The sequence below is a fragment of the Theropithecus gelada genome, chromosome 8 (genome assembly GCF_003255815.1).
Source record: "Theropithecus gelada isolate Dixy chromosome 8, Tgel_1.0, whole genome shotgun sequence".
Lineage (NCBI taxonomy): Eukaryota > Metazoa > Chordata > Mammalia > Primates > Cercopithecidae > Theropithecus > Theropithecus gelada.
Window position 1 is genome coordinate 96,045,136 of NC_037676.1, and position 60,948 is coordinate 96,106,083.

At 39.0% G+C, this 60,948-nt stretch overlaps 2 protein-coding genes and 1 long non-coding RNA gene across 8 annotated transcripts; 2 read left to right on the forward strand and 1 right to left on the reverse strand.

Moving 5' to 3' along the window:
• The first annotated feature begins 18,126 nt into the window (after positions 1-18,126).
• On the forward strand, positions 18,127-52,756 carry FAM92A (family with sequence similarity 92 member A). 6 transcript variants are annotated; one of them, XR_003120800.1, is made up of 10 exons: positions 18,127-18,953; positions 19,507-19,741; positions 22,247-22,315; positions 23,539-23,640; positions 26,977-26,982; positions 28,738-28,842; positions 37,788-37,901; positions 45,758-45,877; positions 46,489-46,601; positions 47,853-52,756. XR_003120800.1 is itself a non-coding variant. In XM_025394096.1 (9 exons), exons 1-9 carry the CDS (start codon positions 18,928-18,930, stop codon positions 47,943-47,945), a joined length of 870 nt encoding a protein of 289 aa, XP_025249881.1. In that variant the 5' UTR covers positions 18,127-18,927; the 3' UTR covers positions 47,946-52,756. The 6 variants fall into 6 exon arrangements, 4 of the variants coding, with proteins under 4 accessions (XP_025249881.1, XP_025249880.1, XP_025249883.1 ...); XR_003120801.1 differs by lacking the exon at positions 46,489-46,601 and adding an exon at positions 43,903-43,988 and having other exon boundaries at positions 47,853-48,896; XM_025394096.1 differs by lacking the exons at positions 26,977-26,982; positions 46,489-46,601 and adding an exon at positions 26,451-26,456.
• Positions 46,686-47,621, forward strand: LOC112630054. The gene is made up of 2 exons (XR_003120802.1): positions 46,686-46,754; positions 47,054-47,621. It is a non-coding gene; the product is annotated as an uncharacterized LOC112630054 (long non-coding RNA).
• On the reverse strand, positions 50,185-60,550 carry RBM12B (RNA binding motif protein 12B). The gene is given in 3 exon segments (XM_025394094.1): positions 50,185-53,698; positions 53,700-56,022; positions 60,419-60,550. Coding segments are annotated over 2 exon segments (3,006 nt in total). The 5' UTR covers positions 55,995-56,022; positions 60,419-60,550; the 3' UTR covers positions 50,185-52,987.
• Positions 60,551-60,948: the final 398 nt, after the last annotated feature.

Consider the following 60,948-nt stretch of genomic DNA (forward strand, 5'->3'; position numbering starts at 1 on the left):
TCACTCAGGAGGCTGAGATGAGAGAATCGATTGAGCCTGGGAGGTCAAGGCTGTAGCAAACTGTGATGGCACCACTGCACTCCAGTCTAGATGACAGAGTGAGATCCTATCTCAAAAAAAAAATTAATTTAATTTAAAATTTTTTTAAAAAATTCTAGCCAATAGAAATGAAATATTAATGTAAAAAATGATCATAATAACACAGTGGCTGGTAGAGTAGCCAAGTTGCCCACTTGGCAGACAGTTCTTTGAGGTACCAGGATATTGTGCAGAAGAGAGTGTTAACAGGGTAGACCAAAGAGCCAGAGCTGGTAAGCCACATAGCAGTGGTCAGTGGAATGACTCACAATGAAATAATCTGGGCGTGAAGTCCAGAAGATCAAGGATGTTGACAATAGGCAACTTTGGGAAAGTCAAGCAGAGGAGACTCCTCCAAAGTTGTGGAAAGGGGATGTGATGGTGGAAGAATTCGTTTCATGCTGACCTTCAATATATGATCTCTGACCTGGCAAGGTGGCTCAGACCTATAATCCTAACACTTTGGGAGGCCAAGGTGGGTGGATCCCTTGAGTGCAGAAGTTCAAAGCCAGCCTGGGCAACATGGCAAAATCCCATCTCTACAAAAATTAGCTGGGAGTGGTGGTGGTATACACCTGTAGGATCAGCTACTGGGGAGGCTGAGGTGTGAAGACCGCTTGAGCCCAGGAGGTCAGGGCTGCAGTGAGCCATGATCTCCACTACACTCCAGCCTGGGAGACACAGTGAGACCCTGTCTCAAAGAAAAAAAAAAAAGAATATGATCTCTAAGTAGCCTTGTCTATTGTACGCAATCTCATTTTATGTGTATACATTCTGAAAAGAAACTTAAATAAAATTGTTCAATACTTCTTTTAAAAATGTCCATGTAGGCACTGACTAGCTCATTGCTGACAGTGGGGTATGTATCCATTGTAAGAGTTTATAGGAGCATGAATTCAGAATTCACCAATGTCTATCACACAAATAGGAAGGTGTACTAATTCTCTAGATGTCTTTCATCATCAAACAGCAATAACGATAGAGCCGAAGAATCCATGTCATAGTGGCTGAGTTTGAGTCTACATAATGAAGACTCTTGGATATTTTGTACACAAGGACAGGATACAGAATCCAACAGCCTGCTAGCTGAAAGTGGATTTGCTGATTTCCCATATCTTTCAGTGTATCCACTTTCGGTTACCTGCCATCTTTCTGTGCCCTTGCTATGGTTTGAATGTGTCCCTCAAGGTTCATGTGTTAAAAACTTGATCTCCAATATGATGGTGTTGGGAGGTGGGGCTTGATGGGAAGTGTTTGGGACATGGAGGGAGCACCATGCTCATGAATGGATTGATGTCATTATGTCAGGATTGGGTTCGTTATCACAGGAGTGGGTTCATTACAAGAGGGCAAGTTCAGTCCCTTTTTCTCTTTCTCTACCATTCTCTCACCTTCCACCATAGGATGATACAGCAAGAAGGCCCTTATCAGATGCCAGCACTTGCTCTTGAACTTCTTAGCCTCCAGAACGGTGAGAAATAAGTTTCTGTTCATTATAAAATACCCAGTGTCAGATACTATATTACAACAACAGAAGACAGACGAAGACACCCCCATCATGGCATTTACCATACTTCGAGAAGCAGGAAGCCTGTTTAAGGAATCTACAAATTGGTAGGTGCACCAGAAAATACTATTGTCCATGTCAGATTCATTCTCCTCTTCTTCTTTATTAATAGGACCCCGATTTTATTCAGATAAACAATGTTCTCTGATAAAAGACCACATTTCCTAGCTTTCCTTGCAGCCAAGTGTGACCACGTGGCTAATTTTGGCCAAGGATATGTAAGCTGAGGTTGTGTGAGACTTTTAAAAGACTCCTTTAAAACGGGACAGACCTTTAGGGAACACCCTTTTTGCTCTTAGCCTTTCCAAAAATTGGTGGAAACCAGAATTCTATATGTAATGGTATCTCACTGCAAAACAGAAAGAAGTCTACATTCTAGATAACTCTGTGGAGCCTCCGTAAAAGAGGCAATGCCTACCTCTGTAAATCTTTGATGTGAGAGAAAAATAAATTTTGATCTTGTCTAAGGCACTTGCATCCCTGTTATCCGCTATTGAATGCAATTCCCAGAGAAGGAATGCCAGAATAGTATCTATTTAAAAAATGAAAACTTTTCTCAAGGCAGACCTGACAACACAGAGCTAGCTGGGTGTCCAAAGTGACCAGAAGTTCAGTGCCTATTTCCACTGTTTCTAACAACTCCAGCATTCCTGGAGCAAAGTGTGCAAAAATGAAGATCAGGAAAGAGTCAAAAACACTTTTGTGATTGAGGATTTTCATCTTATTTCTAGGTCTATACTTTAGAGACCCATCTGTAAGACTAATGGGATGGAAAGAAATTATACATGGGGCCCCGAATTATCAGGGAAGGGATATATTACTAAACCAACGGTACTGGGGGAAATTACCATTTAGAGATATCATATAACAGTGTTCCCTCCCAACTTACAATAAAATAACTTTTGGATGGATTTAAAAGTTAATTGCATAAAACCAAACCTTACAAATGCTACAGGGGAGGAAAAAGTGAACATTTAACCGATATCAATTTGGAACAGTGTTTTCAAAATGTAAAATGCAAATTACAACAACAAATATTACCACTAAAATGGACTGCATCAATTTAATTATCTGCTAGTTTGAAAGCATAAATTTAAGAGGCAAATTACAAATTGGATTGGACTAGAAGATTATCTTTCTCAACTAGAAAAACTGTATTAGCAATCAACTGTATTTTACATTTTAGCTTCATCGTTCTACCCACATTCATTTTTTCTTTATTTTCAATGTTGGTATGAGTTTTCTCTTTTTCTGAGTTTTTATATTTTAGCAAATATTATGTATTCAGCAAAAATTTATTGACCATCTATTACATATAAGAACCGCCCAGTCCTGGGCACAGTGGCTCATGCCTGTAATCCCAACACTTTGCAAAGCTGAGACAGAAGGATTACTTGAGGTCAGGAGTTTGAGACCAGCCTGAGCAACATAATGAGACCCCATCTCCACAAAGAATACAAAAATTAGCTAGGTTTGGAAGCACCAGCCTACAGTCCCAGCTACTGGGGAGGTTGAGGCGGTAGGATTGCTTGAACCCAGGAGTTCAAGACTGCAATGAGCTATAATCGCACCACTGCACTCCACCCTGGACAAAAAAGCAAGACCCTGTCTCAAAAAAAAAAAAAAAAAAGACACTGGAGACTACAAGAAGGAAGAAGGAAGGAGGGAGGAGAGAAAAGGGTTGAAAAACTCTTTATTGGGTACTATGCTAGCTACCTGGGTAAGGGGTTCAGTCATACTCCAAACCTCAGCATCATGCGATATAACATTGTAACAAACCTGCACATGTACCTCCAGAATCTAACTAAAAGTTGATAAAGGGGGAAAAAAAAGTGTCCTAGTTCCTGGGCATCTGGTGGTGAACAGTGCAGTCACATATGCAGAGATGCAATCTACAATCTTAGAGAGTGACAGGCACAAGCAGTGCTTATTACCAATCAAGTATTTACTTAGAATTGTGATCAGTGCTACAGAGGAGAATTATGTAGAACACTGGTTCTACACCTCTCAGGTTTTTTTTTTTTTAATATTACAACTTTTTTTTTTGAGATGAAGTCTCACTCTCGTCCCTCAGGCTGGAGTCCAATGGCGCAATCTCAGCTCACTGCAATCTCCACCTCCTAGGTTCAGGAGATTCTCCTGCCTCGACCCCTGGAGTAGCTGGGATTATGGGCACCTGCCATCATGCCTAGCTAATTTTTGTATTTTCAGTTGAGACGGGGTTTCGCCATGTTGGCCAGGCTGGTCTCGAACTCCTGACCTCAGGTGATCCACCCGCCTCAGCCTCCCAAAGGGCTGCGATTACAGGTGTGAGCCACTGCACCCGGTCTAAGTATTATAACTTTTATAGTAATTACAAAGCAACAGATATGTGGGAAAATTTTTTAAGAAAATAAAAGTTTGAAGTACACTGTCATTTTTAAAAATGAAAAAATATATTTTTATATAACATCATCTGGATTAAAAAGGAAATGTTTCTGAAAATTATGTAAATGCTTCAGTTAGTGGATCTAGACATATTCCGATAAATTACTAAACTTCTTACTTCACGGTATTTGTAAACACTGTATTTATTAGATTCTCTAACTACCAGAATGAGAAGTATTTGTAAAAACTGGTGATATGAAGAAACATTGCCTTCTTCCCATTAGGCTAATTCTATATGTTAAAGTGCATGAAAGTGTCTCCAGCAGAAGAAAAATGTATTATCTCACAAAGACAATTTCAGAATTTCGCTACCTTAGGTCAAAAGTATAACGGCCCAATGAGCTATAGATTTATCTCAGTTTTTTCTTACTGTGATATTCTATTGTGAAAAAGATACACATATTGTTTCACTGACCAGTGCAGCTAGCAGTCAAAATGGATGCTTTCAATGCTACTCAGCAAGCTAGCTATTCCCAAAATAATCTTGAGAGAATAGATCAATAAGGAATTTGGAGTTTTCAGTTTAAAATGATGTCTAGCTGTTCCTTAGAGAACTGGCTGATTTCAATTCTTGAGCAGAAAAGTTACAAGGTGAGCCTGACACATCTTGTACCAGAACACAAGACAAATTTAAGAAAACTGGAAATGTGTCAACACCAGTGCCAGCTCGATGGGCTCCCACCAGCCAACTCTTGGATAATTGGAGCATCGGAAAGAATAATCATTGCAATTGGTTGTCATACACTGATTAAGTAAAAATTCAACTGCTCACTTAAAATATCTCTGAAAACTCAGAAAAAGAGAAAACTCATACCAACATTGAAAATAAAGAAAAAACGAATGTGGGTAGAACAATGAAGCTAAAATGTAAAATACAGTTGATTGCTAATACATGTTTTTCTAGTTGAGAAAAATAATCTTCTAGTCCAAAGGACAGAGAAAAAAAAAAAACTTATAAAATGAACCAAAATAGAGTAGCTTATTTTTACATTTTTCTCAGAAAAAAATAATTTTTATATCTAATTTTATCCTTTTTTAAAATTAATGTGACCAGTACATAAAACTAACGGGCCGTGTGTAGAACACAGATACTCTGCCCTTACATGGAAGAATTACTTAGTTAACATTCACTGAGCACTGGTTATGTTCTAGGCATTATGAAAAATGTCTTACACACATTATTTCATTTCATCTTCACATCCACACATGAGACAGGCACCATTACTGTCTCCTTTTTGCAAATGAGAAAACAGGAATCTGTACAATGAAAAATCCGTAACTACTAGTAATAGTAGCAGCTGTGGCTGGGCGCAGTGGCTGACGCCTGTAATCCCAGCACTTTGGGAGGCCCAGGCGGGCGGATCACGAGGTCAGGAAATCGAGACCATCCTGGCTAACATGGTGAAACCTCGTCTCTACTAAAAATACAAAAAAAAAAAAAAAAAATGAGCCGGGCATGGTGGTGGGCGCATAGTCCCAGCTACTCGGGAGGCTGAGGCAAGAGAATGGCGTGAACCCGGGAGGCAGAGCTTGCAGTGAGCCGAGATTGTGCCACTGCACTCCAGCCAGGGCGACAGAGCGAGACTCCGTCTCAAAAAAATAATAATAACAATAATAATAGTAGTTGTAGCAGCAACTTCATCAGGTTATTGTGAGGATTAGAGAAAGGAGTATAACACAATAAAAAGTTTAAAGAATTTCAGATAAAGATGATAGAATAAAGTTAGATCACAGAATCCTTTCCTTCCAACATCTAACAAAATAAATAAAGGTTGTAAAAAACTAACCAAAAAACACAATAAAAAATCAACACAGTGAGAGATACTAAATTATGTCATAGACTGAAAAGTTTCAGCCAAGACAGGATCATAATCCCCATACCTTCTTCCAAGGAATGGTTATGAAGAAAATGTTACGTTCAACTAAATCCCAGGAATTCCCCCAAACTTTGAGAGAAGTGAGAAAAAGTAGTAAGTAAGCAGCTCAGAGAAACAGCAAGGAAAACCCATGACAGTAGAATTTTCTGCTTCTCACTCATGATCTGCCCAGAGGCTACAATCTAGTTGCACACTAGAATCATCTGGGAAGCTTTTAAAATTATCAATTGCTAGGATACAATCCAGATAAAGTATAATTTTTATTGGTAGGATACAGCATTGGCATTTTTTAAAAGCCCTTCAGGTAATGAATATGCATTCAGAGTTGACCGCCACTATGATAGAGCAATCCCTTGTGGTAATCATTTCCCATGGGCACATGCTGAATTGGAACCAGAAGACATCTCCCATTATAGGCATAGAATAAATTCCAATTACACGGAGTAAGCTTGACGCAGGACATTAACAAAAACATCAAGAGGCAGTAAGACCTAGGTCTTTCAACAAATTATACATGGAATATAATTTTAAAAACAACTAGAAAGACGGTAGATTTTAATATTACTAGATCCATTATTACATTAAATATAAATGGTCTAGGCTGGGTGTGGTGGCTAATGCTTGTAATCCCAACACTTTGGGAGGTTGAGGCAGGAGGATCACTTCAGACCAGGAGTTTTGAGACCAGCCTGAGCAACATAACAAGACCCTGTCTCAAAAAACAAACAAACAAACAAAAGGTAAATGGCCTACACACACCAATTAAAGGCAAAGATTATCAAACTGGATACAGAAACAATACATAACTATATGTTTCTATATAAAACAATACATAACTATATAGTTTCTATATAAAAACATAGATAAAAGTAACAGGAAAAAAGGAAATTGGAACTCTGATATATTGCTGCTATTAGAGCACTGTAATGTAAAATGGGGCAGCCATTTTGAAAAGTGAAGTGGCAGCCAGGTGCGGTGACTCACGCCTGTAATACCAGCACTTTGGGAGGCTGAGGCGGGCAGATCCCCTGAGGTCAGGAGTTCGAGACCAGCCTGACCAACATGGCGAAACCCCATATCTAATAAAAATTTAAAAATTAGCCAGGTGTGGTGGTGGGCACCTGTAATCCCAGCTACTCAGGAGGCTGAGGAAGGAGAATCATTTGAACCTGGGAGGCGGAGGTTGCAGTAAGCCAAGGTCACGCCACTGCACTCCAGCCTGGGAGACAGCGTGAGACTCCGTCTCAAAAAAAAAAAAGAAAAGAAATAAAAAGAAAAGTGAAGTGGCTGCACCACTTCACAGTCTAGAAGTTCCTCAAAAGATTAAACATAGTATTACCATAAGATACAGCAATTTTACTTTTTGTTTGTTTGTTTTTCTCCCCCAATAGTAAATAACCACCAAAGTAATTTCACTCTTAAGTGTATATCCAAGAGAAATGCAAACATATGTCCATACAAAAACGTGTGATACACAAATGCTTATAGCAGCATTATTCATAATAGCTAAAAAATATAAAAAAGCCAAATATCTATCAACTGATGAATGGATAAATCAAATCCAGAATATCCATACAACAGAATATTATTCAGTGATAAGAATGAAGTATTAAAACACATTACGACATGAATGAAACTTCAAAACATTATGCTCAGAAAAAGATATCAATCACAAGTGACCACATATTTTATGATTCCACTTGTGTGACATGCAGAAGAGGCAAATCTACAAAGACAGAAAGGAGATTACTGATTGCCTAGAACTGGGAGGTCTGGAGGGAAATAGGAAGTGACTGCTAACATGCGCAGTTTCTTTTTGGGGTGTTGAAAACATTCTAAAATTGATTGTGGTGATGGTTGCACAATTCTGTGAATACGCAAAAAATGATTAAATTGTACATTTTAAATGTGAAATATATAGTAGGTAATTATGTCTCAATAAAGCTATACAAAAAAGTAGATTAGGAAAATAAATTATGTTTGCATCCATTAAAAGATTTATTCAGGTTAAAGCCAAAGTGATTTATCTTACAAATCTATAAACAAGTTTCTCATGGTTTCAAGTAACTTGATCTATTCAGAATATCCCTAATTAAAATGGGTCATTACTTTGGGAGGCCGAGGCGGGCGGATCACGAGGTCAGGAGATCGAGACCATCCTGGCTAACATGGTGAAACCCCGTCTCTACTAAAAATGCAAAAAATTAGCCGGGCGAAGCGGCGGGCGCCTGTAGTCCCAGCTACTCGGGAGGCTGAGGCAGGAGAATGGCGTGAACCCGGGAGGCGGAGCTTGCAGTGAGCCGAGATCGCGCCACTGCACTCCAGCCTGGGCGACTAAGCGAGACTCTGTCTCAACAAAAAAAATTAAAAAAATAAAAAAAAAAATAAAATGGGTCATTATTGGCACAGCAATAGACAAATAGGCCAGTAAAAGAATGCCTAGAAAAAGGTCAACCTATGTCTAGAAATTTGGTATATCACAATAGTAGTAATAAAAATTAGTTGGTATGGGAATAAATAATTCAATAAACAAATTTGGCACAAATGACTACCCATATGGAAAAAGATAAAGTTAGACCCTTACCTTGCAGTATATACAAAAATAAATTTCCAGCTAGATTAAAAATCCAAAATTGAAAACTCCTAGGCTGGTCGCGGTGACTCATGCCTGTAATCCCAGCACTTTGGGAGGCCGAGGCAGGTGGATCACCTGAGATCAGGAGTTCAAGACCAGCCTGGCCAACATAGCGAAACCCTGTTGCTACTGAAAAAAAAAAAAAAAGATACAAAATTAGCTGGGCATGGTGGCATGCACCTGTAATCCCAGCTACTCGGGAGGCTGAGGCAGAAGAATCACTTGAAATTGGGAGGCAGAGGTTGCAGTGAGCTGAGATGGTGCCATTGCACTCCAGCCTGGGCAAAAAGAGTGAAACTCCATCTCAAAAGATAAAAAAGAAAAACGAAAACTCCTGTTCTTCAAAACTTATTACAAACAACATGAAAAGACCAGCCATTTCTATATAGATTCTCTAGAGAAAATCAAGTACATACGCATTGCAGCATATTTGACAATAGAAAAAACTGGAAACAACTGATATCCAGCAGAAGAAATTGTGAATTATTCATAGGACAGAAATCTATACAACACTAAATGTAACAACATGGATCAATCTCTAAGATATAATGTTGTGTTAAGAAAGTAAATTTCAAAAAGATATATGAAATATTATACCAATTATATAAAATTTAAAAACAAATATATATGTATATATCATGAATGCATACATATATATAAAGGAGAAGTATAAAAGTAGACATGGAAAGAATACACACCATCTTGAAGATAGTGATTATCATGAGAAAAATCTACTGGTCCGAAGACTACTTTTTGTCATGAGAACTTTTGATTATTAAAATTCTGAAACAAATACAGTAAAATCTCCCCAGTGAATGTATAGGTGTCTGATATTTTCTGTATGTTTGATATATTTTATAATGTGAAAACATTTTAAAACCCCAAAGTAAATTTAGAAATCAAACACAAAAATTCTATTTTTATAATCCTATTTTTATAAGATCTTCCTGTCTACTCTAAATATAACTACATAACCTGTATAACCTATATATAACTATATAACTTATATAGATATAAGTTATATATATGTAAAGTAGATGGGAAGAAATATGTGTGTAACATATATTATATATAACATATCTATACGTGTTATATATGTATACATATGTGTGTGTAACTTACATATATCTAACTTACTGCACAATCATGGCTCATGGCAGCCTTGACCTCCTGGGCCCAAGTGAGCCTCCCACCTCAGCTCTCCAAGTAGCTAGGAAAACACGCAAGTGCCACCACACCTGGCTGTTTTTTTTATTTTGTAGAGATGAGATCTCCCTATGTTGCCTAGGCTGGTCTCAAACTCCTGGGCTCAAGTGATCTTCATGGGAAGATATATCTTATCAGAATTTTATCTGAATTGTATTCAGATTTCCATATATATATGGAAATTTGAATAAAATATGGAGAAACAAAAAAGTAAAGCTTTTTATCTTTTTATTTATTTATATACTCCTCTCATTATACACGTATATAACATACATATAACTTATGTATATATAAGTTCTACCTTATAAGGTAAAGACCTTCCAGATAGATAGATCTAGAAAAATGTTCACCTAATATTGACATTTTATAATGAAAATATTGGTATTTTTTCCTATATTATGCTTCTCAGTATTAATGAAACTTCTAATAATGATCATGTATCAATATTTTTTCTAAAAGACAAAAAGGCTAGGTGCTGTAGCTCACACCTATAATCCCAGCACTCTGGGGGGCTGACACAGGAGGATCACTTGAGCTGCAGAGTTTGAGACCAGCCTGGGCAACACAGGGAGATATCTCTATAAAAATGTTTTAAAATTACCGGGCATGGTGGCTCACGTCTGTAATCCCAACACTTTGGGAGGCTGAGGCTGGCAGATCTCCTGAGGTCAGGAGTTCGAGACCAGCCTGGCCAACATGGTGAAACCCTGTCTCTACTAAAAATACAAAAATTAGCCAGGCATGGTGGTGTGCACCTGTAGTCTCAGCTACTCAGGAGGCTGAGGCACAAGAATTGGTTGAACCCAGGAGGCAGAGGTCACAGTGAGCTGAGATTGTGCCACTTCACTCCAGCCTGGGCAACAGAGTAAGACTCTGTCTCAAAAAAATTAAAAAATTAAACAAAAAATTAGCCAGGTGTGGTGGTACTTGCCTGTGGTCCTAGTACTTGGAGGGTTGAGGTGGGAGGATCACTTGGGGCCAGGAGGTAGAGGCTGCAATGAGCCATGACCATGCCACTACACACCAGCCTGGGTGACAGAATGAGACCCTGTCTCGAAATCAATTAATTAATTAAAAGAAAAAAGGTTTTACTTTATTTTTCTCCATATTTTATTCGGGTTTCTTTAGTTTTTACCTGATGCTCATTTTCTGTTCTGGGTTGCCACATTACACTTAGTAGAAGTTTATGTCTCCTTAGGTTCCTCTTAACTATAATGGTCTCTCAAATTATCCTTGTTTTTGATGACCTTGACAGTTTTGAGGTGTACTAGTCAAGTATTTTGTAAAATCTCACCCTATTGGAATTTATCTGACATTTTTCTCAAAATTACACTGGGGTCATGGATTTGGAGGTGGAAAACCACAGGTGTAAGACACTATTTCCATCATGTCATAAAAAGGGTACATACTAGGAACATAACCCATAGCTGTTGATACTGACCTTGATCACCTGGCTGAGGTAGTGTTTGTCATGTTTCTTTACGGGAAAATCACTTTTTTTTCCTCCTTCCATACTGTGCTGTTTGGAAAGAGGTCACTATGTGCAGCCCACACTTAAGGAGACAGGACTTTTACTCCACCTCCTTGAGGATGGAGAAGCTACATAAATTATTTGGAATTATTCTGTGGGAGATTTGTCTCTTCTTCTCCATTCATTCATTAATTTAATCTCAGCATGGACTCAAGAATATTAAATTTTTTACTTTGGGTTACTATCCATTACTACTTTATTTTCTTGTTCAAATTGTTGCAGCTTTGGCCATCCAGAGCTCTTTTAATTGACTCCTATGTCTCCTTAACATACCCTCCCATGTGTGTTTTTTCTTTTGTTTTGTATCAATTTTTCAAATCAATTCACAAAAAGATGAATATATTAATAATTAGACTGATGCAATAGGTATATTAACGGTGCTTATGTAGTGTTAGGCACAAAGACTTTAATGATAAGACTGCTGATATAACTTAGCTAACAATATTAGCTCAACAACAATATTATTACAAAGTTCTCCCTTTTTGAATTCTCCAACTTAGAGAAAGACTGACAAATCTGTGGTATTAGTAGGTGCTAACCTTTGTGGACCACTTACTATTTCAGGTACCATACTAAGCACTTAACATCTAATACTCCGCTTAATCTTCACAAGCCCAGAGCTAACCCCTGAGGAATGTGAGGCACTCCAGGAGTCTAGGTCAGTGGTTCCCAAGGTGTGGTAGGGACCAGCAGGTTCAGTATCAACTGAGAATTTGTTATAAAGGCATATTCTTGATCCTCACCTCAGACCTCCTGAAAGAGAAACTCTGGGGCTGGGGCCTTGAAAACTGTGTTTTAACATGTCCTGCAAGTAATTCTTGCTAATGCTTGAGAGAGTGGTGGAGCCAGACTTTAAATCCAGATATTAGACATCAGAGCCCATCAAAGCCCTTGTGCTTAATTACTTAATTGTACTTCCTCCCTATTATACTAAGAAGAAAACCAGTAATAGGTGATTTCTACTTAAAAACTGGTCATAAAAGAGATAGTAGTCCAGGGCAATTTCACTGTATTCCCTTTGTCTTCCAGTGCTTGACCAAGTAACTTTAAGTATTAAATTTACCACTAGAGGGAGTCCCGACATTCCTCAAATGCTGAACCTTTTAAGAGCATGTAAATAAATACACACTCAATCTTTTGTTGGAAAAAAAAAATTTGATTTATATATATCATCGTTAAAACAATTTGTTTAAGCTACTTAACATGGAACAGCTGCATCTGGAGTTATATTGTTAGGCACAAATCTACTTTTAACAAATAAATACAATATACCATGATTGGTCACTTAACATCTTTCTTATTTCTAAAACAGAACTGGAGAAGGGAAGGAGGAAACTCCAATTAGCAAAATAACAATATACTTTAAATAAAAATAATCTAGTTTAAACTACATCATCATCTCTAAATTGCTGATGAAATAAGACTGGAAAAAGAATTCAACAAAATTAGCCAGTTGCCTCTATAGTGTCTCCTTCCACATTGCTCTGAGAAATGAGTTCAGAAATGTTAAATTCAGCACCTAGTACGTGGCAAGTTCTCAGCAAGTAATGCTGAATAAATACGTAAATAAAGCTAATGCAACTCTCTGCCTCCACTAGACCCCCCTTAAAACATGCTAAATAAATTGGAGTTCATTCAATGTTATACAAAATAATACTATGCTGTTTTCACAATAAATAAATATCACATAGTAGTTCAGAAAAGTCAGACCTTATAATGCTTCTAACCTGGAACAACAATTTCCAGAGATTTTGAAATGCTATAATCAGTGATAGATGGATCCTATGACACACACTCTCCTTCTAATGCATGAATAACATTCAAATGTTTCAATGTGTTTACGATCTTTGCAAAAAAAAAAAAAATCACTTTTTTGTATTTTCTTTAATTTTCTATTTCAATAGGTGTTTGGGGAACAGGCAGTGTTTGGTTACAGGAATAAGTTCTTTAGTGGTAATTTCTAAGATTCTGGTGTACCCATCATCTGAGCAATGTACACTGTGCCCAATGTGTAGTCTTTTATTCCTCGCCTCCCCCTCCCAATTTTTCCCCCGAGTCCCCAAAGTCCATTGTATCATTATTATGCTTTTGTGACCTCATAGCTTAGCTCCTACATGTGAGTGAGAACATCTGATGTTTGGATTTCTATTGCTGAGTTACTTCACTTAGAATTTAATGGTCTCCAATTCCATCCAGGTTGCTGCAAATCCCATTATTTTGTTCCTTTCTATGGCTAAGTATAATTCACTCATATTCCATGGTATATATACACATTTTCTTTATCCACTCATTGACTGATGGACATTTGGGCTGGTTCCATATTTTTGCAATTGTGAATTGTGCTGCTATAAACATGCATGTTCAAGTATCTTTTTTGTATAATGACTTCTTTTCCTCTGGGTAGATAACCAGGAGTGGGATTGCTGGATCAAGTGGTAGATCTACCTCTAGTTCTTTAAGGAACCTCCACACTGTTTTCCACAGTGGTTGTACTAGTTTACATTCCCATCAGCAGTGTAAAAGTGTTCTCTCTTCACCACATCCACGCCAACATCTATTATTTTTCGATTTTTTTGATTATGGCCATTCTTGCAGGAGTAAGGTGGTATTGCATTGTGGCTTTGATTTGCAAAAAAAAATAAAATAAAAATAAATCACTTTTAAGAGAGAAAGAGATCCTGGTACTCTGGAAAAAACACTGAAGAAAGAAGACAAAGATTCAGTTCCAGCTCTTCTGCTATCTAATCTCACAACCCTGGCCAAGGCACTTGTCCTCCCAGGCCCCCAGCTCCTCTTTGATGAGATAATGTGTCCCTGGAAAAAGTGTAGCCTGTAAGAAAGAGCATGCCTCCAAGTAGTAAAAAGACTTGAGAACAATTGTGTTAATGCATGTTTTTTAGGTATCTGCTGACAGAAGAGTAAGATCAACAGCCCATATCTCAGGAGGAAGTTTCCTTGAGCACTTTCATTTCCATATATTGAGTGCAGATTGAAGAGGGATAATTCAATATGCGTCTGTTCAACAATTATGACACCATTTACCAAGCATTTGCTAATACCTTTAAGAGTTACACAATAGACCTCCCACCTGAGGTCAGGAGCTTCTCACCAGCCTGACCAACATGGAGAAACCCATCTCCACTAAAAATACAAAATTAGCCGGGGATGGTGGCACATGCCTGTAATCCCAGCTACTCAGGGGGCTGAGGCAGGAGAATTGCTTGAACCCAGGAGAAGGATGTTGCAGTGAGCTGAGAGTGCATCATTGCAATCCAACCTGGGCAACAAGAGCGAAACTCCATCTCAAAAAAAAAAAAAAAGCTACACAATAAATAACTTGCTTTAACACATCAATAGCTTCACATTGATACACAGACAATGACTGTGATGGTTAATTTTCTGTGTGATTATGATTGAGCCACAGGTGCCCAGGCATTCCACCAAACATAATTCTGCATGTGTCTGTGAGGGTGTTTATGGATGACACTAACATTTGCATAAAGGAGAGTGCCCTCCCTAATGTTGGCAGGCCTCATCCAGTCAATCAAAGGCCTGAATAGGAAAAAGTCTCAGTAGGAGGAAACAGCTCCCACCAGACTGCTTGATGACAGACTGCTACTTGTCATCTTTTCTAGCCTTCCCTGTAGGACTCAGTCACCTGTTCTCCTTGGGTCTCCACCCTGCTTGCTTTCAGATGGGAAATAAACCATCAGCTCTTCTGGTTCTCCAGCCTTTGGACTTGAACTGACATGACATATTGGCTCCCCTGGGTCTCCAGCTTGTGAACTGCAGATTTGGGGACTTCTCAGCCTCCATAATTATTTGGGGACTTCTCAGCCTCCATAATTACTCAAGTAATTATGGAGTAATTATATATATTATATAATTGTATATTATATTACACAATGTAATTTTATTGTATAATAAAATTATACAATATATTATATATTATTATATTATATCATATTATATTTACAAACACAGACTATTGGTTCTGTTTCTCTAAAGAACCTTGACTAATACAAGAACCAATCTCTAAATTCCTTAGCATGGCCAAAACGCCCTATACGACCTGGTCCCCAACTACCCCTCCAACTAAATCTCAGACAGAACATGATGCCACCTCCTCCACTCCACCCTGATCAGCTTTCTTCCATGTCCTCACACATACTGTGTTCCCTGTCATGGAGTTTTCACTCATTTATATATTTATTCTTTGATAAACTCAACTAATTATTGAATTTCTACTATGAGTCAAGCACTGGGGTGGTACTGGGAATATAAAGTGAACAGATAACAACATGGCTAGTTTCATGGAGAATATATTCTAGTCACAGAAGACAGAAATAGATCTACGGCCATACCTAAACATGCCTGACCTTGGAAGCTAAGTGGGGTCCAACCTGGTTAGTACATGGATGGGAGAAGACAGAAATAGCATGTAAATAAATAGGTTAAGTTCAGGACGTGACATGTGCTTCAAAGGAAAGAAAACAGGGTGATAGAATCATTTGATGATCAGAGAAAGCCCCACTCATGGGTGCTTTCTAAGCATCATTTTATACGAAGCGGCCATCTATGTGAAGACTTGAAGAAGGAGCATTCCAGGCAGAGAGAATTACAAACACAGAACTAACTCTGAGATAAGTTTATCTATAGATAGACACAGAGAAGCTTATATATATATGTGTATATACATGTGTATATATATGTATGTGTATATATACACACATATATATGTGTGCGTGTGTAGATATATATATACATATATATGACATGTGTCTATAGGACAGTGGGGCAGCAAGAGAAGGTAGATGGGTAAACAGAAATGAGATAAAGCCTTAACAGCCAGAATAGGATTTAAATTTTTATTTGAAGCACACTGAGAGGCTTTGGAGGGTTGACATCATCTGATTTACACGTTTGATTTCACACTGCAATGTTTAACAGTGGACATGGGGAGACTAGTAAGGGAGGATTGCAGTAAGGATGACTGGTGGTCGTAGCTTGGATTATGGGGATGTAGAAAAAAATGAAGAAGGAATGATTCAGGATATATTTTGGAGATGGAACAGATAGGAATTGCCCATGTGGCTGGAGAAAAGAAAGGGTAACTCCTAGGTTTTTGACTTAACAATCAGCTGGACAATAGTACCATTTTCTGAGATATGAAATTCTGGGTAGGGATGGGATGGGGCTGGGAGAGGCAAGCGGGCAAACTGCCCATACTGTCCTTCTCTTGGGACTGTTTTTCATTCCCTCTTCACCTAGTTGACTCCTTCCTATTTGGATCTCAGCTCAAATGTCACTTTCTCAATGAAGTCCTTCCCTGACAAGTTCAAACTAAAGCTCTATATTAACTATACGCTCAATTGCTGCCATGTAGTTTCCCCTAATAGTAGCCTGGAAAAGTAGCCACCAATTCCTCTAGCAACCACACCATCCATAGCATTTCCACTTCCCTCTTACTCTGATCCCGCCAGTCTAGGCCACGTGGCTTGCATCTGCCAATAGGGTATCAGCAAACATAACACAGGCAGAGACTTGAAAGGCACTTGGGCAGTTGACTTGTCGTGCTCCACTGTTTTGGAACTCTGAAAACATGGAAAGAAGCTTGACTGACGTGCTAGACAATGAGAAACATGTGGCCCCTGCTGACGACCTGCCAATGCCATGACACAGGAGTCAGTCCCCCTAGATCATCCACCCGCCAGCTGACCAGAAAGGTGAGTAAGAGCCCTGCTGAGCAGAACCAAGGTAAAAGAACCACCCAGCCCACTCAGAATCCCAAGCTAGCCAAACAATCGTAAAAAGTCACTAAGTTTTGTGGTGATTTGTTACACCGCAGAAGTGGATACAGTAGCACATACCTCAGTGGCAATTTTACACATCTTTGTTTGATTAGGTTCTATCCCTGCCACATGACTGTGAGCTCTCTAAAAGCATAGACTATTCTGATCTTAGGTTACTGTGCCAACCTCAAAGCCGAGCATAATACCTGGAACACACCAGGCATCCAACCCATAACATGCTGAGTGAAGGCAAGGAGCAAAGAGAGGTACACATTGTAACACAAGCGAATAGGGGAAGTTGAAAACAAAGGACGGCGGACATCTATTTGTCCAAAATAAAAACTTTTAATCAGCAGCACACGGCAGTGAGGAATACGAGACCAAAATCACATTTCCTCTGTCTCAAAGGGCTCAAAGTCTAGAGTATAGGAGACAGTACAAAATCAACAAAGTGTACTGTTTTAGCATTCCAACACTTTGCACTTTGCTCCTCCAGACAGTATTAGGGCCCCGTCCCAAAGCGTTAGGACCAGGCCCTAACGTTGCCTGAAAAAGCGAAGTGTGGGAGGATCCCAGAGAGGTTTCTCGAAGCAGATAAAGTCTGAATTGAGGCTCACGCCTGTAATCCCAGCACTTTGGGAGGCAGAAGGGAGGCAGATCACTTGAAGCCAAGAGTTCAAGACCAGCCTGGCTAACATGGCGCAACCCCGTATCTACCAAAAATACAAAAAATTAGGCCAGCATAGTGGTGCACGCCTGTAATCCCAGCTATTCGGGAGGCTGAGGCAGCAGAATCGCTTGAACCCAGGAGGTGGAGGTTCCAGTGAGCCAAGATTGTGCCACTACACTCCAGTCTGGGCAACAGAGCGAGACTCCATCTCAAAATATATATATAAATAAATAAAGTCTGAATGGAGTCCTTGCAGTGTTTACTGGGAAAAGCAGCACACGAGAAGGCCGGGAGGGTCAAAAGGACAGAGGCGTTCAAAGGACAAAGGAGAGCGTCCTGTTTCGGGTTTTAGTCTTTTTGAATTTTTGTTGCCCCAGGCCAACCCTGAGAGCCAGAACTGTTCGTTATTTATCTCAGCACAGGTTCGGTGTAAGCGTTGCCTCCTCATCCGACGCTCAGGCCCTTCAGGTCCGGGACCCCTGCTTCTTAATTATGTTTCTGTTATTCCCAGTGTCTAACACAATCTCTTCCGCGAAGTCGGAACTTGATACGTATTTGCTGAATAAATGAAAAGTTAAAGGTGAGGCAGTAAGCACCGCTCCTTCCAAGGGCAGCTCTCAAGAGCCCACGTTTTCAGATTAAACAGCGAAGTGGACGCGTCTGGTACGAGACTACAAGTCGCACAGGCGGAGACTGGGCCCCCGGGCCTCTGGTTTCACGTCTCCCTCCTAGTTCCCGGCGGACCGGCGTCTTTTCTCCCCTGCTCGGAGGAGGCTGGGTGTCTGGTAAGCGCGGCTGTTAGAGAGGATGGAGGAGCCGCAGCCCCGCGGTGCTTCCCACAGGCTTCGCCGGCAGGGACGCGCGGGACGACCGCGCAGGCGGCTCTGCAGGGGTGGGCGCGCCATCACCCCTCTCGGTCCCTCGCTGCTTTGCGCTTTCCGAGCCCCAGCCGCGCTCAGGCTGCCTCGGGCATTGACCGCGGGGGCGCGCACCCCGTTTCCATAGAAACGCCCGGGCTGGCGCGGCGGCGCGAGGGGCGGGCTCTCCGGCTCCCGGCGGCTGCTTGCGCCCCAGCGCGCGCCCAGGCGCCTTGGAGTCCCCGTCCTTGGACCCCCGCAAGGTCCCCTGCCGTGCGCGAGGCAGCATGATGAGGCGCACCCTGGAAAACCGGTAACAGCCCGAGCCCAGCTGCCCAGGGCCGCCCACACTGGAGGGCTGGGGTGAGGGAAGTGGAGCCTCTGTCCGTGGGGCCTCTGCGCCGAATTCCGACCCTGGGCGGCAGGCTGCACGGTCCCCGCTGTGGCCTGGGGCCTAATTCCCTGGGCTGCAGCGAGCGCCGGCGGCGAAGGGGAGCCCGGGGCCCGGCCGGCTGCCACCCACCCACGCCTCCGGGTCTCGGGTCCCCACACTGCCGCGGGCAGTGCAGAAGCCTTGGAGGCAGCCGGGCTCCCAGGCCGCGCTGCGCGGAGCAGCCACCTCCCCAGTTAAGGCCAGGCCCACCCGGCCTGGGCCTCTTCCTGTGCCTCTTCCTGTGCCTACACTGTCCGGATAGTGAGGTCAGGACCCCATGGAGAGCAGTCCGCGCCGGGAGACGGTGGATCGTTGGTGGGTTTGTGCCTTCAAAGCTGCAGAATGCCCGGGGAATGTTTGCATGTTACATTAACGTGAAGCCTTCTCATCTCTAACCAGAGTGTTTTGCCTTTTGTGTCACCTTTTTCTCTAGGAACGCTCAAACGAAACAACTGCAAACAGCTGTCTCAAATGTGGAGAAGCATTTTGGAGAACTGTGCCAAATCTTCGCTGCCTATGTGCGGAAAACTGCCAGGCTGAGAGACAAAGCCGACCTCCTGGTGAATGAAATCAACGCGTATGCTGCTACAGAGACCCCACATTTAAAGCTGGGCCTGATGAACTTTGCTGATGAGTTTGCCAAACTTCAGGATTATCGACAAGCAGAGGTATGGCGTGAGATCACAGTGTCATTGTTATGAATGAGCCATGAAGTAGTGGATGAAGGAACCGTGGGAACTTTCACTTGTAATCTACCTAACTGCAGAGGTGGATACAAACTTGATAAAACCTACATTTTCATGTCTATAACACTGTGTGAATCTATTAAAGAGAAGCTTTCGGCCGGGCGCGGTGGCTCACGCCTGTAATCCCAGCACTTTGGGAGGCTGAGGCGGGCAGATCACGAGGTCAGAAGATCGAGACCATCCTGGCTAACACGATGAAACCCTGTCTCTACTAAAACTACAAAAAAATTAGCTGGGCGAGGTTGCGGGGCTCCTGTAGTCCCAGCTACTTGGGAGGCTGAAGCAGGAGAATGGCGTGAACCCGGGAGGCAGAGCTCGCAGTGAGCCGAGATCAGGCCACTGCACTCCAGCCTGGGCGACAGAGCAAGACTCTGTCTCAAAAAAAAAAAAAAAAAAAAAGAAGCTTTCTGTGTTTTATTTTACCGTTTTCAAGCTAAATTTTAGGGAATCTTGAAGTCTTGAATTTCCCCACTTTATTTGCCAACTTTTGGCCAAGGGGTGGCTGTTTACTGGGGGTAGTGGGAATAGTACGCAGGGGGAAGAAAATAAGCATAACTTAATGTCTTGTGTGGCACGTAAGTACATATTAAAGAATGACTAGAGATGGAAATGTTGGGAATGGTAATGTGGATGGATAAATTATTAATAAATGGGCAAGAGATCATTGCTGCATCCAACTGGAAAATTGACCAATGGTTTACTAACAACAACAACAACAAAATGCTATGAATTGTATCATGAAAGCAAACCAATACTGAGACACCGTGTGGACTTTTTGCTCTGGGTAGCAGGAGAGGTATCCTTGTGATTGTTTTCTTTCTAAAAGCCCATTTTTTTCCTTTAAATACTTAATGAGCACTTTTACTTGTATTTATTTTCAGTTTCACAACATAGGTGAACTTATCAGAAGTTGCCCATTTAGAAATGCGTTGCTTTTTTGTACTTTTCTCATCAGAACCTAAAATGGAAATTTCAATTTTCAAAAAATAGAATGAGTATAAAAAAAAATTGAACTCATCATTGCTATCTATACAAATTTGAAGAGTAATGTTTGGAGGTACTTTTAGAAAAATGTTGAGTTCTTGTCATGAAACTTCTTCTGTTATAAACAAGTAACTCTCAGTTACATCTAACTGGGAACTTAATGTTTCAAAGATAATTTATATTCACAGGTAATCCTAAAATCTTATTTTAGCCAATAATTTCAATGCCCCTTTGTAGAAAACCTTTATGCTATTTATCAAATAGCAAAGTGAATTGATTTGCATTTGTTCTCCTTTTATTTCCCTTGCTTACCAAATGGTGGAGGTCCTAATGAACAATGACAAAAAGGTAGGCAACAAAAAGGAGAACAGAAATAAGACTTAGATAATCCTTAAGCTGAATAATCAGTATGGATTATAAGAAATGGTGTAAACCAAACTGTCCTGAATATCCATGATTTTAGGATTTCTAATATTTGAATACTTAATGGGAAGTTGATTTTTATTTTCCTAACATTTTAAAATGAAACAGTCATATACATTTTGTTTACAGAAACTAAAGAAAAATCAATATGAAATTAAGTGTATTTGTCAATTATATAAATATGTATCATTAAAAAGCCCTTTTCCTGCGATTAAAATATTACATGTTCATTTTAAGCAATTGAATACATGTCACCTATCTTGAGAGAAAAAATTTTAATGTCCAAGAGTTATTTTTCTTATGCTGTATTTAAATACTTACCTTAAAAAAAAATCTGTCTCTTCAGTGCCTTCCACTAGTGCTACTTGTAAAAGAAGTAATTACTCAAAATGTGATTTAAAAACATAACTATAACGTTTAAGAAACACTATTTAATTCTAAATGAAACAGAGATGAGACATACAGTTTGACAGCTCAGCAACTCAGACCATTTGTCTTGTTCTGTAGGCTTTGATAATTCACAAATGGCTTCTCAGAAAAAAAAAAAAATGCAGCAAATACAGTGATCTCTAAGCTTTTTTGCTTTTGAAGGTTATATTGCTTTAAATGTTTCCAAGATGCTCTGTCTTTCAGCTTGGATTTTCTTTTCTGAAAAGTTGAGCTATTATAGTTCAGAGATAATATACCTAAAGTATCCAGTACTGTGCTGAACACACTGAAAATGTTAGCTGTATTAAAATTTGAGCTGTCTTAACACACTTAAACTACTACTTTAAGGTAACAAAGTAATCCTAAGATGATGATGTGGCCAGGATGAGCTCCTGGGAGACCTGAGACATTTTCTTGTCATTTTGCTTAGCAGATGCTTTTCTACTTTTACTATTACTATGCAGCTTAACAGTTTTTAATGTGTTTTAGTTTAGATTCTGAGTCTTATTAATTTTTAGTGATTAGCCTTTTATTTATAGGCTAAAAGGTTAAACATTCTAATTTAAAATTTTAATAATTTATTTTCAATAGGTTGAAAGACTTGAAGCCAAAGTGGTTGAACCCTTGAAAGCTTATGGGACCATTGTGAAAATGAAGCGGGTAAGTAAATCCATTTTCTCACTTACTATGAGTTACTCTGGCAAAGAGTATGAGGTTTCCAATTGTTTTTTAATAAGAAATACAAAGTAGTGGCCAGGAGTGGTGACTCACACCTGTAATCTCAGCACTTGGGGAGGCCGAGGAGGGCGGATCATGAGGTCAGGAGTTTGAGACCATCCTGGCCAACATAGTGGAACCCTGTCTCTACTAAAAATACCAAAAAATTAGCTGGGCATGGTGACGTGCACCTGTAATCCTGGCTACTCAGGAGGCTGAGGCAAGAAAATCGCTTGAACCCGGGAGGCAGAGGTTGCAGTGAGCTAAGATAGTGCCACTGCACTATCTTAGCACTGCCTGGCGACAGTGCGAGACTGTCTCAAAAAAAAAAAAAAAAAAAAGAAATACAAACTAATATATAGTCATTCTTTTTACTCTGAAAGATCCCTTAGCTCTTTAAGAATAATGAAATATTTTTAGTGAGGTTATTAAGTATACTGTAGCAACATAGACAACATAGACATTATTATGGAAACTTTAAAATAATTATAATCATGAAAAATATATGGACAGAAATTGCTTTACTATATGAATGTAAGTTTTTGTTTAAAGCAGGTGATAGCATTTAGACTTTTAAAATGTGTGAGAGAGTTCTATTTTTAAAACTAACTTTATTGAAGTGTAATTTACATCAGCAGTCCCCAACCTTTTTGGCACCAGGGACCGGTTTTGTGGAAGACAATTTTTCTTTAGTTCACAATAGGGTTTGCACTCCTATGAGCATCTAATGCTGCCTCTGATCTAACAAGAGGCAGAGCTCAGGCCTTAATACTAGCTCGCCCACCGCTCACCTGCTGTGCTGGCCCAGTTCCTAATACACCTGGGAGTTGGGAGCCCCTGATTTATGTGCAATAAAATTCTTCCATTTTAAGTGATCATTGAGTTTTGACAAATGTTTATACCCATGTAACCACTACCATCATCAAAATTACACATTTATATACGTATATCTATTATGGTTAATAGTTTTGCACTGAAATTGTGTCATTATTTTGAGAGAATATTAAACACATTCTCATATACATAGACACTAATTATGTAATACTTGTAATTCCTGTGGTAATGGTACCAGGATCACACAAGAAGTATTCTTCCATTCTTAAAACAGAGTGTGTGAATTTTCTTAAGTCAGACGTTTTTACTAACAAAAAAATGTCAATTTGCAGGATGACCTCAAGGCAACATTCACAGCAAGGAATCGAGAAGCTAAGCAATTAACTCAGTTAGAAAGAACACGTCAGCGAAACCCATCTGATCGACATGTTATTGTATCCTTTGAATTTGGGTCTTTAAAAAAATGTTTAAGGTATGGAGTATAAAAGTAAATGTATATAGAAATTGTGCATTTTTACTTTTAAATGAGTAGAGAATTTGAATATAAAGATTGAAAAGAAATGCATTTAGGAATTCTCAGTATAGAAATTGGCTAATTTTAAAGAGGTTACACCACCTAATTCAAATCCCCTTATATTGTTTTACACAGTAGACTTTGCAAACGAACAAACAAAAAATTCAGATGTTTGTATAAAGAGTAAATTCAGATTTCTGAATTTTATTTTCACATGGTGATGACTAAATATTAATTCTACAATTAACTTAAAGATCTATCATTAATCCTAATATATCAGTGTCCTCTATGCCCTGTTTTGAGAAAAGGAAAGAAAATTTTCCCATTTAATTTCCTTCATCTTTTAGAAATAAAACAATTATGTGGGCCAGGCGTGGTGGCTTACCCCTGTAATCCCAGCACTTTGGGAGGCCGAGGCAGGCGGATCACAAGGTCAGGAGATCGAGACCATCCTGGCTAACACAGTGAAACCCCGTCTCTGCTAAAAATACAAAAAATTAGCCGGGCTAGGTGGCGGGCGCCTGTAGTCATAACTACTCGGGAGGCTGAGGCAGGAGAATGGCGTGAACCCAGGAGGCGGAGCTTGCAGTGAGCCGAGATTGCGCCACTGCACTCCAGCCTGGGCGACAGAGCCAGACTCATCTCAAAAAAAGAAATAAATAAAACAACTATGTGAAATCATGACTTCCAGCCAGTTAACCTCAGGAGGGAGACTTAAGAGTATAATTAAGATCCAGGTTGGACACAAACCTAAATACGACTGTCTACTGTAATAAGGTTCTTCTGTTAAACATGACTATTTCTTAAACTACAATGTGCCTTGTTCATTACTAAACAAAAGCATACAAAATAGTGCCTAACTGCCAGCAACTAAGATAGGTAGGACTGTGTAGAAAGCACTAACATCTGGCCGGGCGCATTGGCTTACGCTTGTAATCCCAGCACTTTGGGAGGCCGAGGCAGGCAGATCATGAGGTCAGGAGTTCGAGACCATCCTGGCCAACATAGTGAAACCCCGTCTCTACTAAAAATACAAAAATTAGCCAGGCATGGTAGCACGTGCCTGTAGTCCCAGCTACTTGGGAGGCTGAGGCAAGAGAATTGCTTGAACTGGGAGATGGAGGTTGTGGTGAGCTGAGATCACACCACTGCACTGCAGCCTGGAAAACAAAGCGAGACTCTGTCTCAAAAAAAAAAAAAGAAAAAAAGAAAAAGAAAGCACTAACATCCCTACTGCCTCTTTTTTCCATTCCTTCTTCTATGTGTCTCCTTCCTACTTCCTTAAGGTTGTTACTGCCCAGCTCAGCCAGAAACCACATGAGGAGTGGCTCTTTGAGAGCATTTGAGGTTCCAGAACACCTCCATTCCTGAGGGGAGTCCCTTGAGCAGCGATTTGGGGCTGCACCAATTGCTTGGTCCTTCTTCCTTTGGACCAAAGGTACAGAAGCCCAACTTTGTACTAAACAAAAATGGGCAGCCATAGGGCTGGGAGTGGAGTGCCTACTGGAGACTGGGACAGAAACATCTAGATGGTCATAGTGGCATAAGATCTGCAAATGGAGATGATAGAATCTGTTTTTTAAGCAAGTCAGACAAACCAGAGAATGCTGGAAAATTTATGACTGATAACTAGAGATCAAGGCAGAGGCTGTGGGGTGGGGCAGGGGGATTCACCAGGGTTTAAGAATTAAGCTAGGGATCAAAATTTTTTGTTTTGTTTTGTTCTTTGTGGCCTGGAGTGGGGGAGGTGGTGATATATGAAGACATCTGGAATCCTGAGTAGTTGGCAAGATTGAATCAGGAGTACTGGTGTCTACACTAAACACAGAAACGAATCTATTCCTAAGACAAACATTTTTCTGACTTGGATGCTGTGCTGTAAACTGCTGGGGAAGGGAGATAATCTTAGAGCACAGATGAAGCAGGTCTGTGGGTTCACATGGTGGGGAAATAAATACAACCTAAGAGGTTATTGCCACAGGTGAATCAATGTGCTCACTGGGTAAGATCTGCAACTTGTGTATTTTGACAACCTGAGACCAAAACATGAAGGACAATCTACATACAAATGTAGTCAATATAAATATACAAATATTCAATCATAGTATCATGGAATATTTCCCAGGATAAACTCTTAAAATTCATCTATGTAGAAGTATGTTTAAGTTTGGTATGTAAGAGAAGATAGAGTCACTCTGATAGAGAGGATAGGGAAAAGAAGAATTCCAGGGCTCTGCCTGCTCACCCCCAAAGTAGGACTCCGGGTGGCTTCTAAACAAGCTTCCTGTAATGCAGTGTGACAAATACCAATCTGGCTTACCCTTTTAAAAATCATTTTAAACTGTTAACTAATTCCATTTAATATACCAGTATCTTTATTCATGGAGTTGTGTCTTAGTATTTTAATCCAAAGCATTTCCTATTCAAGTTGGTATATTATAGAATTTTGAAGAATTTTCAGTGAAGAAATATTAGAAATCTATATTCTCTTTGCTAAAAATGGATGTGTTACTTTGGGTGAGTTGCTATGCTCAAGTAAAGGGATTTGAGACTTTCAGAAATAAATAGTAGTTGCTGGAGGGTGATAGAAGGTGAAGCTACACATATCCCAGCTATGGCTTCTGTTTCCCCATGCTTTCCTGATTTAGCCAACTCTACTTAGCCTTCTAAATTTTAAAATGAAAATATCAATAAATGAGGAGGGTAAAGACATGAGTCAAAAGGAAGTAGTCACAAGTAAAGAGCTGCATCAGTCAGGTGTAATAAACAGTATTAGGAATTAGTCTGCTTGAATATTCTCACTAGCACAAGGATAACGTGTATCAAGTAACTGTTTTACTCATAGTAAATTTTTTTTCATAGTAGTAAGTCTTCAGAGGAGCTCTATTTTATCTTTGAATTTCCTGTAATGAAGTTGTAGTTTAAAGAATCTCAAACACAGAAATGTAGAGAATTGTTTTTGATTCCTGGTTATGAATAAGTTGAAAGTTTGTATGATTTTTAAAAACTCTGCAGCCATATGGTAAATGTATATACAAATACAGAGAGGTATAAATGAATATAATTTTAAGTACTTAGTATCTTGAAAATGTGTAGTTGAATGAACCTGATTACAAAAGTAACCATAATTGATATATGGTTACAATTAATATATAACCTAATTGTAAGTGTATATAATTCTATGGGTATATAAATTTATTGAAAGAATTGTTACACTCTCTTTGAAATGTATTTTTTCCTTTATGAAAAATTTCAGTCACAGGTGGGTAATAGAGTGGTGTGTCAAGAAATGGATCCTTATAGTAAACCCTTTTATTTGTTTCAATTTATACATTTTCTTGAAAAAGAAAGCAAAAGCTAAATGTCACGGTATTACTTATCACAGAACTTTGACAACAAATGCAAACTTTTTCTATGATTAATTATTAAATGATGATATATGTGACTTTTGAGTAAATATAATATTAGCACAAGAAACAAAACTTTATTAGGAAGAATTTAATCCGAAAATTGGGCTGTGCCTTTTTAAATTTCTGTGTTACTGTTTAAGAAAAAATCTTAAATATTTTTGGGCAACTTTTGTTCTAGCAGAGGAGGTGCTTAAAGAGAGATACACAATTAGATTAGAAATATTCTGCACTTGACAGTACTATAGCCACTGGCTGTATATGGCTATTGAGTTCTTGAAATACAACTAGAGTAACTTTGGAGCTAGCTTTTAATTTTTTATTTAATTTTAATTAGTTTTAATGAAAATAGCCCCATATGGCTAGTGGCCACCACACTGATTGGACAGTACAGATCAGATATTATGAGTACATGTCCAAATGTGTTAGACTTGCCATCTAATTCATTAGTTACTAGTGTATTTTTTTTGTTTCTTGTAATAAGCATTAACTAAATAGAAGCAGTGTAACATGGTTGTCTTGTAAAGAATAATCTATAAGTAGAAATCCCATGTTGAAATATTTTGTAGTGTATATTATATTCCACCTGATGAGGATATTATAGAGTTAGGAATATTAACGCATTTGGAGAACAAGTAGAAGCAAGCAAGCTAGAAAGAGTCTTGGTTATATACCTGCTAACCCAAAATACCTCAATGTTGTACATTTTAAAAATCAAACTCTCAGTGGTAGAACTTGTCATAGCTGTAGGTCTCTCTACTGTGTGCCACTCTCCTTAGTACTTTCCAAAGATGATTTCATGTAATCCATACAATAGTCCTATGAGATAAGCATAAAGAGTAAGAGATAATAGGCTGGGCACGGTGGCTTACACTTGTAATCCCTGCACTTTGGGAGGCTGAGGCAGGTGGATCACCTGAAGTCAGGAGTTCAACGTGATGAAACCCCATCTCTTCTAAAAATACACAAAATTAGCTGGGCATGGTGGCATGCGCCTATAATCCTAGCTACTCAGGAGGCTGAGTAAGAAGAATTGCTTGAATCCAGGAGGCGGAGGTTGCAGTGAGCCGAGATTTCGCCACTGCACTCTAGCCTGGGCAACAAGAGCAAAACTCTATCTCAAAAAAAAAAATAGGAGATAATCTGTAATTGAGAGAATTGAAATAATCTTTACTAAGTCATAAGTCCTTTTCAGGGGAGAAATGGCTAACGGGGAGAGAGAGACAAAAGAAAAATAATTTTTGATAAATGGCACAGGTAGTGAAATAGGGAAGCAGTAGAAAATATGGGACATGGTTTTACAGTAGGTTATCCAAGGATGTCTGGGAAAAAAAAATGATTTTGTAGACAGAAAGGGAAGGATTTGGGGGTAGTTTTTGTCCTTGGGGTTTTTTTTTTCTAGATCGTGAATCATGTCACTAAATAAAGTTTTTTATTCTGCATGTGCTTACATAGATCATTTTATTATATATGGTAAAATATAATATTAACAATTTACACTGTTATGCCAAAAAGCCAGTACTGCACAATGGTAGAATTTACCAGTAAGCTCAACTGAATGAATTCTCATTTGATTTTTTTATATCTTTGGTTGGGGAATACTTTTGTAGGCAGAAACAGAATTACAGAGAGCTGCAATGGATGCTAGCCGAACAAGTCGTCATCTGGAGGAAACTATTAACAACTTTGAAAGGCAGAAAATGAAGGATATAAAGGTAATAAAGTAACTGTTAGGGTTCAAAATGTGTTTTTAACCTTATTTTTTACTTTAAACTCATGAAAAATTTAAATTACTCTAAATTTTTTGGCCCATAAATACCCCTTATAAAGAAAATATGATAAATAAGGGGCCAGGCACAGTGGCTCATGCCTGTAATCCTAGCACTTTAGGAGGCCTAGGCGGGTGGATCAATGGAGGCCAGGAGTTTGGGACGAGCCTGGGCAACATGGAAAAACCGCATCTCTACAAAAAACTAGCCAGGTGTGGTGGCACATGCTTGTAGACCCAGCTTCTTAGGGGGCTGAGGCAGGAGGATCAACTGAGCCTGGGGAGGTTAAAGCAGCAGTGAACCATGACTGCGCCACTGCACTCCCTGCGTTCCAGCCTGGGCAACAGAGCCAGACCCTGCCCACCCCACCCCCCAACAACAACAAAAAGAAAACAGAAAAAGCAAAAAATATTATAAATAAAATATATCGTGGGTTTTTTTTAAAAAAATGGAAACAGTGGTATATAAAAGACCAACATTTCCAAACAGTAGCCAGATATTCAGCTTTTTATAACAAATACTATTTAATCAAGGGGAACTAACATTTATTGTGTTTTTATATACCAGGCGCTACAACAGGCACTTGACATAAATTCTTGCAGTCTTCACAGCAACTCCATGAGGATGAGGTGGTGTTATTAAAAAATTAAGCAGCCAGGCACAGTGGCTCACACCTGTAATCCCAGCACTTTGGGAAGCTAAGGCGGGCAGATCACTTCAGGTCAGGAGTTTGAGACCAGCCTGGCCAACATGGCGAAACTCCATCTCTACTAAAAATAAAAAAATTAGGCATGATGGCATGCACCTGTAATCCCAGCTACCCAGGAGGCTGAGGCAGGAGAATCGCTTGAACCCAGGAGGTGGAGGTTGCAGTGAGCTAAGAAGAGCATGCCACTGCATTCCAGCCTGGGTGACAGAGTAAGACTCTGACTCAAAAAAAAAAAAGAAATTAAGCAGAGACATAAATATTTTACCCAAAGTACAGTAGCCAGAAATAGGAGCTATAAACCAATTTTTTAATGTGTGATTTCTGTTATAATACAGTCATTAATTTTTATAGCCTAATACTTTGTAGTAACTACATATTATCAAATAAGTAAACAGGGTAATAGTAGCCAACCACATAAATTTGCATCTACTATGATATGGTACCTTAGTCAACAAAATCACAAGAATTGCCTTATTCTAACACATTTGTAGATTTGAAACTTCTTGGGGATCATGAAATTCAGCAGGTCTTTTTGATAACCATCGTGGAAACACTTGAAGGACCTCTTATGACCATCTTACAGACTTTAAAACTCATCTAAGGCTCTTTTTGGCTCACTGAAGATTTTCCTGTAACAAGCTTTAAATATTTGTTTTGCTACTATTGACAAATCTTCCTTCATAAGCTATATTCTTTCAATAAAATAAGCATTATCTGCCACTTAATTATATTATTTATCTCTGAAATCCATGAAACAGTATTTATTTACATCTTTTATTTTCTTTAATTTCCTGTCATAGTTTCAAAGGATTTCTGAGCTTCTCAATTTAGTCACAGGCTCTGTACTCTTCTGTGTAATAGTAGATTGCTACCCACAGAAGAGCATCTCAGGGGGCTGTCCCGAGACAAATTCCTTTACCAAGCTAGGAGAGTATGGTCAGGGTATAAAGTTTTATAATTGCTGACATCCCCTCTTAAACTGAGGGAGGAAGGAGAATTATTAAGATAATTAATTAACCTTAACCTGAAAAATGGGAATGGAGACTTGTGAGCTATGCCTGATTCCACTGTTGGGTAAAGGCTTCTTTAGTGATGGGAAACTGATTCCTTGCTCCATCACTGTTCCTCAGACCTGCACATTTTTCATTTACACATGGAAATTTGTCTCTACTCTGATCTTTGGGCTCACTTCTCTGTTCTGCCTGGATGCTGGTTTTAATTCCCTGAGCATTACAGAGTACCAAACCCCACAGAGAAAGTGCAGCATTCCCAGCTACAATTCCTGCTACCTGGGATTTCCTGAAGCAACAGGAGATGGTAGTAAGGTGCTGTACGGTGGAGGGTGCACAGAGAAGAAAAGAGCTTCTAAGCTTTTCTCTATTATGCCCCCAAAAGAGGGAAGTCTCTTGATTTCAGGAAGTCTCTTGGTCACAGAAGAAAATTTTAAAAAGACAGGAAGAAACCTACACTTTAAAAACACTGAGCTATAATTCACTGTGCAACTCTGGTTTTGAGTGTATACACAGATATATATATATATCGATAGATAGATAGATAGATAGATAGATAGATAGATAGATAGATAGATAGATAGATAGATAGATAGATAGATATAGTATGTATGTATGTATGTCTCTCCACTCCATGTTAGAACATTGTCATCACTTCAACCTTGTACAGTTTAGCTTTTGCCCCCGTCTGCTTCCTAACCCTGAGCAACCACCACTAATCTTCATCTCTATGGATCGAGCTATTCTGCACATTTCATAGAATGGAATCATCAAATACATTGACTTCTGTGACTGGCTTCTTTCACTTAGCCTGCTTTCAAGGCATATCCATGTTGTAGGATATATCAGTACTTCATTCCTTTTTTTGACCAACTGATATTCCATTGTATGGATATACCACATTTTGTTTACTCATTTCAAGGACATTTCAGTTGTTTCCACCTTTTGGCTATTGTGAATACTAATATAAACGTTTACGTACAAGTCTTTATGTAAACATACATTTTCATTTCTTTTGGATATATACCCAGGAGTGGAATTGCTGAATTATTGGTAACTTGATGCTTAAGCATTTGAGGAAGTGCCAGACTATTTTCTAAAGTGAACGCACCATTGTGTTTGCCCACCAGCAGTATATGAGGGTTACAACTTCTCTGCATCCTCAGTACTTGCTATTCATCAGCCCTCCTAGTGGGTTTGAAGTAGTAGTTTCATTGTAATAGTCATCTCATTATAGTTTTGACTTGCATTCCATGATGATGCTTTTTCTTTCTTTTTTTAAAATAGAGACAAGGTCTCACTATGTTGCCCAGGCTGGTTTTGAACTCCTGGTCTCAAGTGATCCTCCCACTTCAGCCTCCCAAAGTGCTGGCATTTACAGGCGTGAGTCACTGTGCCTTGCCTGATGATGCTTTTTGGCCATCTGTGTATATCTGCCTTGAACAAATGGCTATTGAAATCCTTTACCCTTTTTTTCTCCTTTTATTTTATTTTTTTTTTTTTTTGAGACGGATTCTCACTCTGTTGCCCAGGCTGGAGTGCAGTGGCGCGATCTCAGGTCACTGCAACCGCCACCTCCCAGATTCAAGTGATTCTGCTGCCTCAGCCTCCCAAGTAGCTGGGATTACAGGCATGCACCACCACGCCTGGCTAATTTTTGTATTTTTAGTAGAGATGGGGTTTTGCCATGTTGGCCAGGCTGGTCGTGAACTCCTGATCTCAGGTGATCTGTGCACCTCCACCTCCCAAAGCTCTGCGATTACAGGCGTGAGCCACCATGCCCGGCTCCTTTACCCTTATTTTAACTGGATTGTCTTATTTCTGAGTTGTGAGAGATTTTTATATATTCTAGATAGAAGACCCTTATCAGATAATCTGCAGTTTTTCCCATTCTGTGGGTTGCTTTGTCACTTTCTTGATAGTGTCTTTGAAGCACAAGTTTTTAATTTTGATGAAATCCAATTTCTCTCTCTTACTTGTGCTTTGATGTTATAACTAAGAATCCACTGCCAAATCCAAGGTCATGAATATTTATTCCTATGTTCTCTAACAGTTTTATAGTTGCAGCTCTTATATGTCTTTGATCCATTTGAATTAATTTTTATATATGGTTAAATTTTGTAAACGTTAAATATCATTATTTTGCATGTGACTGTCTAGTTGTTGCAGCACCATTTGTTGAAGAGACTATTCTTTCCTCAATTGAATGGTCATGGCATCTTTGTTGAAAATTAGTTGACGTGGTTTTACTTCTGGGCTCCCATTCCTTTTCATTAATCTATGTGTCTATCCTTATGCCAGTACCACACTGTCCTAACATTGCTTTATGGTATGTTTTTAAATCAGGTGAGTCTTCGTACTTTCTTCAGATTTTTAAAAATTGATATGGCTATTCTGGATCTATTGCAATCCTGTATGAATCTTAGAATCAGTTTGTCAATTTCTACAAAGAAGTCAGTTCGGGTTCTTATAAGGATTATATCAAATATGTAGATTAATTTGAGGAGTATTGACATCTTAAGAGTAATTCTTCCTGTCCATGAACATGGGATGTTTTTCCATTTATTTTCATATTCTTTAATTTCTTTAAGCACTATTTGTAGTTTTCAGAATATAAATTGTGCATATCTTTTGTTAAACTTCTTCCTATTTTATACTTCCTGTTGCTATCGTAAATGGGTTTGTTTTCCTAATTTCATTTTCAGATTGCTTGTCACAAATGTATAGAAAGACATTTGATTTTTGCATACTGACTTATGTCTTACAACCTTGCCAAACTTGATTATTAGTTCTAATAGTTTTTTAGTAGATTCGTTAAATTGAGATAAATTTAATAAATTGAGATAAATTGGATTTTCCACATATAAATTTTGTTTTCTGCAACAACTTACAATTTAAATGCAACCTCCCATAACCCTAGCAAACTCCCAGAAACATGAGCACCAGATTATCAATACCAGAGTCTGTTAGGGTTCTCAATCTCCATTCTGCACATCATTCCTCATTACTGTCAAATTGCTTCCTTTCCAAGTAAGGCCACATTTGGGATCTTTTATGATAAAGAGGGATGTAGAAATCTCACAAGGTTGCCTCAAAGATCAGTCAAAAGGGTTACATTACAGCTCCTTTTTTTTTTTTTTTTTTTTTTTTTTAAAGAGCTGGTGTCTCCCTATGTTGCCCAGGCTGGTCTCGAACTCCTGGGCTCAAGCAATCCTCCCACCTCGACCTCCCCAGGTGCTGGGATTACAGGCGTGAGCTACCATGCCTGGCTGGCCCCCTTATTTCTAATAACAATATTCACATATTGCCATGTTGATCTTAGCATGTCTCATAAACATTTCTGTGAGAAGAATACTTGGAAAAGTCAGATTATTGGTACCACTCTTAATTTGGGGAGAAACAGACAGAACATTCCTATTCTTACCTGTTACCAGGCTACTGCTTCTGGTAAGGGCAGAGTTTGTGGCTCCTTTAACCACTCTGGAAGCAGAAATGATTGGCAGTAGTGAGCACTACTCATAACTGTGTGTGCATTACTGTGTTTGAGGTGAGTTTAATTGATAAGTCCATTTGAATTTTGGTATTGGAATTAAACAGCAAAGTAATACATTTTTGACAGACTTTTCATAGGAACTTTGCAGAGTGTCTCTCTGAAATAGGCTGTTACAGAACTTAGTGTACAAAATGAGAGAAAAATCACAATCCCATTTGTTTCCATGTATTAGGAAAAGTCATCAGTACATGATGAATGTCAAGGGAATGTCACAATTACAAAAAAGGTACTTAAGCAGGAGTTACTCCTGTAACAAACGGGGATAGGAACTCAGTATGTAGTGAAGTAGCTGACATAAGCAAGAAACATCATAATTAATTTTTTATAGCTTTATTTTTATTATAAATATAAATCGTAAAACTTATCCATAAAATTATAGAGAAAAATTTAGTCTTATCACCCAAAAATATTCACCATTTTTTATTTTACCCTTCCAGATTTTTCCTATGCATATATACAGAGACATGGTAATAACAATAACAAACATTTCTTAAACACTGACTGTGTGCCAGGTACCATTCTAAGCATTTTGCATGAATAAACTCATTAATTCCTCAAAACATCATTATGAGGAAGGTACTATTTTTAGCCCTGACAGTTATACATTAATGGGACCACCATATATATAGCATCTCTTCTTAAAACTTATGGATATATTTATGCCAAGAAACAGATCCATATTATTTTTTGTTATCTTTATGATATTCTGCAGTATGGTTATACTAGTTCATTTAACCAGTCCTCATTGGTGAATGTCTAGGTTATTTTTGCAATTGTAGTTGTCACTGCATCATTACACATCGTTAAACAGCAGCCTTAACTGCTAGCCCAGTTATTCTCTTGAGATAAATTACCAGATGTGGAGCTCCTCCTTCAGAGCATACACTTTTAACGTTAATATATATTTTTAAAACTTCTGTCCACAAAGGTTAAACCAGTTTACATTCCTACTAAACCTTGCATAAGCACAGGTACAATGATGAGTTTGTTTGGTTTTTTTGTTGTTGTTGTTTTGAGACGGAGTCTCGCTCTGTCACACAGGCTGTAGTATGGTGGCATGATCTTGGCTTACTGCAACCTCTGCCTCCTGGATTCAAGTGATTCTCCTGCCTCAGCCTCCTGAGTAGCTGGGATTACAGGCGTGTACCACCATGCCCAGCTAATTTTTGTATTTTTAGTAGATGGGGTTTCACCATGTTGGCCAGGGTAGTCTAGAACTGCTGACCTCAGGTGATCCACCTGCCTCGGCCTCCCAAAGTGCTGGGATTACAGGCATGAGCCACTGCACCTGATGTGTTTTTTGTTTGTTTTATATGACAATGTTGACACCATAAGTTGCAGTATTTTTAATAGGACGATAGGTAAAAAATCAGTATCATTTGCATTATTACTGCTGAGCTTTTTAAATATATTTAGCAATACATTTCTTTAGTAAATTATATTTTTCCTTAACCTATATTTCTGTTGGATGTTGGAATTTCTTACTAATTTCTAAAAATTATTTATATTGAGACAATTAGCCCTTCAAATGAAAGAGAAAGTATGTTGCAAATGTCTTTTCTCATTTTACTGCTTACAGTGTTTTTGCCACCTCTTTTCTTTTTATTGCCAGATCTATCTGTCTTCTTTTTGGTTTCTTCCTTGGTGTCATGCTTAGAAAGGTTTTCATCCCCTAGGTTATATAAGTATTGCTTATACTTTCTTGATTTTTAACATATTTTAAACATTAAATATTGAGCTGGCAGCTGTGTTTTGCAGTGTTATGACATGGATATATAACTTTAATTTTCAAATGGGTAGATAGTTCTCCTGACATCCTTTATATCCTATACTCTGGAGAGCTGTCATTTCCTCTTTGCCAAAATGTTCTTAAAACTTTTTCGTCAAAGATCTTTGTTAATCAAACAAGATAGAGGCTTTACTGTTAGTCACTACGTCCAATTTAGCTAGTTGACTTTGTTGTTCTTGTTGAGACAGAAGTCTCCAAATGTTGCCAAGCTGGTCTGGGGCACCTGGACCCAAGGGAACCTCCTGCCTCAGCCTGCCAAGTAGCTGGGATTATAGGCACATGCCATTGTGCCTGACTAGTTTATTTCTTGAGCATTAAAAATGGGTGTTTTGGCTTGTCATCAACTCTTAGTTCAGTTTTCCCTCTAGGAGTTTCCACACTCAAGAAAACCTGACTCCTTTCTGGTTTGCAACTATCATAAGGACACTAACAACTAAGAGTAGATCCCAGCCCTGGTCAGAAGCCATTCCTCCTCTAAAGTATTCCTGGGTATCTAGAGATACTTTAATATGAAATCCAAAATTGTATTTTAGCATAAGGCCGTTTATCAGTCAGTTGCCAGCCTGGTATACCTGAGCCCTCTCTAACTTACATGAAGTGACAATAAGGGTGATTGTGAATCATAGTTACAAGTCTCTTTTAACCTACGCCCTGTCCTCTCAGTTAGAATGACATATATCACTGAGTAGCAATCAAAGCCTCTTAATGCTCCCTTAAGTGTTTTTCTAATCATCTAGGAAAGAATGGAGCTGGAGGGAAGAATCACAGGCTACTGATAATTATCTATATGGCTGTCCTCCAAAGTATATGACCACTCTTTTCTGGGTTATCTTAGGAGAGCAGGGATGAAGGGAAATGTGTATTTGACTAGCCTTCTAATATAATCCATGCTTGAGTATTTTCTGCCTTGTTCTTATTCAGCCCAGTTCTCTCTATATTGCTTATTTTGTTATAATTAACAAGATATGATCATGTTTATTAAAAACTTGCCTGGTTTCCATCTTTTCCCTATCCACTGATTACCTCACCCCCTGCTCAGATCAACATGCACATCTTCACTCATACTTTTTGTTCATGATCTTCCTTGTCATAAGTTTCCATCATGCTTATATAGAGGTTACCTGCACAGTTTATCTGTGAAGGAAATTATTGATTCCGGCAAGAACAGCACAGTTCAGTGGGCAATAGCAGAAAAACCTTAAATGAGCTATAACCTTATAGCCTTAGAATCAGATCTGTGTCTAAAGAGTCTTATCTGTGAGCAACACTGGGCAAGTCAATATCTGTAAACTGGAACGCTCTATGCAAATATATGGTATTATCATCAGTGGCAGGAGTGTCATTACTACCAAGTAACTCCTTTATGTTTAGAGAATACAAGTAGCATATAGTGTGGAACATAATTCCTGTTGAAAAAATGTTCTACTGTTTAAACATCAGTTGGAATTGCTAAAACACCAGCTTCATAACTGAACTGCTCTAATACTTAATAAGCATATGGTATTAAAAGTATACAGTAGCATACATTTTAGTCAGATCTTCTGTTATTATAAATGTCAGTTACTAAGTATAAAGAGAGCTAACTAAAATAAAAAATAAGATGGAAGTGAATGGTGATAAAGGAAATACTTTGTATAACTTGAAGGTTTGGCAGCAAAAGGTCTTCACAACTGTTTCTCTTTCAGTTATCTTTTGTACTTTATTTGCCCTGTAGAAAAACAGATACTTCTGTATTTTATAAAGTACCAAGACTATAGTGAGGAATAAAGTTACTATATTCATAAAGAAATTTAAATCATTGTTTAAATTCAATTCTTTGGTTTTTTTTAGACTATATTTTCTGAATTTATCACAATCGAAATGTTATTTCACGGCAAAGCTTTAGAGGTCTACACTGCTGCCTACCAGAATATACAAAACATTGATGAAGATGAAGATTTAGAGGTAGGACTATATCTATCTAAGCTCAGTTCTTCTGTTAATCTGGAAATATTTAAAAGAGAACATTAGTTTGTACGTGATTAGTATCTTTTTTTTTTTTTGAGACAGAGTCTCACTCTGTTGCCCAGGTAGGAGTGCAGTAGTGTGATCTCAGCTCACTGCAACTTCCGCCTTGTGGGTTTAAGCAATTCTCCTGCCTCAGCCTCCCAACTAGCTTGGGTTACAGGTGCCCACCACCATGCCCAGCTAATTTTTGTATTTTTAGTAGAGATGGGGTTTCACCATGTTGGCCAGGCTGGTCTTGAACTCCTGATCTCAAGTGATGCGCCCACCTCGGCCTCCCAAAGTGCTGGGATTACAGGCATGAACCACCACGCCCAGCCATGATTAATATCTTAAATTTGAACACTACAGTGGTTATTATGTATAATCCAAAACAGATGAATTTTTATGATTTTCCATTTATTTTCAACTTTTCAAATTAACCATGGCAAAAGTTCCAGGAGTTAATTTATTAATAGCTAGTAAAATACAATTTACATAAAGCCATTAAATAAAATACTGTGTATCATTTTGACTGGTGATATAAGCCCACTGAAGTGTGCTAAAAAATAACTAACATTTAGTGACTTCAGTAACATTTGAGTGTTTACATCATGCACAATACCCAAAGCTTTACATGCATTTTCTCATTCAAACCTCAAAATCTCAGGTGGTAGGTGCTGCTGTAACTCTCATTTTATAACTACAGAAACAGGCCAAGAGGATTTAAATAACTTATTTGTGGCCACTTAGCTAGTAAATAGCAGAATCAGGATTCTGACTATGTAATGTAATCACTAAGCTATGAAATAAATGTAGGTTATGTAAGCTTGCTTTATGCTGATGGTTTTAGTTAAATGCAGATAATTCTGATTGGCCAACTAACATTAGAGCAAGTAAATATCAAAGCCTGGTCCTCAATGAGCAATTCTGTAAATATCCAACCCTCTTACCTTCCAAAAGGAAAAAATAAAGGTACGAAAGTATTTATGCTGAAGTAAACTGTTCAAGACATACTTTCCCCATCTCATCTCTAATACAGAAGTGAAAAAAGCCATGTAATCCCAACATATAACAAGAATTCTGTATTAATAAAATATGGAAGTGTCTACCACTTAACAAATTTGAAGATTCCCCCTGCCTCCAAGACGGAGTCTTGCTCTGTTACCTAGTCTGGAGTGCGGTGGTGCGATCTCGGCTCACTGCAACCTCCACCTCCCAGGTTCAAGTGATTCTCCTGCCTCAGCCTCCCTAGTAGCCGGGATTACAGGTGCCTGCCACCACGCCCAGCTAATTTTTCTATTTTTAGTAGAGATGGGGTTTCACCATATTGGCCAGGCTGCTTTCGAACTCCTGACCTCGTAATCTGCCTGCCTTGGCCTCCCAAAGTGCTGGGATCACAGGCGTGAGTCACTGCGCCTGGCCTAATTTTTATTTGTATCTTAACTATCAATAAAGAGATCCTCTGAGCCTTCCCGTCCCATTACTCCATGGGCTTCAGGAAACTTAAAACCAGAATATAGGTTAAATAAAATGAAGAAAGTACATATTACAGTATGTGTATATATGTTTCTAATGTCAAAATCTAATTTGTTTTATATCAGTTATATATACATATTTATATTTCTCTATTTGTCAGTAATGACTTCCCAAGTGTTACTTCCAAACACTACAGCTAAGGTTTCTTAACTTTCACTCCTTTTCATGTCCTGCTTTTAAAACTTGATTATGAAGGCCAGGCGCAGTGGCTCACGCCTGTAATCCCAGCACTTGGGGAGCCCAAAGCGGGTGGATCACCTGAAGTCAGGAGTTCAAGACCAGTCTGGCCACCATGGTGAAACCCCGTCTCTACTAAAAATACAAAAATTAGCTGGGCATGGTGGTGGGCACCTATAATCCCAGCTACTTGGGAGGCTGAGGCAAGAGAATCACTTGAACCCAGGAGGCGGAGGTTGCAGTTAGCTTATATTGTGCCACTGCACTCCAGCCTGGGTGACAGAGTGAGACTCCATCTCCAAAAATAAGAAGGGCGGGCACGGTGGCTCATGCCTGTAATCCCAATACTTTGGGAGGCCGAGGCAGGCGGATCACGTGGTCAGGATATTGAGACCATCCTGGTCAACGTGGTGAAACCCCGTCTCAAAAATTAGCCAGGCTTGGTGGCACGCGCCTGTAATCCCAGCTACTTGGGAGGCTGAGGCAAGAGAATCGCTTGAATCCAGGAGTCGGAGGTTGCAGTGAGCCAAGATCACGCCATTGCACTCCAGCCTGGCAACAGAAACTCCATCCCAAAAAAAAAAAAAATTGACTATCAAGCTTTCATCTGTCATTTATAAAATAAGAAAATAGCAAATGTTTACATATTACATTGAGTCAGCTATTGATCTTTGCATTTTAACTATATTATTTTAATCCTCTCAACAACTTTGATGAAAGTACTTATTTCTGATTTCTGTGGATGAGAAAACGGAAGCATAGTGAAGTTAAGAAACTTCCCAGAGATCTCATAGCTACTAAGTAGCAGAGCTGAAAGTCTGATCCGGAAGTCTGACTACAAGGCCCATTATGCATTAATCCTCTCTACATTAGACTTCCAGAAGTATGGTTCTTACTGAGTAACATTAATCATTTCCTGCAAGAAATAACACTGCATTTAGTGGCAGGTTCAAAAGTGATCCCCCAATTCTTCTTCAAGACTGTAGTCCACTTTATAAGTATTTTCATTCTTCTTTGTATAATACCTTTGACATGCCATTTGTTAACTGACCTTAAAGTTCCTTCAAGCCCTTCAGTCCCCAAGGTTTTCCTTCTTATCCCAGAGGCCCTAGGTATTTTTTTGTTACACCACTTCCTTTATAACTTACCACTACTCTTAATCAGCCATCTAAGTAGTTTGTGGGAAAAGAGCTCTATGTAAAACTAAAGGTCTCAGGAATATGTGGTAGATTTTTTTTTAATATCAACTCCCCTACTTTCTAGTGAAGTAATACTGAGCAAGTTAACTTACTCGCTCTTCAGCTTCCTCCTTTCTAAAATGGAGATACTGTAGTACTTACCTCATGTCGTGTTTGTTCAACAACTATTTATTGAGCACCTCATATGCGCCAAGCACCATTCTAAGTGTGAAAGATTTCGTATTCTAAGTTAGAAACAGTCCAAGTTGTCAAAGCAGTAACTTTAAATCTACCAGGGAATTCGACATGCAAAAAAATAACTAACGATTTTTTAATAATATGACCAGTCCTATAAAGGGGAAAAAAAAAGTGTGCTTTGTGTAATGGAGGGTTACAAATAGTCTGGAGAATCAGAGTGATCTCTTAGAATCTTGAGAGATGCATGGGAGGGTGCCTGGCAAAAACTTTCAGGGAGAGGGCATAGATAGATATACAAAGGTCCTGAGGCAGGACTGTTGTGAAGAAAGAACAGTGTATTTAAAACAATACAGTTGAGAATCATGGCATGTCATGGAAAAAAACAAAAGCAAAACAGCACAGTATAGGGCACGAGCACATGTTCAATGAACCACGGGCATAAACTATTTATTATTATGCCATATAGCAATTGTGGAGAGAACAGTCTGGAGAGAATTGTGGGACCAGGGGAAGTAACTAATTCATGTAACTGATACAGTATCAAACAGGTACCTACCAAGAGGAAGGATCCTGTAAATACAAGGTTTCTTGGAAAGAAGCAAAGAAAACATGCAGAAAAAGACTGAGAAATAACTTGCTATTCTTCCAGATAGTCCATGCATTGTGAGAACTGCTGAGATGTATTCCAGCTGCAGCCAGTGTTTTGTAGTTAGGCTCCTCTAGTTGTATCACAAACCATCTTAATTGTTTTTCACATAGAAAGTATTGTCGGCCAGGCGCGGTGGCTCAGGCCTGTAATCCCAGCACTTTGGGAGGCTGAGGCAGGCGGATCATGAGGTCAGGAGTTCGAGACCATCCTGGCCAACATGGTGAAACTCTGTCTCTACTAAAGATATAAAAAATTAGCCAGGCATGGTGGCGCGTGCCTGTGATCCCAACTACTTGGGAGGCTGAGACCGAAGAATCACTTGACCCTGGGAGGCAGAGGTTGCAGTGAGCCAAGATCGCGCCATTGCACTCCAGCCTGGGTGAAAGGGTGAGACTCCATCTCACGGGAAAAAAAAAAAAAAAAAAAAGTATTGTCAGGTCACCTCTGTATTAACTTCAGAGCACATTCAGATCTTGAGAACTGCTCTTAGAAGAAATACTGGACCATGTTGGAAAATGCATTATTGCCAATAAATTGGAGTAAAATGTTAATTTTAATAAATATTTAACTGGTATAGACTTGTATTCCAAGGGTGACATACTGTTTTCCATTTCCCACTTTAAATTCCATCTTTGCTAGAAAAGTTAAAGGAATGTTTTTAAGAAAAATGTTTCTCCTCCAAATACCAGTTGTTTAATGAGTCATTGCTTTTTTTTTTTTTTTTTTGGAGATGGAGTCTCACTCTGTTGCCCAGGTTGGAGTGCAGTGGCATGATCTCGGCTCACTGCAACCTCCGCCTCCCGGGTGCACGCCATTCTCCTGCTTCAGCCTCCCAAGTAGCTGGGACTACAGGCACCCACCACCTCGCCCAGCTAATTTTTTGTATTTTTAGTAGAGACAGGGTTTCAACATGTTAGCCAAGATGGTCTTGATCTCCTGACCTCATGATCCGCCCGCCTCAGCCTCCCAAAGTGCTGGGACTGCAGGCGTGAGCCACCGCACCTGGCCCAAGTCATTGCATTTTTATATCATACCAGGATGTCAGTGGTCCATGTCTGGCACCAAAATTGAATTTGGTCCTTGGTAACCTGTTTACCTAATTAGCATCCCTGAATTACTTTAAAACACAAGTCTTACCTCCTATGTTTTATCCTTGATTCCTTCCGTGTCCTGCAGTTCTCTGAGATTTAAAGGAATGTATAGCCATCCCCTAATTTGGGTCTCCTTTTCCCCCCCATAGAAGATGTTAATTAAATTCACTTTTGCCAAATGAATGATGTTAACTATGTTTGCAACTTAACGGTTAACATCATTCATTTGGCAAAAGTGAATTTAATTAACATCTTCTATTTGCCAGGGGGGAGATGCATAGATAAAACAGGGCTCCCTTGCTTAAGACAGAACTTGAGACAGATACATAATCGATTACAAAACACTGAGTTAAAAGCCATACTTGAGAGTATGAACACTAGGAGCTACTCAGACAATAGGGGAATGTAGAAGAAAGATGGCGTTTTACATTGTTCTTGAAGGACAAGTAATTCTTGAAGGACAGTTTGCTGTAATTCTAGGCTAAGGAACCAGCATTGCAAAGGCATAGTATAACTTAGGTTCTGCATTTACGGTCAAGAGTCACAGAAAGTTTTAGAATAGAGAAAGAGGCCAAGCATGGTGGCTCACACTTGTAATCTCAGCATTACAGGAGGCTGAAGCAGGAGGTTTGTGGCCAGGAGTTTGAGACGCCTGGGCAACATAGCAAGACACTGTCTGCACAAAAAATGAAAAAATTAGCCAAAGTACACCTGTGGCCCCAACTACTCAGGAAGCTGAAGCAGGAGAATCACTTGAGCCCAGGAGTTCGAGGCTACAGTGAGCTATGACTGCACTACTGCATTTCAGCCTGAGTGACAGAGGGGTCCCTGTCTAAAAAAAGACAGCAATAACATATTTTGGCCTTAAATAAAAAGTAAGCTATAAAGGCATAGTATGTAGAGTCAATAAAAGAGAAGTGCCTCAGGTGAGAAAATTTGTAAGTTTTATATAAATTTTTTTTTTGAGACAGGGTCTCATCCTATTACCCATGCTGGCGGGCAGTGGCACAATCATGGCTCACTGCAGCCTTGACCTCTGAGCTTAGGTGATCCTCCCACCTCGGCTTCCCAAGTAGCTGGAATTATAGGCACGTCCCACTATGCCTGGCTAATTTTCGTATTTTTTGTAGAGATGGAATTTCGCCATGTTGCCCAGGCTGGTCTTGAACTCCTAGGGCTCAAGCGATCCACCTGCGTCAGCCTCCCAAAGTGTCAGGTGAGAAATTTAGAGAGAATGCCCAGGCTTATAGCTTGGTCTTCTAGGTAAAAGATAATGTCTTTTATTGTAATAGCTAATCTAGAGCTACACTGTTCAGTAGCCATTAGGCATATATAACTATTTAAAGTTCAATTTAAAAATTCAGCTCCTCAGCCACATGAACCACATTTCAAGTACTTAGTAGCCACACATGGCCACACATGCCAGTGGCTACGTTTTTGTACAGTACAGAACAGCAAGCATTTCCATCATCTCAGAAAGTTCTACTGGACAGTGCTGGTCTAGAGCAGGAGATAATTGGGAGCATGAATACAGCTATCACAGGGTATGCTTGTCAGGGGATTAGTTGAAGGGTAGTCATTAACAGTGTAGATAAGATCTTGCAGAGAAACTTTGAGACAGGGTCTCGCTCTGTTGCCCAGGATGGAGTGCAGTGGTGTGATCTTGGCTCACTGCAATCTTGGCTCTCTGCCTCCCAGGCTCAAGTGATTCTCCTGCCTCAGCCTCCCAGGTAGCTGGGACTACAGGCATGCACCACCACCCCTGGCTGATTGCTTTTTTAATTGTTTGGAGAGATGGAGTTTCGCCATGTTGCCCAGGCTGGTCTCAAACTCCTAGGCTCAAGTGATCCTCCTGCCTTGGCCTCCCAAAGCGCTGGGATTATAGGCATGAGCCACTGCACAGCAGCATTGTTTTTATATATAAAAAGTGGCCTAACGGAAACCCTTTAAAAATATTTTAGGTGTAAGTAGTAGAAAAAGAGATGTAAAGAAAGAGAAACTAGGACAGTGAAAGAGCTTGGTAGCATTTAAGTTTCAGGAAGGGGTCAGTGAGGATGAAGAGGAAAAAAAGACCTTGGTGATGTGAGCAAGAGCAATTTTAGTGGAAGGTGAAAAGCTCAATTGTAGTTTGTTGATAAATAAATAGAAATTAAAAAAAAAATGGAGATGAAGTCGAATATTCTAGAAAGTTTAAGAAGTTATACCTTGAGATAACTAAAAAAAAAAAAGAGAGAGACTGGTTTTGAGCTTGTTTTCTAGGAGAGGGAACCTGTGGACAACAGACGCTTTTGTTTGCTGGTTGGGTTTGAAGTTTTGGTTAAAGGAAAAAATGCACATTGGAAATAAATGAGAATGGTATTTTTAAAAAGAGAGAAGGGAAAGGAGGAAAGTTGAAGAGATTCATATCTGATAACCTTACCTAATTAGTCTATTAGAGAAGTAGTGGGGATAGGGTAGAAAAGATGGAGCTAGAAAGGCTTGAGAGTGGTAACATTTGGAAATAGTGCCTTAAGGAAAGAGAACTGACAAGTCATGGCATTCCAGACCCTAGTAAGGTTGGAATCCATACATTATAGTGGTTCCAATTTAGTCTTATGTAATTTTCATAGCAGTACTGCAGAGTTAAATTGGTAGGAGTTGACCTATGCAGAACAGAAAGATTCAAAGGTATGAGTCGCAGCCTCCCTACTAGCCTGCATGCTCTTGGAAGGTCTCAACTTTTGCAGTTCTCCTGGCAAAAGCATTTAAATGCTTGTTTCATGACTAATTACTGTTTAATATATATCATCATCTTGCATAGTTCAAATAGAATTTTTAGCTTTTATCTTTCTAGCTTATTTTTGTTTTTTCTTTTACATTTACAATAATTGGAATTTTGTCCATTTGGGGGCAGTTGTTTTAAAAAAAAACAAAAAACTAAGGAACTTAATTTGACTGTCTTTTGTTTAGCATCTACTTTATCATGCTATTTTATCATTATAATAGGTTTTCCGAAATTCTCTGTATGCACCAGATTATTCATCTCGTTTAGATATTGTACGAGCAAATTCAAAGTCACCTCTTCAGAGATCACTGTCAGCTAAGTGTGTATCTGGAACAGGACAGGTGAGCAAGAAACCATACTCTTAAAGGAATTTGAGCTGCTGCCTTTGGAATTGTTGAGTTCTAAAAATGTTTCCCCTCAGTCATACCACCTCAGGTAATTTACCTTCCCCTGGACCTACTTCCTCTTCTATAATGACAGAAGATTGCACTAAGTTGCAGCTCTGTTATTTCTTAAGTATCTTTTATACTGTAATTACATATTACTCTCTAAAACGTAACACTTCAGAGCAGAAGTGGAAAAGACAGAAGAATGCTCATGCAGATGTGTTATCTTCTATAATATGAAGAGCATAGGTTCTGAAGTCAAACTTAGGTTTAAATCTCACTATCAAGACTTAGTAGATCTGATTAAATTATAAAGTTAAATACCAAATTATACCAAAAAATGGCTTTTACTGAACACAGAAATCATTTTTGTCTACATCCAGAAAGCCTGAGTTTCCCAGTATCTAGAGCAGGGGCTGACAAACTTTTTCTGTAAGATGTGGAGACTAAGTATCTTAGGCTTTGTGGGCCATATGGTTTCTACCCCAACAACTATAAATAACAACTATAAGTAACACATAAAGCAGTATGACTGTGTTCTAATAAAATTCTATTTACAAAAGCAGGAGGCTGTTTGGGCCACAACTTGCCAAACCCTCATCTAGAGAGCTATGCCCTTTTCATATCTAGCCTTCAGAATATGCAACTCAACAAACTATTTTCAAAATACAACTTTTAGGTAAATTTCATACCTTCTATTTTCATTTGATTCTCCTCTAAGCATTTATTGTTTTATATGTATCTCTCCCCCAACCCAATTATATTTTTATTATTCCAGCATTAAGTGCTTTGAACATAAATTCTATAAATTTACTTTTATAGTCCATATAAAGTTTTGCCGGGCACAGTGGCTCACGCCTGCAATCCCAGCACTTTGGGAGGCCGAGGTGGCTGGATCACGAAGTCAGGAGATCGAGACAATCCTGGCTAACACGGTGAAACCCCATCTCTATTAAAAATGCAAAAAAAAAAATTAGCTGGGCATGATGACAGGCACCTGTAGTCCCAGCTACTCGGGAGGCTGAGGCGGGAGAAGGGCGTGAACCTGGGAGGCGGAGGTTGCAGTGAGATCCGGCCACTGCACTCCAGCCTAAGCAACAGAGCGAGACTCCGTCTCAAAAAAAAAAAAAGGTTTTGACTACAACTAATAATGTTACCTTAGCTAACACTTCTATAGCACTTTAGAATGCATTATCCCAGGTTTCTCAACCTCAACACTGCTGACTTTGGGACAAACAATTGGGCCCACCAGGAAGGAAGAAGGGGATGGAATACTGTCCTGTATATTGTGACAATATTAGGCAGATATTAGCATCCCAGCCTCTACCCACAACATGCCAGCAGCACACATAAACACACAGCCCCAATAGTGACAAAAAACAGTGTCTCTAGACATTCCCAAATGTCCTCTGGGTTAGATATAATCACTCTTAGAGAAGTTTTAAGCAACATGCCCTATGTGGCAGCAGTCAGGCAACTTAAAACTGGTGAGTTCAGATTCTCAACTCATTCCATTTAAATCACACTACTTTTACATCAGTATTTCTGTCCCACTGCCCAGCTGAAATATCCTTCTATTTTTGCCATCCATTTTATGATTCTCAAATACTGTTTTTGTGACCCAAAATTTATTAACATTCATAATATACTAAGTCTATACTTTTAAAGTAGTGTTTCTGAAGTATTGATGCCTATCCAACTAAAATCAAATGGCTAATTACACATTTTTATTCAAAAAATATCATGAATGAAAAAACTGGCCTCTGACCTTAAAATTCATAGGGAATTGTCACTACTAAAAATTATGACATGGACTTTTTTTTGAAATATTTGTTGTGTGCTTTTCTTTAATAGCATAAAAAGATACCAAGCATGTAAAATTTTTTTAAGTTAGTATTTTTATTTTAAAAAGTGTGTTGACTTTTAACAGGTATCCACTTGTCGACTAAGAAAGGATCAACAAGCAGATGATGATGAGGATGAAGAGTTAGATGTTACAGAAGAAGAAAATTTTCTTAAGTAAACTACACATTTCCATTTTCATCATAAATGACATGGAATCCACAATGACTAAACTACAGAACTTTATACTCACTTTGATATGTTAAGCCTCAAAGTGAAGTCCAACTGGAAACAGAAAAATAATTAAAGGAAACTTATGCTGACCAAAAATGAAGGCTTTAAAAAATATTACACACCAGTCATTTCAACATCCTAACTAGTGTTAGGTGATTTTTGTGTAAGTACCTTTTTTCTTCAAAGATGGTGTATTTCAAAGTATTTCATATTACTGTACTATATCTACTTGAAGTTCCAATAGTACATTATGACAGAAACCAAAAGATCTAACAATTCTGCTTAGCTTTTTGGTTAAGACTCCATGCTTTCATTACCAGAAAAGGGTCCTATGTAGTCATTCTGATTACATGTAATTCTATTCCATGAAGCCTTAAGAAAAAATATTTTTTTTTTACTTTCCCTTAAAATTTTATCATTTGATAAGTAAATTTACTTTTCAAGAGTATAATCAAAGAATAAAGATAATGTGACACTAAGATATCAATGTGTTATGAATACACATAAGGCATAAATTTCAGCTGTAAAAAAAGCCACATTCAATCTGACTCTGGTTTTAAAACAAAACTGTCATACTTATACATGATACTGCAACTTTTGGAAGGCTAATTTAGTGGAATGTTGCCTCATCACAGAACACCATAAATCATTAAAAATTCTATAAAAATTTTACCAAGCTACCATGCAGTTAATAAAAGGGTATACAATCACTTTTATTTCTGAAAATATAAAACAATTGGAGCCTTTCAGTGTCTCTGATGCTTCTCTTTTGGTAAGGAATTATACTTTTATTTCATGGATCCCAGGCAGGCATATAAAAGGGAATTTATAAAATCATTTGGGATAATTAGAAAATGCAATTATTCATAACAGAAAAATAAAGATTTCTAGAAAGCTTTTGACTTTGTCATTCATGGCTCTTAACAAAGCACTCTTTCCTGAGAATAGTCCTAAGTGACAAAGTTATTTCAGTACTTTTTTTAAAACCCTAAATAAATTGATATTAAGAAACTCAAGATTATCATTGGATATTTACTGCTTCCTCACTTAGTATTTAAATTTGGTTGTAGTTCGGGGGAAAACAGTTATTGTATTTATTTTGCTGTTTACTAAATAGCAACTTCTCTTGAGCATGATTTGCCTTATTTGTAAAGTTAAAACTGCATAAACCAATAATTCTAGAATAAAACATACATTCTGCCTACCTCAGAGAAATATGCTACGAACAAAAGGAATACTGTCCATGAAAATACCTTCATTAATGTAAAATTTTCATTATTTAGACCAGACCTAGGTTGGCAAACTTCTTAAAGGGCCAGATAGTAAACATTTTTACTCTTGGTGGGTTGAGGCAAATTCAAGACTATTATACGGGTACTTATGTAACCATTTAAGACTTAAGTACACTTAAAAATGTAAAAAACCATTCCTAGCTTCCCACTGCAACAACAACAAAAAACAGGCAACCAATCCAACCAACCCAGCCTGTAAGTCTCCATCTCTTATCTCCAAAATAGGAATACAAATTGAGTATCCTTTATCTGAAATGCTTGGGACCAGAAGTATTTAAGACTTTGGATTTCTTCAGATTTTGGAGTATTTGCATTATACCAGTTCAACGTTCCTAACCCAAAAATCTGAACTTAAATGCCGCAATGAGCATTTTCTTTGAGCATCATGTTGGCACTCAAAAAGCTTGCAATTTTTGGAGCATTTGAAATTTCAAATTTCCAGATCAGGAATACTCGACCTGTAGTACATTTACTAGGATTATCAGAATTAAATGATAGTTAATTAATACATAATTATACATCATATAGTATCTAATACACCTCAATAAACAACAGCTATTTACTGCAAAAACAGAGGCAGCAAGGTCACTACTTAACAGGTGACATATGGATCAAGAACCACTGCTCTTAACAGTGATGTCAGTAAATTAATAGAAATGCATTCATAATATGATTTTTACCTATCTCTTGGTTGTTGGATTGATTTTCTAGACATGATCTACATTTTTTTAGATACTTTCTAGACAAAAATGTTTAAGACAAATGCCACTGGATACCAGACTAGAGAATACACCTCCAGTGTACCTGGTATACCTTGAGGATAGGAGAGGAAAAACTGGCTATGAGATGACAATTACTGAAGCTGAGTGATGTGTACATGAAAATTTACTGTTCTTTTTTTATATTTGAAATTGATGAGGTGCTGGGAAGCTGGCTCTCTGAGGGGACAACGGAAGGGGAATTCCTTGATTTGCTGCATTTATCAATTTCCATGGTGTAAAATACTCCTGTCATGGCCAATTTGTTATTGACATATCACTAAAGGCAGAGTTGGAGAGAGAGGTGCAAAGATGGCTCCCAACTAGAAGACACCACTTCTGTAATAAACGTTTTATAATGAAGTTTAAAAATATTAAGCCCGGATATATTATGAAGTAAAATGAAATATTCACATAATTTAAAAATCAAAATACAAGGCTGGGCACAGTGGCTCACACCTGTAATCCCAACACATTCTGGGAGACCAAGGAGGGAGGATTACTTGAGGCCAGGAGGCCAGAAATTTGAGAACAGCCTGGGCAACACAGTGAGACCGTCTCTACAAATAAAAAAAAAGTTAGCCAGACAAGATGGCACACACCTGTAGTCCCAGCTCTCAGGAGGCTGAGGCAGGAAGACAGCTTGAGCCCAGGAGTTGGAAGCTGCAGTGAACCATTATCAGACCACTGCACTCCAGCCTGGCCAACAGAACAAGACTCTGGCTCTTAAAATAATAAAACTACAAAGCTTATATTTACTATAGCTGGCCTCTTAACTACCACCACCATCCCACCTCAGCCTAGTTTGAAAAGCAGTTCCACAGTAAGTAATTCCTCACGTTAAGCTTCATCTTAGCTTTATTCCTTTGTATTTGAGAAGTACTTTTTAACTTTCCATATATTCAAGATGGGTGACCAAATGAACCATCTATACAATCTCTGCTCAATTAAAAATATTTCTTTCTACTTTCTTTATTGTGCTTGGTTTGGATATTCCAAACAATTTAATGTTATCTTAGCTACTTACAAGCTTAAAGAATCATACTGCGGTGCTTTTTTGTATCAAATTTACCTGTTTATTCATTCCATAGTGAGCAGGATATTCACTATTTAAAACAAATTTAAGCAGATTTGTTAGATTTAAATCACTGAAAAGTAACACAAAAATACATATAGGTAGTAACTAAGTACTGACAAAGTATTCTACCTATGCAATATCCTATTAAATGTCTAAATTACCCTATGCAAATTCAATTGTATTCTTATTTACTCAATGGGGAAAATCTGGATTACAGAACTGAGGAAAATTATGTTTCATGAAAATTATAAAAGGCCAACCAGAGTCAATCATGTTGAATAAAATGAACAATTGTGAAATATAAGCCAGTAATATACAATGTGCGTATCCCAAGAGAAACCCTGGATAGAAAGCAACTTTTAAAGTCACTCGGGTTTTATTAATAATGTCAATGTTTGAGCTCAATGTTTGAGCATGCTGGTTTTACCTTTTTATGCTAATTTTAAACCAACAACTGAAGTGAGAAAATATATCACTTATCCTTGAAAGTATCTTTAGCATGGTCTTCCTAATTAAAAATACCACTTAAAAAAGTGAGACAGTAAAAGCATGAACTGGAGTCAGTGGTCTGTCTGGGTTAAAACTGGCCCCATGATTTATTACCTGTGACTTCAAGCAAGTTGCTTAACCTCCCACTTCATTATCTCATTTGTGAAATAGAGGTAAATAATTAACCCTGTACTCATAGGGAATATTGAGATTATGCATGTAAAGTGCTTACAGTGCCTAGCACATAGTAAGTGCCTAATAAATGTTAGCCATAAATAATATTATGGGTACAGAAAATCAAATTCCCTATTTGCAAAATGTATGCACTAAATGCTGAATATCAAAGAAGTCAAAATTCAACCACACAAGTCTTTTATGGAGTCTTTGCATGGACACAAAGTTTTGAAGCTAAAAAATGAGAACCTAATATTACATGCAAGTTATGTGACTCATCAGTAAATTCTTCCTAGGAAAACTATACCATTTGTCAGATTCTTCCCAGCATAAGCCTGAGTCCTCTTGCATCTATAATTAGATTCTTATTTTACTGTCTTTTGCGTATGTTGTATTAATCGTATTTGGTTGATAAGATGTTGAAGAAACCATGGAATTATACACAGCACTATACATTATTACTATAGAATGTCTGGTCCCTCCCATCATAAATATGGTTTAATGAAGTTACTGAAAAACTTCACAGTATCAAGCTGCAATTCTTTTTTCTTTTTATACAAATACAAGTTAATTAGTTCTATTAAGTTGCAATTTTATTGTTATAAAACTTTGTAAAGTTATGAACATGGAAACCCTAAGAATCACCTAAGCTTTTTACATAAGTAAATTTCAAGTTGACAGTCTGTCCATTTTGAACTATTTATAATTAACAGGACACTTAACACAGTAATATCTCAGACAAGGAAGAGGGCATTAATTCTGCAGGCAAGTAGCAATGAAAATGCCAAACCTGAACAGTCACTATTTCCTTATACAGTTTGAGTAAACGATGTAGACTACAGAATGGGAAAAAAAAAGTGAATATAAAATGTATCTTCCCCAAATACAACTCTACTTCAATAAGTCTTGAAGCTTACCCATGACATCAACAAAAATGAATGAACTCAGGGAATTAGTTCTTTCTCCCCATCAAAAGAAAAAACAGCATATGTAATTTTAAATTAGAAAAAAAAATTAATGGCAATTTGCAAGCAAAAGAAAACCAGATTCACATTCTACTATTTACATTTGTTCTATTCACAGGTCAAAAATAAAATATTTCATTAGATAATTTAAAAAAAAAACACACACTTTTTAAAACAAATGTATTTTACTCCATCAATACTGCAAGGAAGATAACTGAATTTAGAAATGCTCTCTACAGCAAAGTTAACTTAACTTTTCGGGGCCCAACTGGCCTATCGTTTAGATCTTTAATAGCAGCCATAGCTTCGTTATAGTTTATCATAGCAACAATGGCTTCCCCTGTAGGTAAGCCTTGCTCATTATACTGTATTGAAACTGAATCAGGTATGATTCTGTAACCATGGAAAAAGTCTAAAATTTCATTAACATTAGCTTTAAATGGAAGATTCATTATCTTAATAGGAGTTACTCTACCTGAACCACAGTTTATCTTTGGATCAGGCATAAATCTCCCCTCAGGAAAACTTCCCATATTATGCTTTCCAAAATCAAACTTGCCACCTTCTGGACGACCAAAATTCACAAAAGGGCGGTGACTTCTAAAATCATCAGGCGGGCTCCTAAAATCCTCACCAGGAGGTCTAAAATTGTCAGGAAGTCTAGGGTCCTCCTCCGGAGCTTCCCTAAGGTCTTCCTCTGGGAGCTGCCTGAAGTCCTCATCAGAAGGGCATCTAAAATCTTCCTCCTGGGGGCTCCTGAAGTCCTCATCAGGAGGGTGCCTAAAGTCTTCATCAGGAGGGCCCCTGAAGTCTTCATCTGGTGGGTGCCTGAAATCTTCCTCTCGGGAGCGCCTGAAATGCTCCTGAGGCAGCCGCCTGAAATGCTCCTGGGGCGGTCTCCGGAAGTGCTCTGGGGGTGGGCGCCTGAAATGTTCTGGGGGGGGGGCGCCTGAAATGCTCTGGGGGTGGCCGCCGGAAGTGCTCTGGGGGAGGCCGCCTAAAATGCTCTGGAGGTGGTCTCCGGAAATGCTCTGCGGGTGGCCGACGGAAATGCTCCTGAGGTGGCCTCCGGAAATGCTCCTGGGGTGACTGCCTGAAGTCCTCCTCAGGGGAATGCCTGAAATCCTCCTCTGGGGGCCGCCTGAAGTCATCCTCGGGTGGTCGCCTCCATTCTCCCTGAAGAGGCCGCCTAAAGTCCTCCTCTGGGGGCCGTCTCCAGTCCTCCTCAGGTGGCTGCCTGAAATCTTCCTCTGGGAGCCACCTGAAGTCCTCCTCAGGGGGTTGCCTGAAGTCCTCCTCGGGAAGCTGCCTGAAGTCCTCCGTGGGAGACCACCTGAAATCCTCCTCCGGCTGCCGCCTCCAATCCTCCTCAAGGGGCCTCCTCCAGTCCTCCTCCCTAGGGTGCCTGAAGTCATCCTCCGGAGGGCGCCTGAAATCTTCCTCCCAAGGACGCCTGAAGTCCTCCTCAGAAGGCCGCCTGAAGTCTTCCTCCCGAGGTCGCCTGAAGTCCTCTGGGGAGTGCCTGAAGTCCTCTGGGGGGAACCTAAAGTCCTCTGAGGAGTGTCGGAAGTCTTCTGGAGGGTGCCTGTCAGGCTGCCGGAAATCCCTCTGGGGATGCTTGAAGTTATCCAGTTGCCTCAAGTCCTCTAGCTGATGTCTAAAGTTTTCAAAGGCACCAACTGAGTATATTGGTGGGTCTTTTGAGTCAAATAAATGAGAATGGTCACCTCGCTCACGTGACTCTGAGCGAGCTTGCATTTTTTCACTGGACATCAAGGAAAAATTTACACCAAACTCCTGCATTTGTGCCTCAGATATAAGTCTTAATAATACCTCTGTCCCTAAGAATCTTCGTCGGTTTAAACGTTCAGCTTTCATGGCCTGTTCTTCTGATTTAAATTTCACTAATGCTTCTCCCAGACCAACACCTTTGTCATCATAAAGCAAGTAAATGTCATCCTCAGCAAGAAGAAAGTCTGCAAAGAACTTCTGCACTTCAACTTTTGTAACATCAAATGGAAAATTTCTTATATAGATGCACAGCTTCTGGCCAGAGTTACCTTCTTGAGAGTATTTTTGTGAAACATGTCCAGGCCTATCTCTCTCTAGTGACCCTGATCTCTTCTTTTCATAACGTGCAATGAACTTCAACATTTGTTTTCTAGAAATTGGATCAATATGAACTGGACGATACTGTAAAACAGTTTTATGTAAACTCAGAGCAGTATTATAGTCTTTCAGAGTCTTGAACATCACAAAGGCATATCTTGTTCTGTTTTCATCTTTATATAAAAACCTAATCTGTTCATCAGTCAGATCAGTACCTCTAAAGAAATTTCTTAAATCTCTTTCATCAATACTGAGGGACAGATTTTTTAGGTGAACATAAAATCCAAGAGGGGAACGAGAACGTGTTCTTCTGGGAGATTTTGAATGAGACCGTTTTCGAAAATGTCTATCATTAATTCCTCTTGGTGGAGAATGTTCTTCAGATCTCCTAAGAACGTCACCCTCCTTAACTGCATTACCACCAAACTCAATCCACTGTTGTTCTGATCCTTGCATTACTTCTATAAATCTTGAACCCATAAAACTTCTATGACATTTAAGACCTCCTGAAGCATCAACACATGAAGCAAATTTTACTATGGCATCACCATTATTTCGGCCATCATGATGTTTTAAGAAAATTACTCCATCCACGCACAAACCAGAGAAAAAGACACGTACATCATCTTCATTTACTAGGTAGGGCAAACCTCGTAGAAACAAGAAAGGATTCTCGGCCTTCAATGGCCTTGTCTTTCTTGGCCTTAAATTACCATGTCCTGTACCATTAGTATGAAACCCAGCATCTTGATTAATTGAAGAGCCATATCCAGAATTACTTGCTTCTTCCTTAACAGACTCAATAAAATTAGACAGGCTGCCAACCCCTGAAGTCCCAGATCCTGGACGCCCTCTTCCTACACGATCAGTTCTTTTCATTTCTATAGTCTTCTGCATTTCTGCCTTGCTACTAAGAAAGAGCTCTACAGATGAATCCTTGATAAACCCTCCTGAACGACTTATGGCACGTCTTGCATCTTCATCTGTTGCAAAAATAATAAAAGCCTCCCCAATTTCCCCTCCAATTATATGCACTCCTCCATCAGGAATAGTCAATCCCGTGAAGAAGTGACGAATATCCACAGGCCCCGCAATAAAAGGAAGCCCCAGTAAACGGATGACTACAGCCATGCTGAGTTCAAACCACAGCAATAATGACCTGCAGACAAAAAGGTACACATAATAGCAAGTCTTATTTTTGAAGTACCTTAGCCCAAACTAAGCTTAATAATTACCTGGTTCCTGCTTCCTTCAACATTTATAAATGAAAACAAGATACAAGTTCACAAAAATACTGATATCTAATTATTAAAGAAAACTTTCTCCCATCTAAAAATACAAATAAACCAACTACCTTGAAGAAACATTTCGTATCACCTATTCTATACAATAGGAACATCAAAAATATCAAATCTTCCTTTGTAAGTCTGCCAAATGCTGCTTCACAAGAAGACCAAACTACTTTCAGACTCATTTAGAATCTTATCTTCTACTGAAACATGACAGCTTTGTAGATTATTTTATCAACTGCAATGAATTTTACATATTTAGAAAAGTCATCTATGGTTAGTATGTAATTTCTGCTCATGATAATAAATTGCCTACCACTGGCCAGACACAGAGAACAGCAGCCAGGGCCAGCATGATGGCTCACGCCTATAATTCCAGGCTTTGGAAGGCCAAGGCAAGAGGATCACTTGAGGCCAGGAGTTCAAGACCAGCCTCAGCAACAGAGCGAGAGCCTGTCTCTAAAAAGAAAAAATTAGCCAGGCAGGGTGGCATGCACCTGTAGTCCCAGCTACTCAGGAGGCTGAGGCAGGAAGACTGCCTGAGCCCAATTTGAAATTTTCAGGATACAATGGGTTGCAACTGTGCCACTGCACTCCAGCCTGGGTGACAGAGTGAGGCCCTGTCTTTAAAAAAAAAAGGGAACAGAAGCCATGGGTACCTAGATGTACTATTCTACTTCACATGTTTTTTGTCAAGCCTCTGTAAAAAGCCTTAAACTCTGGATATCTTACCTTTTTTACAATTTCTTGGAGACCTGTTAATTCTGTAAAAGCAACTTAACTGTGGAAAGAAAATGAAATATAATTAATCCTCGAACCCTGTAATTTATCTTAAACAACGCCAGATTAGGATATCCATTTCAGAATTACCTATCAAAAGTGAAGCAGTATAAGGAACCACAATTACAGGTGTTACAAAATGGTATTTTGTTCCAAGGGGAAATTAATCATTCTTCTGCAAAAAGGAGATACAATATTCAAATAGACATAAAAATTATTTAAAAATTTAAAACTTGCGGAAAATTGAACAACTGCTCCTTGATTGGAAGTAGCATGAAAAAAAGGAGTGACGGAAATGTTATATATTTTGAATGCAGTAGTAGTTACATGGGTGTATAAATTTATCAAGGTTTACTGAATTCTATCCTTACGGTCTATACATTTTGCTGTACACAAGTTTTACATCTACTTCAAAAAACTGTTCTACAAGTAAAATCTCAATACCAAAAGTTAAAAAAAAAAAAAGACCTTCAATCATTTTGCCACATGAAAATTCAAATACCTAATACATATTTATATCCAACTCTCGTGCTGTTCTCCTTCCTTTCAAAACATAAGACCAAATCAAATTAAGGCAACCATTCAAAATTATACAATAAATGAATAAAACAGCAAAGCCTGAAATTCAAAAATCAATTTTTAAAACAATAAATCCAAACCTATGGGCTACTGTTTGGATACCATTTAAAGGTCTACATAAACAGCTCACACGTCTGAGCACAGAACCAAATTTCATAATACCAGTATAATTAAGGCAAATACTACAATATCCCTAAAGTTAAAAATCTCAATAGCACTCCTTATACTGCAAAAATAGTTAACTGGTAAAATTCTTCTCAGCCAAACAGAAAATGCTATTTATCTTATTAGTAATGCCAAAAGCAGATTTCCATTTCAAACAACTATTCTTCACTCTACTAAGGAAACCCAAATGATGATGTAGAAAGTAAAAGTAAAAATTAACCTGGAATACTGGGATTACCAGTTTACTGAAAATCTCAATGTATTTTTTTTAAAGAAGTCTGTGTTTAATACTTTCAGGGATACCCAAACTATTTCACGAAGACTTGCCAAAATAATAATTATAATTTACACTCACTTTTTTTGGAGGAGGAGACAGGGTCTCTCTCGCTGTGCTACCCAGGCTGGAGTGCAGTGGTGCAATCTTGGCTCACTACAGCCTAGACTTACCCAGGCTCAGGCAATCCTCCCACCTCAGCCTCCCAAGTAGCTGGGACTACAGGTATGCACCACCACACCCGGCTAATTTTTGTATTTTTTGTAGAGCCAGGGTTTCACCATGTTGCCCAGGCTGGTAGGGAACTCATGGGCTCAAGCAACTAGCTTGCCTCAGCCTCCCACAGTGCTAGGATTTACAGGTATGATCCACTGCGCCTGGCGTAATTTACATGTTTTTAATGTACAAATAAATGTTGCATTAATCAAGAATCCAGTACTTACACTTAAGTACCACTGTTCCCCAAAGTGGGGGTCTGAAGATACATTCACTGAGGTCTGTTTGTTTTCCTTTAAAAAGGGTCCATAGATTAACTGGAAGCTAAACTAGCAAAGACATCAAATTACTTCACACATTCTACATCTGAAAAATATTAATGAGGTTTGCTATTCAAGTATTTGCACAGTAACAACCCAAAAAAAGCCTATTTTCTTCAACAAACCAATATCCATACAAACACTTCAACAAAAACTATAAATGGCTTCTGGAATGCTTATCCATATTAAAGTCCCAAGACTCCCTCCTATGCAAATTGGCTTAGCTACTCTTTTACTGTTAAGATATTTTAGAAAGCACCGTAAGATATACATATTCTTGTCTCTCCTAAGCTTTTTAAAAAAATTTAAAGGGATTTACCCTGGGAACATAAATTCATCTACAAGAGAAATTAGAGACATTTCAAGGAATAATTATATCTCAAATTCAAAAAAATCTCTAGTAAGATCTTTTAACTAAGTAGTTTCATGAGCACAAATCTCATGAATTCCAATTCAAGCAGACTATTTAAAAAGCTTACTCTCATTTGCCACAGTTAAACACAACTAATGCTTAAACTTCTCTGCCCCTGAGACAGTAGGGTAATGTACCATTTATGCCTCCACAGTATCACACCTTGGAGACCAACTATAAAAGACCAGCTCTCAAAATGGGCACTTCTGTGGTTCCAACATGCTATTTCCTTAAGCAAATTCTCCAGAAATTCAGCTCTTAACACACTAAATTACACAAAAGCAAAACACGAAAATTACCCTAGTCTGCAATTAAAATTTTGCATTTTTCTAGTTATGAATGCAAAAAGTATTTTCGTGCCTTTGTGTTCATTTGAAGACAATAATCTGTTAAAATTTCTATGAAAAGAAGAAAGTAGGTCCCTAAAAGGTCACTTAAGTCAGTGAAATTAAAAGCGCATTTTAAATAACTTCTATTTTTATACGATTCATCCCACTTAATCATCATTATAGCTAAACAATATGTAATGTGTATCTTCTAATCAAGATTTAACGGGATACAGAGAGGGAAAGGGGAGGGAGGCAGAATTTGAATAAGTAATATCTCATTAGATCCATTTGATTTTTAACTAGCGAAGAAAAAGTCATTTTCCAGATATGGTGAGAGAATTTTTTTAACTCTTTGCGACTAATTCGTAAAGCCCAAAGTCATGATGTAGCATATTCGCACTCTAAACGTGAGTTTCCCCTGGAGAAAATAATCTACACCAACCCACAATTATTCTTTATGATGATCCACCTTTTATAATGTAGATGTTTAAAATAAAAACCAAAGGAATGACCAATGAGAGCCATAGTCCCTAAGAAGAACTGTAAATGAAGACGAATCCACACGGCACAGGATTTCTCCCAACATCCTCAAACGGGAATCATCCGAAGGCATCGATTCTACAGACCAAAGCCTTTGTCCATAACTCCCAGGGGTCAGAGCTTCCTTCTTTCGCGCCAGGCCAAAGTTGCTACGTGGGATCCGATGTTGTTGCCAGACTTTCAGCCAAAATCAGCCTTCAAATTAACCTGGACCGCCCAACCTCTGTGCCTTTCCGTTACGCCGTCTCAAGGGCAAACATTCCACCCTACCTCGCCAGAGGGTGAACTGCCCCCAAATCTAACTGAAAACACTTGCCCTTCTCAAGCCTAACGAGCCGGGCCTGCAGCGCTTTTCTGCCACTACTAACTACGATGACATAGCAAAGAAAAAAGAAATACCTATGAAATCCTTCGAGATCTTCACTCTCAAGATCCCTGGGAAGCGCACATACACCACCACATGGAAGCTGACGGGAAAGGGAGAGTCGGTGTTTTAGCAAGAAAAGAGGGTGCCCTAACGCCAGGAGCTACGCTAGATACTGGCGCGGCCGCCGGTCCCGCCTTTCCCGGTTCTTCCGGCTTGGTCGCCCAGCCCTCCCCACCCCCGGCGCCCCGAGGGGAACTGCTTCGCACTTGGCAATAAACACACACCACTGCTGCCGAGTCGGACACACAAGGCCGGAGGCTGAGGGCACTCCTCGTCGCAGCAGCCTCCCCAGAACACGTAGAGCGCTCAGTGAGCCTAGAAGAAGATGGCGCCCACTGCCCCTCCGGTCCGGACAAACGGACGTAAGGTTTCTCTGCCCATGCGCTCTCCAGGCGTATCCCACCACCACGCTTGCGCACGCGCGCTGCCGCTCACCCGCTTCCCCTTGCTAGAGGAGGGGAGGCGGAGCCCCGAGTTGGCTGAGCTTCTACGCATGCCCAGATTGTGCCCAGTCTAGGGACCTCGATTTGCAACAGGAGAAATTCGGAGACACAGTCAAGGCTCAGATGGTAGATGTACTGAGAATCTTCGGTAGACAACTGTGGAAGTACAGCGGACAAACTTTCAAGATTTCCAAAAGTTAAGGAAAGAGATGCAAAAGCAGAGAAAAGGCGACTTGTCTTTTCAGTGTTGCATTACTGTGTGGCATAAAGCATCGTCTAAAAAGCTCCTGTGGCCGGGCGCGGTGGCTCAC

Coding starts and splice junctions, on each gene's coding strand:
- FAM92A (XM_025394096.1), top strand. CDS start 18,928: ATGATGAGGCGCACCCTGGAAAACCG. Junction 18,954..19,506: donor AGGCGCACCCTGGAAAACCG/GTAACAGCCCGA, acceptor CTTTTTCTCTAG/GAACGCTCAAACGAAACAAC. Junction 28,843..37,787: donor AGAAAATGAAGGATATAAAG/GTAATAAAGTAA, acceptor GGTTTTTTTTAG/ACTATATTTTCTGAATTTAT.